The 61,066-nt window shown below is 43.1% G+C and overlaps 1 protein-coding gene across 3 annotated transcripts; it reads left to right on the forward strand.

Annotated features, from left to right (window-relative positions):
* The first annotated feature begins 10,420 nt into the window (after positions 1–10,420).
* On the forward strand, positions 10,421–56,791 carry LOC119383067 (WD repeat-containing protein 48). Of its 3 annotated transcripts, XM_037651058.2 has the most exons (20): positions 10,421–10,506; positions 12,993–13,133; positions 13,968–14,043; positions 15,637–15,719; positions 16,372–16,501; positions 25,458–25,648; positions 26,470–26,574; positions 28,262–28,381; positions 29,173–29,238; positions 29,635–29,722; positions 31,388–31,485; positions 32,478–32,585; positions 32,860–32,956; positions 34,089–34,169; positions 34,994–35,087; positions 36,262–36,376; positions 36,892–36,968; positions 45,963–46,016; positions 49,137–49,338; positions 50,581–56,791. In XM_037651058.2, the coding sequence occupies exons 1-20, from the start codon at positions 10,444–10,446 to the stop codon at positions 50,671–50,673; spliced, it is 2,082 nt and encodes a 693-aa protein (XP_037506986.1). In that variant the 5' UTR covers positions 10,421–10,443; the 3' UTR covers positions 50,674–56,791. The 3 variants fall into 3 exon arrangements, with proteins under 3 accessions (XP_037506986.1, XP_037506987.1, XP_037506988.1); XM_037651059.2 differs by lacking the exon at positions 45,963–46,016; XM_037651060.2 differs by lacking the exons at positions 49,137–49,338; positions 50,581–56,791 and adding an exon at positions 47,473–48,789.
* Positions 56,792–61,066: the final 4,275 nt, after the last annotated feature.

Raw genomic sequence — 61,066 nt, forward strand, 5'->3', positions numbered from 1 at the left:
ATAATCATATCGGTGTTTTGGGACGTTAAACCCCTACAATTATTAGATGCGAAGTATCTTAAGGTCGAGCGCAATCCGGCGGTGGTGGTGGTGGTGGTGTGCGGCGTGACCACCCTTACTGCGCATGCGCATACCCTCTCCACACACCTCCTCTCCACTCACCCTCTCCCCTTCCCCTCTCCACTTTCCCTCTCCCCTACCCATCCCCACTTTCCCTCTCCACTTTCCCTCTCCACGTTCCCTCCCACTTTCCCTCTCCACTTCCACTCTCCACATACCCTCTCCACTTTCCCTCTCCCCTCCCCCTTTGCACTCTTCCTCTGAAACGCGGGCTAGACATGCCGAAATTCTCTCCTGCGCAACGCCGCGATGAGCTCGAGCGCATGCGCGTCCCCTCCCCTTCTCTCTCCTCTCCTACGCAGCCCCCCTCTCGCCCGCTGTCGACCGCGTTCCCCGCTCGCCCTGTGAGAATTAACGGCCAGGCTAGATGGAAGATACGACGCGCGTGGCGTCCCTCTTCGCGTTCCACGACGCGAGGTCGGTAGCATGCCCAACGAACGCTGTTGTGCCAGAGCACCTGATCGAACGTGGAAGCAGGGATCAACCCCTGCATGCTTTGTCTGCAATCCGGGGAAAACGGCGTCTTCACCCAGCCGGTCCCGACAACTGACGCCAGTCGTTCTTCAAAGCTGCCCAGCTATGGAAAGGCTGCTCAACATACAAAAAGGAGCCAACACCTGCGGCCGGCGGACGCTCAAGAGGTTAGAAGACCGTCAACACCTGCGGCCGGCGGACGCTCAAGAGGTTAGAAGAACGTCAACACCTGCGGCCGGCGGACGCTCAAGAGGTTAGAAGACCGTCAACACCTGCGGCCGGCGGACGCTCAAGAGGTTAGAAGACCGTCAACACCTGCGGCCGGCGGACGCTCAAGAGGTTAGAAGAACGTCAACACCTGTGGCCGGCGGGCGGTCAAGAGATTAGAAGACCGTCAACACCTGCGGCCGGCGGAGGGTCAAGAGACTAGAAGAACGTCAACACCTGCGACCGGCGGACCGTCAGCTGGACAATGGACGGCTAGAGGATTTAAGGCCGTGCCGGCCCATCGATCAGGGAGAGAGGAGAAGGAGAACGACTCGAACGGAGTCGAACCAGCCGACGTGGTCGGGCTGGCAGTCATGTTGCCTGAGAGCTAAAATATGTACATAGTCTGTATATAAAATCTTTTCCTTCTTCACCTTGCCCTTACTGACTACTCCGAGCACGATACACACCCGTGTTCGCACCGGCCACGCAACCCGAGTCCCAACAGCGGTTCCAGAGGAGGGATGCAACGACGCGTATTCCCAGCAGCGAGCCTGAGGGACGACATCGGAACCTAAAGGTGGCGGTAGCGATGGGCCACGATACCTCATTCCTAACAACGCCAACGGAACGCGATTGTGCAAGTGCTCCGGCTTCGCATCGCCTCATGGTCCCCTTTAGCGGGAGATGGTGTAATTTTTACTAATTAACCCCAAGGGGTCGAAACGTCCGGAGCCCTCCACTACGGCGTCCCCATAGGCGTGCTCAGGGTTCCCCTTAAGGGGGGAGGGGGGAGGGACGAAGGTTCATCGCAGCGCCCCCTCCCTACTAAGTCAGAGTATGGGGCAGACTTTGCGCCCCCCCCCCCATCTTAGGTGACTAGGGGGGGGGTGGCCGCCCCCCTTCTCCCCCCCCCCTCGTGCATACGCCTTTGGGCGTCCCTCATAAACATATCGTGGTTCTGGGAGCTAAACTCGAGTTATTATTATTATTATTATTATTATTATTATTATTATTATTATTTATTATTATTATTATTATTATTATTATTATTATTATTATTATTATTATTATTATTATTATTATTATTATTATTATTATTATTATTATTATTATTATTTTATAACGTTTTTTTTATCCCTGATATTTTATTATGAATGTCGGCCTTTGTTTGTTTGTTTTTTCTTTCTTTTTTTCGTGCGCCAGTACAAAGACCTTACGGTTATTCCTGGGCACGTTAAATAAACGTTTGATTGATTGATTATTATTATTATAGTTTACATTACTGCGACATCAAACAAATCTTTGAAGGCCGCACAGCTTCGGGATAAGTGTCTCATTCGCGTTTAAATTAGTTGTACCTAGACGTTTATTTCGGTCATGGAGATAAAGACTAGCCACTTGCAACTAACGCATACGCGGCGTACGTATATCCGCTAACGAAAACGTACAGCTTCACAAAGCTTGTCAACGAGAATTTCGATCCCGACACGTGGGGATGGCACGTAAGCATTTTTTATCAGGTTACTTACAGGAACATGCTCATTTCTTTGCTCGTGCAAAATCGTTTTCACGTTGTCGATTTCGACGCGTTTTAACGAACGCAACCAAGAAAATACCGCGATTTCGGTGATGACGTTCAAGATTTCATTACACGTTTCATTTCGCCCAAGATGTGATCACATGACGCAATAGTAGTTACGCAGCGTTAAATATTCTATCAGAAAAAGTGAGAGTAAATTCCGCAATGGTTACCAACCGCTGCGGAAGGTTCTTAGAAGGCTTTGAAGAACTGTTGTCTTTATTTATCTTCCTTTGTCATGAACGGCCTGGTAACGCGTACAGAAGCCTGGTATGTATATTTCTAGTTTAGCTCAGGTATCTGGTTTTCATCTGTTTTTTTTTTTTCACAAATTGCGATATGAAAATAAGTTGTGTGTGTTCTTTAGCACTCATAAAGCGTGGACACATTTACGAATTATTATTTTTACGACCCATGCCCACTAGCCTACGTATCTCGCCGACATTTTGAATATGTTTTCATGCAAACGGAAAAGGTCGGTGTCGTTTACGAATTACACTTACAGTGCCGCAGCCGGAAGGGGGGGGGGGGTATGGGGGTTCAAACCCCCTCGGAATTTTTACATTTCGTATGTGCATATATACGCGCACACGTGCCAACACACGCATGAACATATTATATTTAAAAAAAATTGGACCCCCCCTCCCCCCACCGTAAAAAATTCGGGCTGTACGTGCCCCTGCTTATACAAAATGCTGAAGAACTCGACATCACTGCATGAACACGTCTGTTGGCGTTCATACTTTGCGAAGATATTAAAACGATTCTGATTTTTTTTTCTCAGCCCACCTAAATTTAGCGAAGAATGGTCTTGCCGAGTCGGTTCGGGTCTGAAGTGCTGCCTAATCAATTCGGGCCGCCATTTTAGCAACGAAGGGGCTCTCTGATTTTCGATCTACTGGACTGTACCTGCTTGACAGTGCGGGAAAATGCAAATCACCGGGTGAACTATATTATAGCCTTCAGCAAAGTGTCCCTCAATAGAGGGACAGAATATTGCAGGTGTGTCCTGCGATAACTGTATAGATTCTCTGGACTTTACTAGTCGCCAAAGCTTCACCGTGTATTAACTTCATCCTGTTTTTATGTAGTGTGCATACGTCGAAAAAAAAAAGGAAAAGCGCGTTAACAAAACGTTTAACAGAAATCATTCTCTGAAAAGCTCGTATGGCTAGTTGCTGATTCTTTGAAATAAATTTATAGGCGCACATGCGCACCCTTAATTTCCCTGACCCTGACATTTTGTGTCGTCCCTATCAGAAGGTGGTCGGGGCAGTCATCGAAACGTGTCATGCCGCCACTCAGGGCAACCTTTACACTGTTTCTCGACGTCAACTACATACTTTCTACAACCTCGGCTATGTTCGACGCATATTTATATGTGGTACTGGGCCGATTCAACTGCGTCAGCTTCACAACTGTATATATAGTACAGAGACTTGTCTAGAACACTGGAACGGCGCGCTTCGGACTGCGTTGACGATGGTTGCCTGGTTTGAAAGAGCCCAAATTATAGCATGCATGGCCGCTAAGGATGAATGCTCAAGTGTGGGCTATCTCAAATTGCTTGTTATCGGTATACACGGCGCCGCAGGGTGTTGGAACGTGCCGGAGCATGCCGTTCCAGCATTCTAGACAAGTATGTGGACCTCTGTACGTGTAAAGTGCGCCTCTGCACATGCTACCACACACTTCTTCCGGCTATATAACCGCAGCGCGAAATCCTTTGTGCAACGGCACCGTTGTGTACCTGGTCGACAAGTCTAGTCCCCGTGTTGACCAGCTGAATAGGACCCCGCAGGTTGCTTGATCTGCTCCCCGGGGATCGCTGAGGTCGCGACGTGGGTCAATATTGAAAGAGAAGGAATTGTTGACGGCGCGGGTCTGTCTAAGAAGTGTATATTTCTTTTTCATCCCTCCGTGGTGTTTGTCTTGTGCTCGACATACGTACAGCCTGGAAGCGTTTCTCTGATTATTTTGGAATGATTCAGACGTCTAGCATGCGTATATATACAGACGTGCGAGTGAGCAACGAAATTCCTCGCCTAACGGCGCGTTCTTGGAATCAAGCTCGAGATGTTTAAAGGCTGACTATATTCGTCTGTGTTTTTTCTACTTGCGTAAGCGCGGCAAGGGTCAAAGCGATAGGAGCAATGGAAGGTGGTGGTGGTGGTCTCTTTATTACACCCAAAAAAAGAGGGGACCAGCGCGAAGGCTGGTTTCGCTGTCTTAGATGAGGTCGGCGGGGGTCCTCTGCGCAGCTCGCAACCGGAGCTACAGCTTCTGACAGTGTGCTGGGCACGAGGGGTTGCCGAAACACAAAAATGGCTCGACGGCCCATCACCGTGATTCTTTCCTGAATCAATAAAGTTGTTTGCCTAGGTTCCTCGTCTGCAGGACTATTTGACCTCCTCGGCGCGTGGAGCTATGGTGTGTGGCAGGCCCTTAGCCAGGAATTTTTTCGAGGGGGGGGGGGGCACTTGCTGAAAACCTTGATTTTTTGAGAAAAACACCTTTTTTTATTATTTATTTTTGGCAAAAACACATACTTCACCAAAATTTCGCCCCCCCCCCCTCCCCTGGCTACGGGCCTGGTGTGTGGAACAAGCGCGCGGAACTCTCATTCGGGTGAAACTCTTAACTCCCAAAACTGGAGGATGAATATCACATTTGCCATCATTATGCGACAGTACCTCAGCAGTCCCACAAACTTAGGGAAGAAGGAAGGGGTAATAAAAGAGACGTGGCGTATTTTCTGCAGCCCATAAGTGACCACGGCTCAGCTCAGTCTAAAAGAATAGAAGAGATGGGTTAATGAGTAGCACCAAGAGAAGTCATCGAGAGACTACGCTCCATCCAGTCGCAGATGTATAGGTTTCGCACTATACAAGACATGCGTAAACGAGACCAGTGCCCATTTAATATTATTTCTTTTTGAAAACTGATTACACGAACGGCTTCGTTGGAAATTTAGTATTGTGAATACTGTATACTGCATAAGCAAGGTTCTCTTTGCCGCTGTCATTATCAATGTCCAGTACACGATCGTGTTTTTAGAGGATAAGCCACGTCGGGCGAAGCAGCATTTATTTTATTCCACCGTCACTGCCTTAGTATTTCCTTTAGTTCCGCCTGAAGGCTCGGTACACCCTATCGAGAAAATCCCATGGCACATACTCCATATCTATTATGATAATATGAAAGCCAATGTGATCTATATTGTCTGGTTCAGCTTATTATTATCCTATGAGATTATTGTATATGTTCCGCGTGTGTCAAGGGACATTTTTCGACGGTGCTGCTTATAGCAACGAGGTGTTCCGTCGTCTTATTCGCTGCCTTTTATGTTCACCGTATTTCTGGGTGTCACCACCTTCAATTCTTCCTTGCAACTTGCTGCGGTGCAACCCTTAATTCGCCCCTGTGGTCGCGACTTCCCTCCCCTACTTAAACGCTCCGTATGCCATTCCAATAATTCCGTATGTTTCCGTAAGAATTTTACGGAAATATATGGAAAACATATGGAAAATATACGGAAAACATATGGATTCCTTATGAAAACATATGGAATTATTGGAATGGCATACGGAACGTTTCAGTAGGGTCGCTACCCTTTGTGGCCAACACTTCCTCCGTACCACCCTTTGTTTTTACGGCCAACACTTCCTCCATGCCACCCTTTGTCCCTATAGTCGTCATCACTTCCTTCATACCAATCTTCGTCATAATCACTTCCTCCGTGCCACCCTTTGTGCCTGTAGTCGTCATCACTTCCTCCGTGCCACCCTTTGTCCCTGTAGTCGTCGTCACTTCCACCGTGCCACCCTTTGTCCCTAGGATCGTAGCTTCCTCCCTGCCATTTATATCTGCTGCCGTCACTTCCTCCGCGCCAATTACTGTCGCGCGTCCCGCCACCTTGAACGGCTGCTCTTTCGTCGGAAGAGCGGCGTGCCTTCTCCGATTCGTTAACTTGGCGTCTCTGCGTATCCGAGGCCCTGGTGGCGTTAATGGAAGAACGACTGCGGTTGACTAGTTCGCTGCCTTTGCCATCTCCCGGCGACACACTCGACGATGAGCCCGAGGTTGTCCCAGTCGAATCACCAGTGGCACCAATCTGCGGCGGTAGCCACATGCAGGCGCAGAACACAACCGCCAGTAGAGCACGGGTGGCGACCATGTTTGGTTGCTGCAACAAAACAGAACAGCTCTGAAATTACAGTCACACTGCACGGATCCAATCTCTACACATGATGCCCCGAAAAGTGCAAGCACTGGAAAAAAAAAAAAAGAGCGTGTCCCAGGTGTGGCGGCATGTGTCTGTGGTGAAGCTTCCCTCCAATCAGGCGTAGCCAGAGATTTTTTTCCAGGCAAGGAAGAGGGGGGGGGGGGTCCGACCCCTTCTTTATGTATGTTCGGGCGTGTGTTTGAATGTATGCACGCATATATATATATATATATATATATATATATATATATATATATATATATATATATATATATACAGTTTCACTTCCATGCCCCAAGTTCGAAGCGCCCTCTAGGCAACAAAATTTTTCCTCGAAATATAACGCCTCAATAACTACTTCTGGCATACACACATACCAGCCCAATTTATTTCAGCATGATTGGAGATGGTCGAAAATTTACCTGGTTCACGTGATATGGAATGAGACATATATATATATATATATATATATATATATATATATATATATATATATATATATATAGAGAGAGAGAGAGAGAGAGAGAGAGATTGTAAAATATTGTTAAGTTAGGCCCTGGTTATGCCACTGGTTAACTTGACGCCCATGTGCAGCTGTTACTGAATGTACGAAATAGAATAAATCAGCTTCTTCCTTTCTTTTCCTTCGGACGAACTCAACATATATGATCCTTTAGTTCGCTTCCATAGAAACGTTAAATACCTGGTATTGAATACGATATTTGGAGATACCTGTTTTCCCAAATGTTCATATCTGACCTAAGTACAAAATTTCTCTATTCGAGCACGTTGCAAAATTTGCTGCAGTACTGCTGATTTTCAAAGCGCAGAAAGATTTACAAAATATCCACTACAGGTTTCAGCGGCAGTCTTGGGCTCACCTGCACAGAGTGCCTTTTCTCGTCCCTCGTAGTCGTAGTAGTAGTCGTAGTGCGTAACCAGTCTTACGCTTTGACCTCCAAGGTGGTGCCGGTGGGAGATTTTTCCTGTGCGTTGTTGAACAATAAAAAATTCGCAGCGTGCGCGTTAACTAAAAGCCGAACTCTTCTGTCTCTCATTCCCCATTAGCAGCCATTGGCATGTGCCAGTAGGAAACGTTAGTAGAAGTAGCAGTGTAAGTGTTAGCTAAAAGCCGACTTCTTCTGTCTCTCATTCCCATTAGCAGCCATTGTTTACCTCCAAGGTAGTGCCTGGTGAGATTTCTCCTGTGCGTGATTAAACAATAAAAATTTTGTTCAAAACGCCGTTGATTGATGAAATAAACCAACGAAAGACGCCAGATGTTTTGTAAAAGCAAAACAAAAGAACGCCAGATGTTTCTAAAGCAAAACGAAAAGACGCCAGCTGCTTAACGAAAGACGCCAGATGTTTTCTAAAGCAATGGTTTTCTAAACAATGAAAATTCACAGCGTACATGTAATATTAAAGTGAGCTGCAAGTCGTCATAACTCATCGAACCTTTAGTATAAACGCGCCCGATCTCACGTCGGTGATGATGTACTGGGCAGAATTCACGGAAGATTCACGGTTTACCGATGAACCTCCGCAGCTTCGCCCACTCATCATCATTCACTCCGTGGATATGCTGTGATTTTCTTTTTTTTTTTTTTTGCCACGGACGGGTGTGTACGGAGCGCGCCTCGTAAGAGACGAATATAGAACTGGTCGAGAATTTGAGTACTCCAAGAACAAAGCATGTGCTGCGACAAATCCTCTAATGGAAGTGACTACTCATGCACATAATTGAGTTTACACTTATTTGCAACGTACGTCCAGATTAAAAGTGTACTCCGTCGGGATGTGCGACTTTAAAATGGAGTAGTGAGGAGACAAACAGCTACAACTCTTAAATTCAAAAGGAGTTGCCGCGACTCACTGTGTTGATGAAATGTACGTACGTATAGCGATTTACAGCTGCAAAATTTAAGCTAGAAATATATAAAGTCACTCAGTATCTAACCATGCGCTGCCTTGTGAGGACAGCGACGAAACGCACGTAGAACGACAGTGCACAGAATTGTATGCAGTGTTATATGTATATAATGCGTATTGCCTCAATACGGAGTACTCAGTTAAGGGATTAATGTGATGTGATGACGCATGTAATTCGCATTAAAAAGTACCAGTGTGTGTGAGAGAGAGAGAGAACGCCGACAACGCTTATCTGTGTGAGGAGGGGAAGAGGAAGATACTGTGGTACTTACAGGCCTTGTGATTACAAGAAATAACGGTGATGGCTTATATATACTATTTGCGTGTACATATCCATATAAGCAGAGAGCGCAGTAACGTAATTTTGTTTTACATACGTCGCGTGTCGCTATGGGCGCTTGTGGAATAGAAGTGTATAATAGATAATGCAACAACAACAAAAAAAAACGTTTAACTTATATTTCTGAACCCATTACACAAACATGTGAAATGCAACCTGTGCCCTAAAACGATTTTTTTTTTCATAATTAAACCTTATTTAACAAATCATCAAGTTATGATCGCACTTCAAGAAGTCGTCCAAGTACTGAAGACGATGGCGACCGGTACACCGTTGCCTTATTTGTGCAAGGCATACCATTCTACTTTTAAATATTTAGCATAAGTCAGATGAATGACGTCCGGCCACGGAGCCTCGATGGATGAGGACACCATGTGTGGGTCCTCTGATCCTCCACGACAAGCTTGCGCAAAGGCGCCTTCTTTCCGTGGTGCATCTGCCTGCTTCATTACATCGATCCTCATAATCAAGACCTGACTTTCATCATAAGCACGTAAAATAAAGCTGCACGTGCTGCTAAGGCTATTAATGCGGCGGCCTTGCGGTCGTTCTACCGCCTTCTTCGTGTTACTGTGGTGTCATCTGCGGTTTTGGTAGGGTGGCGGAGCTTTGCGGGCTGACCCGCGACGACCGGTATCGCCAGAACAAAAGCCTCCGAGATCGAATAGATGGAAAGGCGCGCGGAGACCCCACCACGACAGCCTGGATCATCGGCGCGTGCCGGTGCGGCCGTGACCCCACTAAAGAGTTGCGCGACTTTTCCGCTAGGGGAAGGGCGCATGCGCCGCGGCACCGTTAAAAAAAAATGTGGATTAATTGTGTATGCCCCAGCCGGTTTCCCATGTCGTTCGATCATTCCGCACCACAAGCGTGCGGCGAGTGACGCGAAACCGCCGTGCTCGCCAACGCAGCCGTTTGTTGTGCTTCGTAGAACAAACACTGAAAAAAAAAAGAAGAATATGTGCCCGTGTGCGTACGTTCATCATGAATACTTGTTATGCATTGCACTCATCCGCCGCATTGCTAAGCTCAAGGTTGTGGTTCAGTGCCACTGTATTCACTGATTTACTGATTTGATTCACGGCAGAGGTGACCGCATTCCGATGCGGGCGTGTTGCAAATACACTTGTCGAAAGTAAACCGCCCCTTCCCACACTTGACATCCCCATTACGGCATCCCCCATATTGTTGCCGCGCACTTGTTCGTGTGATGTAGCATGTAGAGCACTGCATAAGCTATTTCGTCAGTTCAGATGCTAATATGAGAACGTGCTACACGCTTTCTCTATTTTTCCTTTCCCAATTTCACGCTCGCCAAGAGGTACGCCATGCTGAAACTGAAAATGCCGCGCGCTGACACACCCTTCCCGCATGATCGAAAACCCGCACACAAAACTTACATTTTATGATGTAAGCGATAAAAGTTACAGGTACGAAACGAATATAATTTATCCGCTCGAGTTTAGAAGCGATGAATGTGTTCTGGCGCGGTGAAGCGTATGCGAAAGTAAAACCGTAAAGCTTGAGAATCGACGGCATTCGACGGACCTTCGGTAAACAAACATGGCTGCTCATCAGAAGCAGACCAGCAGCGGCGGCGGTCATACACCTCGTAAGAAAGTTCAGGTATGCTGCCGATCCTTTCCATTACCCTGCGGCCGCTGATTTCAAGGAGCGAGCATTGCTTTCACGCGCCTATGAAGTTTCAAGAAAGGCGGTGCAGTGGATTCTCGCTAGGGGCTGTGTCCTAGCCCTTCATTTTGGACGGGCAAGATCACAGGCAGCCGTTTTTTTTTTCTTTTTGTTAGTTGTTATTGCCGAAACGCTTCGCCTCGGTCACTTTGCCCGTTCTCGTCGTGTCGCTATCTCTAGAGCGGCATAGTAGGCAAAACCACAGCTCCCCTTATACGTCTGTTTGTTTGTTTTCGTTCATACGCTTCGTACGAGAGCTAGCTGCCGCATAGTGGCTTGCTCCACCTTGTAGCGGCTCAGTTCCGCAGTGTTTCCAACCGAGCTTTAAGTGGTGGAAGATGAAGGGTCCACGATCGCAAACACGCAACCTCTAACCACGTCCATCGATGGCGGCGATGTTAGAACCATTTGCTTGTGCACAAGAGGGGTCCCACGCCTCCGCACGGCAACCTGAGCCGGTGCGACTACCGCAGCAGGTTCTTTCTTGGCCGCGCGCATTTCCCTATCAGCTCGCGAACAGTGAGAAAGACCGGGCGTGATAAATGTTTCGCAAGCTGTAATATAGCGATTGTTTCAATAGCTGGACTGATGTGTAGAGTGAACGGATTCAGTCCGCGCTACCGGTGCTGTGCATTTCCACCTTGAGCAACGAGGCGCATCTCCCGTCATTGATTTCGAGATGTCGCTGACCTGCTTGCATTAATATACGACGAGCGATGTTACTGCGTCTTTCTTTCCTGCTTTTCTTTTTATTACGTAAGAATTGCTCGGTGAATTGACGCCGTAATGCTCAGTAGCTGATGTTTACGGTACATTTGATCGTTTCTGTGACACAGGGACCTGGCACATGTGTGTTTGTTTCATTAAAAAAAAAAAAATATCAGGTTTCTGACTAGGGCGGAAACCGTGGTAATAGCTGAACGCGATAAACGTGTCGCTCTACAAACTCACTTGTAGCTGTGCTGTTCTATTGTTTTACTAAGTGGAGTATTTTGTGGGCCATAAAGCACATCAAAGAAGGCAGATAAAAAAGGATAAATGCCCGCGGTTTGTTAGACGAACCTTCTCGGCACATATGATCTTCGTAAGTGCTAAGTTGATCATATTTTTGTAACTATTATTTGGCCGTCGCTAAGCAGAGAATATAAACCATTTGTGTAATTTATATGGCCAACATTCTTACTTGACTGAGGCTTGCTTTTGCTTATTTTTGTTCGTAGTGGCTTTCTTCTTTTTCATTTTATGGACTTGGAGCGAGGAAAAGCAGCGCTCATAAAAACATGGTAAATTGAATTGTCCGAAACCCATTCTTGCCCATTTGATGCATTGTGTGTTCTAGGTTTTTTAAGCTGAGTGCAACATGTGAGTCATCGCAGCAGTTGCCAACAGGCCTTATGCTTAGTGTACTGTAGTATTCAGGCAAATTATGTGAACTTTGGGCCTGATGCAACAAGATGCAGTGGTTGCTTGGTGGCACAACCTGCCTCTTAAAGCAACAACGGTGTCAGGTCGAGATGACGACAGTTATAATATTTCTTAAATGTGTGGGGCAAAATACTTGCTTAGATCGTAGCTTATATTGATATAGTGGAGATATTGCTGTATTTTATTTCTAAATATCTTAACGATACGAGTAACCTTTTGGAGACGCGAATACTTAGTGATGTATGCTGTCCTATGGGCTGGATATCTGTATAAACACCAACTTTCACTCTTTGTGTGCAGGTGAACACCTGTACATACACCTGTACATGCACCAGTAACTCCACCTCAACTTACCCAGAGGCTAGCAAATGGCAGAGTGATGCTGAATAACCTACATAAAATTTTATTCACCTCGCAGATATCTGTAAAACTGATTTCCTTTGCACAGCTTGCTTTCAGAGTTCGTTACAGTTTGCCTGTGTGCCATCATTCGTTTTAAATGCTGACTTGTACTGTTAGCACAAATTCAAACACAAACAATTCCTGAGCTGCCACCAGGCCATGTTTTATTTCGAGGATCGCCTGTGCTTGTAACAGCGACTTCAAGCAGATTAGAAGAGGGGCAATTGGAAGCATTCCTTGAATGCTTATAAACTGGCTACAAAGCAATTAGGTGTCATGTGTCTATGTGATTGTGTGTAACATAATCTTTGACCAGCTATGTCCTGTTCTAAATTCTATTGATGGTCATGGTGCGTGTAAAACACCTTGCCTCGTACCTGCAGTAAATTTTGATTCAATGAAAATATACCTTTTTTTCCACTATTTGAGAAGCTTGCTTATGTAGGGCTTCATAAACTGATAGCTAACCGCCCACAACATTGACTTATTTAATGCACGGTGAGGTTACGTTATGTATGATAGTCATTAAAGTGCTTTACCTGTACCTTAAGCTAAGGCCTGAATCAATGGCTTCTCTCTTTTATTATTGGCAGGTATCCTACGTCATCAGAGATGTGGTTGAGAGGCAACATCGATCCGGTGTCAACTCTCTCCAGTATGACCCCTATCTTAACCGGCTGTACTCTGCAGGCCGCGACTCAGTCATCCGCATCTGGAACACGCGTAATCTTGAGGTATGTGTGGTATATTGAAGTACACCGGTATGCTTGCTCTCGGTCTATCATGCTGAAGTGCCAATTTTTCACTACAATCCTTGCAGCATGATTCGTTATGCAGAGTGCTAGATAAGGTTGCAGATAACACTTTTGATGCATTGTGGGGTGAACCGGTAGGCTGTCAAAGGTTATTTATTCGCTTATACTGAGCACTGCAGTCACTGTTGCAAATTTCGATTAGATAAAAACAGTGAAGAATGTCATCTGAAATCTCTTCAAAAATGAACTTGACAAGGGTGGAGGATTAGCCGTGTTGGTGTGACATTCTCATTGGCTTAGAGCACACGACCGAAGAGACAGATGGGAAAGATACAATGTGTAAGGGCATGTCTTATGCATTCCTGCAGCATTTGCAGTTGTGAGTCATCCCACCTCACTGGTTGTGTTTTGTTTGCGGCAGTGTAGGAAATGAAGGTTTTCATATTTGGAACAAATAATTAAATTTATTTCATCTTTCTAGCTTTGTGTGTAAATGAATTTCAAATGTTTGTAGTACATGTCTATGTCATTAGCTGTTCTCTACTTTTGCTTTGATGTTCAACTGTGTTCATTGCCAAATTATGTGTTGCCTGACTCTTGCATATTTCCTGTGGCATTTGCAGTTTGGATATGTTTCATGGAAGAAATAAAACCGTTCTCTAACATTTTAACTAAATTAATGCCAGCTGCAGAATAGTATGTAGTGTCGGTGGGGAAGATTTCTAAATTCTAATTGGTGTCAGTGAATAGCTTACTTAGATTGGTTTTGCTCTTTTTTTAACGACTTCGTGGTGTGCCATCTTTCTCTTGCAGGACCCCTACATTCAGTCCATGGAGCATCATACAGATTGGGTCAATGATGTTGTGCTATGTTGCGGTGGCAAAAACTGTGAGTTTTTATAATTCTTAATTTTATATAAGCTGTTGGTCTTACCAACAAATTGCATGCCTGTTCTGATGATTTCAGCTCTCGTACTTATCTTGAAAATCAACTAAACATTTGAAATGCCCAACTGAATAAAGTGTCCCCTAAAGCTATCATAAGGTGAATTATTTTCAGTTCTTCTGGATTTGCCACAAAAAATATAATCCATAAACGTCCATGATGAGTACTTGGTGGTGTGTTTGCTTAGTGTGCGAATATGTTATGTAGTATCATGTAACTGTTTGGGAACACATTCGTAATGATGTAACAGATAGAACTATTAATCTTTCTAAAGATTATCTTAATTGTACCTCGCTACCTTTGCAGTTATTCTCACCACTGTCTCAATGTTGTTCTGGTTTGCACTGTACTTTACAGAACTGCTTATCAGCTGTTCTGCAGGACTGTTTTAGCACCTTTCCGTGAGAATGTGTGCAAACAGTTTGAATATGCAGCACTTATTTTATCACTAGTGCATTGATGAAGTAACTTTGTACTGCACGACTTGTCATGCTTGTATGTCGATGCTGGCAGAGCACCAGTGAAATCTGTTTGTGCAGGAAATCTTTTTTGTTGGCATAAACTTTCCTACTTTCAATTGCTCAGGAAGTCATAGAACTAGTGATGGAATATGTTCGTTCCTTAGTCTACTTCGCCCTGACTGTATGCAGAAGGCTGTATGTAACTTCACAATCACCCTTTAAAACAACAAAATTTGCACACTTTACAGGCATATGTGTATGTCGATCTTAAGGTGCAGCCGGCCAAAGGTTTAACTATCATGCCCAGCGGCAACATTTTTGTGTGTCAACGCCGTGTGATTGAACGAAGTAGCTAAAAATTGTTCTTTGGGCATGTACTTTGTGGGCAAGCACTTTGTGGGCATGCATTTGCCCTCACCCTTTCTGGAACGTAATCCAGTCATATGTCAAAGGCACACAGAAAAAATTGCCGCTCACGAACGATAGTTTAAAGATTTTGGCGACTGTACGTCATTAAATGGAAGCTTTACATCTGGGTCTACTCTTGCTTCCTAATCGTGTGCATATAAAACAGAAATTCCCTCATTGCACAAGTTCTCTGTGTATTTAAACAAATCTTTGGTATTTAGAGGGCCTCACACCACTCAGATTTCAAAAGCGAGAGAACAGTTTCTTTGTCAACCTTTGCTTCCTTTCCTACAGGTGTCATCTCCTCGTTGCATATTTCTTTAAAAGACGCTTGAGTAATGGCAGTGCTAAGCATCACGCTGCACAAAACCAAAAGCCCACTTTATAAGGGCCAATCACTTGTGCGCTCACGACAACCAAGCAAGATCACAGGGACGATTGGGCGTGCAATTCCATTGCAAAAAGTGTTGTAGTGGACAAATCTCAAACAATCTTTCTCTTATACGAGGGGTGGAAAACTGGGTGAATTGGGACTTATCCCGTACACTGCTATCACTCGCTAGTGATGAATTAATTTTCTACGGGGGTGGGGTTGAACATAATGTATCCGACTTTTGCGGGTTGCCGTTCTAAATCTCCATGTCTTTTTCTCCCACAACTCGTGCAGTGATATCCGCCTCTAGTGACACAACTGTCAAGGTCTGGAACGCCTACAAAGGTTTCTGCATGTCCACACTCCGTACACACAAGGTATGCTCATGTGCTGCTCTTGATGTGCTATTAGAGCTTCAGTTGCGCTGCAATTAGAGTTAGTTGTGCCGTAACATTTGTAGTCGACAAAACAAGAAAAGCGGTTTGTACGACAAAATTGGGACTGCCTTTGAAAACTTTCATACATGCCACAAGTGTTTAGTTTTTTTCCCCCTTTTTTTGTAGTCTAGAACGAAAAGCAGCCACATAGTTCAACTGCATTAAATATTGAAGTATAGTGTTTACTTTACTTAATACAGTTGCGAAATTTGTAAATACGTAAGGTGCTTTTAAAAATCCTTTTGTGTAGCCCCGGCTTTGCTGTAGGTCTCAAGGTCAAGTTGTCTCCATATAGAGATAGAGCTTTATTTGGGGACATTTGAAGAAATCGCTATGCACTGATGTCAACGAACAGTTAAAAGAAGGTTTTTTTGATAATCTTTATTATACCACAGTCAACAAAGTGGCTTGTGTGCTCAAGATTTAAGAACAAAAAATCAACCGATTTAGTCATTTTCATGTACCATAGAGCTTGCCCTCTTCCCATACGGACTCACAGTGTCCTCTTTGACAGTTCATTTCTTTTCACAATCGCCAGGCATAGTTTTGGATTAGTTCCCGAAAGTATGAGCCTTGCAATGCCCTCTTTCAGGATTATGTGAAAGCCCTAGCCTATGCGAAAGACAGAGAACGAGTTGCTTCAGCAGGTCTTGATCGAGTAATCTTCCTCTGGGATGTCAATGTCCTGACCGCCCTAACTGCGTCCAACAACACGGTGACCAGTAAGCCTTTCTTTTCTTGCTGTTTTATTATCATTGCTATAACGCTTAACCCATTTTATAGTATGAAGAATGTGAGCGCTGTTGTGCATAGTGGGGAGAAGTTTATCCTATAATGACAACAACAACTAGTACAATACCGGAGAGTTGTTCCCTTGTGACTATTTGTCTATCCTTTCCTCTGTTCCACTCTGTGCTTCAAGAGATGCTGCTGATAAGTTATTAGATTAGTTGACTTTGTGGTTCTTACTTTTAAAAACTGTTGCTAGGTTGTGATAGTGCTTTGACTGATTGGTGTAACTAAGTTCTGATTCTTGCTGTTATTATGACAGATTGCTTTCTCTTTTTAAAGTAGGTCATGTGAGCATCTCACTTAAATGTAGCCAATGTTATATCAACAAAAAAAAAAGAGGATGGCCTTATTTTTAGGTCTGGCGGTCCCATGCCGCCAATTTCCCACAGGGTGGGTGTCCTCCCAAACGACTATGAACTTTGTTTTGCTGAGCACCAGGCCGGAAGTGCACTTGTAGCTATTTTACCAGTAGACTGTAAACAACAAAAAATCACACACAGTTTTTTACACGATGAATTCTTTACCATCAATTTTGAGTGAACCTCGGATTGCTTTAACATTGTGCAGCCTCAAAAGCTGACTTCTTGCGAGCCAACTTATATCTAGTTAGGTAAAAATTGTAGGAACTTGCGTTATTCGGCTTCCTATTGATTAAGTGCACTTTTATTAACTTGCCACCATATGGACAAATTCTACACCCTTTACTCCTTGTAAGCGAGCTTGGCATGTTCACACATTTCGCATACCTACTATGGTGATCCAGCTGAGCTCCTAACTTCTCTTACCAAAGGCTTCCTGAAAAACGTCTTGTTCTTTTCTATTGTGTTATGTACTACAGTACCTAAACATAACTTTCCACTACAATACCGCAAGCAAAACTAACTGCAACCATGTTGTGAAGCGAACTTTTTCCTATATTTCTTTTTTTTTTTTTCATGTTCTCCAAGAAAAATATATTGCCTTGATTGTATTTCTTGTGTTTATTTAATGTGCTGATTCCAAAAAGCACTGAAAAAGAACCTGTAGTTTCAGATAGTTTTTTTTTTTTTTTTCAAAAATAATTTAGGAACTAAAGATCAACCTCAATGGAGCCTACCATATTGTGCCGTCTGAAAGCAGAGTTACAAAGTATGATGCTGCTCAGAACTAAAGAGCTGCGGAATTTTAAGGAGAATGATGTTCATAATTAGGGAAAAAAATGTGGTATTGTAAAAAAAGTGGGGAAGACATTACTTCTGAGGATGTTCAGGTCCAGAAAAAAAAAACAGAAAAAAAAAACAAGAAAACTGGGTAGCGATAGGACACTATGAATGAAACTCCAGTCTTAAAAAATGTTGAGTATGTACAAAGAAACTGTACTTTACTAACAGCATCGAAAAGACAGCTTGATAAAACTAAAATCAATAGAGCTGTCATCTACTATGCCAAGGCACATTGCCTTGGCATGCCTTTGCTGAATGGAATGCCTTTCCAGCTTGTTTCTTTTTTTCTTTTTTACTTGGAGCAGACTGGCTTTTGTAGGCACATGCACTATTTAGTTTCCATTCTTAGTGGGGCACAAAGTTTTTCCCACTAGCGCTAGTTTTGGTGTGTTAAAGACAGCCAAACGTTAAGTTGCTTTGCCTTGAAAACAAGATCTTGGCTTACGTACCTGCAGTTAGAACTTGAGGAGCTTTTGCCAGATTGAAGAATTAAGCTCAGGCGGTGACTCCCGGCTGCTAACACTCGCAGCTTGGCAACGTCTTGACAGCACACTTATATAGCCATTCTCCTTTTCGTTATGTTCTTTCTGTGCTTTGGTAACTTTAGCCAGCTAGAGGACAGTTGGTAAAACCTGCAATTTCAAAAGGGGCTTTTCAGACACCATCTGCTTTCCTCAGCAGGCGTTCGGTTTATTCTTTCTCTCTTTTTTTTTTCTTTTGAATTTCAACTTTTGTGTTTGGTCAAAGCCGAAGTATTGGGCAACAGTTTGTCTTTCCGTGGCTCATTCTGAAATGCAAGCACTTTTCCGCCTAAAGACACGTTTGTGCTTGCAGCCTTTTTTCTTATACTTTGACAGATTTTAATATCTTCGCAGTAAGCACCCTGCATTTCTTGTCCTTGCGCAGCTGTTGCAGATCTCTGGCTCAAAGTGGACTAGCTCTGAGAGCATTTCTTTCTTTGGTGTGAAAAATGCGACACTTTTTTTTTTCTGAGGCTGCATTGTGGGCATCGTTGTGGACAGATCAGACAACTAAACGCGTAGTTCTTGCTTGTGAGGCTTCTGTTAGACACTGACATGCAATTTTTAAGCATCTGAGTTGTACAGCTGTGCCAGTGGTGTCAGTCTGGGAGGCACAAGCCAGCGAGTGGAGGTCATCGTAAACGTTTACTTGTGATCGATTGGCAAGATCAGCATACTTTTTTACACTTTTTTCCCAAGTGTCAACATTTCGCACACCTAGCACATTAAAGAATGTAGATGTTAGTGCTATGGTGAAAAGGATCTTCGATCCAGGAAAGGCTGACGTAGCAACACCTTTTCGATTTCGTAACATGGAAGCCGAAACCTTCATGTATCTTTTCCTGTGTTCTTTTTAAACAATAATCTGTTCTGTTCTGCGGATGTTCTGTTTGATGTTCCTTGGCACCATCATACCTTCCACTTCCTCCTTTAGCCCGATGGTTTTGGTTGCTTTCTGCTTCTGTTTGAGTTTTTCTGCATCCATCTTTTTGTCTGATGACATCTTTTCTTGAATAGGTGCTTAAATTTCTTGAAATCCTCCTTCATGCTAAAGTTTATCATCATTGCTGCCAATTCTGGTTTGATTTGCAGTTTCCTTAGCCCCATGTCTGGGGTCTACTTCTGCCTCTATCATTCTTGCCCCTGTTTGTTTCGTAGGACATAAGATTTGTCTGCAGAAATGCATCTCAGCTCTCCTACTTCTTTTTCTTTTCTTTTCTTCTGTCTTGGTGCGCTTCTCGCTTACTGAGGAACTTACCTCGTGTTGGTAATTGCTACGTATTTTGGAAAATGGCTGGCTCGCAGTCCAACCCTTGTTCTAGTACATGGATGCAGAGTGTTCAGCATTGGGTGATTCTGCATTAAATGTAGACTTGAACACTTAATAACTCAATTTACTAATTTTACTTTGATTTCTAGTTAAAGTAGTGCCGTTTTGAACTGTAATGTGTGTGAGGTAGCTGACAATGCTGCTTTAGACTTGGGGGGTGGGGGGGGGTGGTACCTTAGAAATAGACACACCCATTATAAATATAACTGCTTAACTTCAGTTCACCCCACTGGAACCTTTGTACAGTATTTGTTTTGTGACAACAGGCTTTGATTGTGGCACAGATGAAAATGAATGCGCGACTGCTTGCCTTAGTTGCTAGCCACGATGAGCCTAAGATCACCACCTTTCTGAATTTGATAAAATCATTTATTCTCAATTATAGAAACGCGCTCTTGGCTTTTAAAGGTGATTTGTCATTTGTGGAAAATACGAGGAAGCATTGCTAGCGGTCAGACATTGCGTCGGCAGTTGAGTTTGTTCAGCAGGTGCGTGAAATCGATCGTAACAAATCTAGAAAGTTGGTGGCAGCTATTGCCCAGATCATGAAGTCACTAGCTGCGCCTTCTGAGCACACGTGTCGCGTACCAATCGTAGGCAGTCAGATTGCATCCTCCCACATAGACCCTGCAAGCCCAGAGTGGCTAGATGCAATGTTATGTAACTCCTTCATGGCCTACCAGTTTTTCACCGCATAACTTACTTTAGAGTGTCACTGAGAGGAGAACTAACAAACAGCCACACATTATGAAAAAAAATAATGCCGTCGTGGTGTAGTGGTTATAGTGCTCGACTGCTGACCCAAAGGTCACAGGATAGAAACGTGGCTGCGGTGGCTGCATTTTGATGGAGGCGAAATGCTGCTGGCCAGTGTACTTAGATATAGGTGCACATTGAAGAACACCAGATGGTCAAAATTTCTGGAGCCCTCCACTACGGCATCCCCCATAATCATATCCGTGGTTTTGGAATGCAAAACCCAACAATCTTATTATTATTACATAATGAAAAAATGCTCTAAAGGCTGCTGTAATGAAGGAAGTAACATCAACATCCATCACCTGTTCAAGGTACGTAGTCACTTTCAAAGTTGCCATTCAGTCAGCCTGTACTTTAGTGGTTATTGGACAGTTTAAAGGGGTTATGAACCACCCCTTGGGCTTGGTGAGAAAACACATCCTGTGGATAGCAGACACTGTTATGAACATCTCAGCCAAATATTGCAGTCGCGCATGGCAAGGAGAGCTTACAAGCATAGCGCAAAGTTGCCATTTTCTGAGGCACCCTCTTTTCATACAGAGGCCTGTCCTCACTCACGTCAGAGCTGTCAGCGGCCACTGTTTGACGTCGAACAGAATGTAGCATGCAGTTCGCCAGTAGGCAGCATTAACTCAAGAGTGGTGTTTGGATGAGATGCGCCTCTTGCCGCAACGTGCCATCACATGCCGGTGCTGCGCTCCATAGTCTGCTAGCATTAGTCAGTGAGCAACACTTGCGCTCTGGAATCACAACGGAAAAGCGCGATCACGTTTCATCACGCGCACTGACATAACTTCTTTCCCCACGCCATCCCAATCTGTGTACCTTCTGTGTGCTCATTGGGAAGAGAGAAAGCGCTTGCAGAGAAAACCCCTGCAACTTGGCTTATTTTTTACGGATTTGAAAAATTTTTGCTGCAATCAGTTCATGAAGCAATAACTTGGAGTACACTTGAGCTTCGCTTTCAAGAGTAGAATGCGATAGTATAATCGGACCGTGTTCGTATCGCCTTCCCAATCGCTAGCCTGGCTTCGCTTCTCGGTGGAGACCTAAACCAAGCAAGGAAAGTAGAACTGTGCAAATAGCAAAATTCTGGGTGCGAAGCGAATTCGATTACTAAAGTGTGAGTGCGAATCGAATCGAATATTTTTCGAATATTTCTCGAATATTTCTCGAATATTTCTCGAATACGAAGCGAAATTGCAGAAAAAAAGTTGGAGAGGATTCCTAAGCATATTCTTATGAGATAGCAACATGGTGTTTCTTTTCGCTAGGTTGATGAAGCGCTGGAAGGTGATGTTTCATAGTTGTCTTATCAAGAATGAGGCAATGTAGAGGCCGAATTATATTTATGTACATGATTTGGTGCAACCAAAGTGCTGCCGACAACACTTTACACGTGATAGGCAAAGATGCCATTTCCTCAGCCTCTCCTCCTCTTTCAACTTCTGTGGAAGCCTAACTGATGTGGCGGATAAGGGTGTGCTCCCTTCAAGTCCGGAGTTGCAAATCTGCCTCGTAGACATCGATATATAATAGCATCTGAAATTTTGGATGCTAAAAAGCTTTGGCGTCCGATTTTTCGAACTTCCTGCCCAAATTTCAGGCCCCCACCTCTGCCACATCTTTCATCTCCATGTTGGAACCAGCGTTTCCTTGAGGTTATACACTTGCGACCGTAGCGGAGCTTGAAAGGCAGCTTTGCCGCAATACGGAGGTGTGATGAGGTGAAGCATGTTGAAAACCTAGGGACCACTTTCAATCGGACGTTGACTGTCTCTTGGCTAAGTTCGACCGTAACGGAGCTTGAAACGCAGCTTTGCCGCAATACGGGGGTGTGATGAAGTGAAGCATATTGAAAATCTAGTGACCACTTCTAATCGGACGTTGACTGTGTCTTAACTAAGTTCGAACGTAATGGAGCTTGAAAGGCAGCTTTGCCGCAATGCGAAAGTGTAATGAGGTGAAGCATATTAAAAATCTGAAGGGGTCATTTTCATTCGGACGTTGACTGCATTTGTCTTTGTGAAGTTCGAATAGTAAAATTCCAGTGCGAATCGAATCGAATGGCAAACACTATTAGAAAAATATTCGAATATTCGAATATTCGAATATTCGCACAACCCTAAAGGAAAGCCATAGTGCGGATGCTCTCCAGCTCCAATATCCATGCACGTGGCGCAACAAAACACGGCCACACGGCGGAGCGATGCCATTTAAAAGTGCGCCCGTGGGCCCTTTACGCCATCTCGTGGGTGATAGTCAAGCCGCTGAAGAACCTTCAAGATGTGCATACCACCAATGCTAAATGTTGTATATAAATAGCTCAGTGTTAGTATGAAAAAAACCGTAAACAGGGGGTGAGTGTTCATCGTAAGCTTCCATCTTCCACTTCCTGCCGTTTTTTTTTTCAGTGTTAGTATGCTAGGAGGATGTATGTTTGATGGCCAAGCGGCTAAACACATTGCTCCACGGAGCAAGGGGTTGCAAGTTCGAATCCCCAGTCCCACTCGTACCGAAGATTTTTTATTATTTCTTTATTTGCATCTACCTTAAATTTTCGCTTACGGACAATGCAGATTTTTTGCTCACAACCAAAAACGCCGACCTCGACACCGACACCGAAATTTCTGCGTAACGAGCTCTTTAAAGCTATCGCATTAACAAACTCCGATACTAGGGGTCATTCGATGATTACTTGGCAAAGTGGTTCTTGACTCCTTTAAAAAAGAAGCTGTAGTGAAATGGGATACGAAATATGGCAAAAAGATGTATATAGCTTCGTCTGAAGCATTGTTGGCTTGTACAATATAATCATTATGTTCTCAAGTACCTTGCATACCCAATAATCTCCGAGCTAAGCCTACTGTTTTCACGTTAGTGACAGCAGTAAATGTCAGCACACGTTATCTTCTTTCTTACAGCTTTGCACCATGCTTAATCTTCGACATGAACCTACTTCGTCGTTTGTTTCGTTGGGGTTCTTGTGTAGCTTGAATATCTGCTTTTATCATTCTAGTCATTGCTTGCATTATGTCTAGGTCTCCGTCTTGCTGCTGTGATGCCCTTGTATAGTTCTGCTGCACTGGGAACTCCAATGCTGAAATTTGCTGCTTGTGGTGTGGTAGTCATATTTGCCGAGTAGCTCATCAAGGTCCAATCGTGCTGACATTGAAACACCCAATGCTGCATCTCATTCAGCTTCAGGGACTGTCTGGTCCACGTCTGGTCCCTGAGGCGGTTTGCTTTTCTTCAATTGGGTCTTGTTCCCTGTCCTTATCACTTCCCCCCTCATTATTTTCTTATCTTGGATTGCACAGTTTTCTTTATTTCATATCATTGTGGTATCTCTCTTTCCCTGCCTTGCCTTGGATACTGGCCCCCCTCCCCCACTACGCTGACTACACTGCCTCACTTTGGGTGAGAACCATCGAGGACTTCACTTTTCGGCTTTCTGTTACTGCATCCCTAAGTTAGGCAGTTAAATGCTGCTGTAATCTTCAAGTTATGTGTGACGTTTGCTGCTTGCCTGTGACGTCCTTTGCTTTCTTTCTCTTTTTTTTTTCCTGAACAGTCACAGCTATCTTTGTGCATTGCATCTCTGCACAACTTTCATTAAGAAATGACTCTGAGAGATTTTTTACACGTGTGAAGACATGTTCAGGTTGAAAATTTTTAAAAGAAAAGCTGATGTGCAATATCGAAAGATTGTGCAAGTGCCTGTGTATGAATGATAAACGCAGTGGTAGTGGAGTAGTGTTCTGTACTGCAGAGCACAGCTCAATTACAGCTGATCAGAAAAAAATATATGTATTTTTTTTTTTTCTGCAGAGTTGTGTTCAGGAGGCATGTCACTACAGTGTCTGTACTTCTTTGAAGTATCTTTCTCTTGCATGGGACTGAAATCTTTGCTACAACCTCAGTGTGTGTTTTTCAGCTGTCTATCATTATAAGACACAACACATAATCAAGTGACACTATTGGGTCATGTTCATGACGCTCTGAAGACAGATAATAAAGTGGGAAAACGAAACGAACCTGTGACATGTTGCATTGTGCCGCTCGGCAGTAGACTGCCAGCTCAATCCCGGCTGTGAAGTTCACACTTCAGTGCAGGTGAAATACAGGAATGCTCATGCAGCTAGATTTAGGTGGACATTAAAGAATCCTGCGTGGTCAAAATAAACTAATGGCCCCCACGACATTATGCCTTATACTTTATTGTGGTTTTGCCATGCAAAGATTTAAAATTTAATTTCAAAATATGAGATGAAATGTGGTGAATCTCTGAATTGAATGTTTGTAATTGGATGTCTAGTTTCACATTTTGATCCTGTACAAATGCAACTGTAACGCATCATTATGCAGAATTGACCCTTATTCGAAGTAACTTGGTCAGATCTTGGGGCATAGTGTAAAATTCTTGGATTCTACGTGTGAAAACCATGATGTGATAAAGGGGTTATAGTTGGAAACTCCGGACTATAGTTGATCACCTGGAGTTCTTTAACATGCACCTAAATCTAAGTTTTGCTTTTTACCCCCATCGAAATGTGCTTGCTGTTGTTGGGGATCAAACCTGCATCCTAGAGCTTAGCAGCGCAGCATTCTATCTGCTAAGCTACCATGTTATGTTGGGGCATATTCATTATCTGTAGGCTTTGGAAAACTTCAGCTTTTCCTCAATGAAACACTCAATGTGACAGTGAACCCTGTGTTAAGTTTAAGGTCCATGCAACATTAAAATAAATGTGTTTGTCTGAGAACATGACCCTTTGTCACTTGCAGGGACGTAGCCAAAAATTTTTTTTAGGGGTGGGGGCCGGGGTTCAACCATACTTTATGTATCTTCATGCGTGCATTTGTATGTATGCGTGTATATTATACGCAAGCAAAATAAATTTTCGAGAGGGGGGTTGTACCCCCCCAACCCCCCCACCCTGGCTACGCCCCTGGTCACTTGTGCTTGTCACTTGTGTCTCATTGCTCTGACGTCTCTCGTTCTGTTGTGTCACTTCCTATCTGATTTAATTTCCTTTTTTCCTCTGTCACGTCTTTTGCTTGGTTGTTGCAGCATCTTCACTGACAGACAACAAGGACAGCATCTACAGCCTGGCGATGAACCCACCGGGCACGGTGATTGTTTCGGGATCCACTGAGAAAGTGATCCGTGTTTGGGACCCCAGGACATGCCAGAAGATGCCGAAACTCAAGGGTCATACAGACAATGTCAAAGCACTTGTTCTCAATCGGGAGGGCACACAGGTATTTGAAACCAGTTTCCTGGATTTTTTTTTTTTTTGCAATCTTAGCGTGATCATCGTTAAGATGTATCAAGACATTATTTATCTCCGTATTTATTTTCTTATTTATTTATTTGTCTATCTGTTTATTGGCTGCATACCTATAGTTATTTTGTAGTATGTAATGCTAATCTCACTGTGGTTATCAAGAGTGGTTACTTCAAACTGCTGCTCTTAATAACATCAAACTTGATCAACTCAAGTTTGCATAACATTGGGCAGTGTGACCTTTCCCTTTGAGCTTGTAGCCACTTCTGGATAAATGAGCCATTATTTGCAGGACAAGATCTGCTAATGCTAGATTTATTTTCTTTAGTGTTCCTTGAAAAGGAAGAGGCATGCTAGTGTACCAAACATTGTACTGCATTCCATTTGTTCTTCACCTGTAACAGAGCTGAAAGTGCACAATGTGAACATAACCTTGCAACCTCCACACTTGCAGCCACGGTTGCGTAGCTGTATTAAGATAACTTGTGTTATGGACATCCCAAGCTTGAGGGCCTCTAGTCTAAAGAAGTTCCTACTGGCTTAGCTGAATTTTAACTTCACATTTACTCTTCGAGACCTGCTACTAGACACATCTTCTGTGCAAGCTTATGTAATTTTTAATGCCAAATTCAAGATGTGTTATTTCTTGACGAAGTCATTGAACAGCATAATGTCTTGTTTCTCTCTTATGTTTTGTGATTTGGGATATTGTGTGTCAGCATCTGTGTGTGTGTGCACGCGTGCGCGTGCGTTCATGCATGCACACCACCTATACCGAACCCAAACTCTTTGCAGTGCCTGTCTGGTAGCTCAGATGGGACAATTCGGCTGTGGTCGCTGGGGCAGCAGCGGTGCGTAGCCACGATACGAGTTCACGACGAAGGCGTTTGGGCGCTGCAAGTGAGTTATTTGCCAATGTTTGTGATGTTTAGTGGCATTTAGTTGGCTCTTGTTAGCGAAGCGTGGCTGCTGCTGCCGTCATAATGTTAATGTCCGGTCAGTTTTGACAGTTCTAGATATGATTACCTTTTCCAAATATACTGGACGGCTCGTATTCTTTGGATTGTTAGTTTGCTCAAAACCTTTTAAATGAGAACAGCACTTGTAATTCAACAACCAAGAAGCAAAAGAAGAAAAATATGAAGCCGCAGCCTATGCTATAATTGTATGTGCTGAGCAGTGCAGCTTTGCTTTTCGGCAGTTTCATGTCAACTATAGGTTTTAGCATAAAGTGAAAGCTGAAATAAGCCTGCTTGTAGTGTAACTTATCATGTGCATTAAAGGGGTACTGACACAAAAATTTTGGCCTCGCGTTTTTTTGCTGCAATGTATTGCTGGGGGCCTGCTAGTCATAACACGGCACATCGTTTGCTGCAGCGCGCGACAGATAATTAATTACAGGCTCCTCATTACCGACCAATGTCAGTTTCGGTTTCAAAAACGACAAGCCTCCGGGTGCAACTATCACCACCTAGCGGCTGCAGCACTCGATCACGTCAGCACACAGAAGTGTGGCGCACTTCCGCGCTGTTCACGTCGTCTCCTCGCATTCGCACGCTTGCCGCACGTGCTGCGCGATGACGTCGCCATCATCGTCCTCGTTGTCGTCGTCCTCCTCATCGTCGTCTGTTGGCGACGATTTCCTTGAGACACCAACAGCGCAGCGGCGAGCGCGTCAAAACAAAAATGGCGGCTACGACGTCATCACAACTTGTTGTACCGGCTACAACGGTTACGTAGGGGAAGTAGGGGGGTCACCTCGGGTCACCTCCGAGGGTGTCAATGCAATAGGTGCGCCCTATAATGCTGGATCGCGCACGCGAACTTCAATATTCATATAAAATACCTTCCAAGCTTTATTCGCTGTCGATATTTCGCTGATGGTACACGCACATACACGGAAATCGATCCAGAAGGCTATCGCGGCCGCGAAATTTTGTGTCAGTACCCCTTTAACAAGTTGTGTCGGCCGGGACAAGGTCATGTCTGACTAAAGGCTCATTCACACCCGCGACTTGCACCGGTCGCGCGACCATTTGCGACTGGCGACCAGAAAGCAACTGAAGGCGATTGATGTTCAGTTCACACCTGCGTGCGACTTATACACATCGCCACACAGAATTCACGTGTGCTCGCATACAGCTTGCATTGTCATGACCTGGTAAAAAAATTGGGACGTCCAGCTCCTGCGTATGTGATTGATTCATAGGTTTGTGACTGCAGTCGTGTGTCTGAAAAATCGAGCAGCGAGCGACTGAGTCAAGACAGTCGCTTTGCAACCAAAGTGGCCATTTGTGACTGCCTTGTGACCGTTTGCGACCGGTCACTTTGCGACTGACTTGGTTGCGCGACCAGTTCTAGTCGCATGTGTGAACAAGCTTTAACAAGTTATGATTTTTATCTTCAATTTAAATTGCCTTTCAGTAATTCTTTTATGTAATGTTTTCTGTGGCACTATGTTAAGCATGATTTACATTCTTGACATTTCGTTTGCCTACAGAAGAGTTTCTTCAGGCTGGTTTTTAAAACTTTTTTTTTTGCAAATATTCTGGATATCTTGACACGGTTGCTGTACCTCCTTTGACAGGTGAATGAAAGCTTCACGACTGTGTTTTCCGGTGGTCGAGATCGAAAGATATTTATGACTGACTTGAGGAACCCCGACAATCGTGCACTTGTCTGCGAGGAGACCGCACCAGTTCTCAAAGTAAGCAGTGAATTGGCAACCTATAGAAAATTCAAGATATGCAACGTAAAAATTGTGCTACGAAATAGTACCTGTTTGTCCCAGTTATTTCCTAAATGTGTATCCCTAACAGTTCAGGATGATGTTAAATAGAACTCTGAGCTATACTTTAGCAGATTATGGAGACAGGTATTATTAAGTCTTCTAAGTTCTGCTTTGTTTATAGAAAATTTGAAGCAGATATGTTTCTGTGAGAATTTCAAGGGTAATTACAATTACTTCGTTGCGTTAATCATTTCATCATGACGAGGTTTGACTGTTATGCAGACACGTTTGGCACTGCGTTACGCCGTGATGTTCTGTACAAACTAACCGTGTTATTTTTTATGAACCACAGTTATAAAAATAACTGTGGCTGTTATCGCCCCTTGCTTCTGTTTAGAGGATTTGTTTTCTTGAGCCACATTTGCCTGGTTTGTGTGAAACTTTGTTCTTTGTTCTTATTGGTAAAACAGTTTTGTAGTAGACTATTCATTGCTGATTGCCCCGCCACGGTGGTCTAGTGGCTATGGCGCTCGACTGCTGACTCGAAGGTCGCGGGATCGAATCCCGGCCGCGGCGGCTGCATTTTTGATGGAGGCGAAAATGTCTGAGGCCCGTGTACTTAGATTTAGGTGCACGTTGAAGAACCCCAGGTGGTCGAAATTTCCGAAGCCCTCCACTACGGCGTCTCTCATAATCATATCGTGGTTTTGGGACGTTAAACCCCAGATATTAATATTATATTCTTTGCTGATTCATTCAACAAACAGATGACCCTCTGCAATGATACTTCATCCTTATGGGTTGCCACTACTGACTCTACCATCAAAAATTGGGCAAGTACACTCTCTTTTGTGCTAAACCCATCCATGTTTGCTCATACATGTCTTGCTACCGCCATTTTCTACTAGTCAAGATGGCATTTTGCTGCTGAGCATGAGGACACTGGTTCGGTTCCCACTCACGGTGGCCACATTTCAATGTGAATGAAGCATAAGTCCATGTATTCAGACTTTGGTGCACACTAAGGAAGCACAGATGGTAAAAAATTAATTCGGCACCCCCCATTGTGACATGCTTCATAATTGTATTGTTGCTTAATTTTAATAATGTCATATTTTAATGTAAAATAACATTGAAGAAAAGTTATTTGTATACCAGAACTAATCTTGTGCTCTTTGTTCACTTGCGTATTTCTTATTTCCTAACACTATTTTGGGCATTAAATGCAGCCTGTGAACAACCGGTGCTCACAGCTGGACGACTACGACACTGACATACTGGTTCCTCTCAGCCAGAAGCCACAGGCCAGCATTAAAGGCAAGAGCACAATGTCTTGTAGCTCTGGCCACGAATTAAGGACACTATACAGCTGTGCAGTAGGGTGATAAGAATCTGTGATTTATAAGTAGCTAGTTAACCATTTGTAGGTTTGCCTATATTTTTGACTCGATGGTATAAAAACCGGCTGTGGTGTCTGATATAAACTACAAAGAAATAGTATAAAACAAATTTCATCAAAATCAAGCCAGTAGTTTACTGAAGAAAAAAAAGTGGGACATATATGTCCCACTGACTCATGAAAGTGCTTTCAAAAAGTGGGAAAACACTGTCCCGCTGTCTCATGAAGGCACCATCTCGAGATTGCATCAACGGGTATTTGGGATGAAACAGCCGAAGCAAATGGCACAGCGTATCACTTCTCAAGTTGTGCTGAGGAAAGTTGTGTGGACCTCATTTCCAGCAGTAGAGCACCACCTGCACCTGCGCCTCTTGTGAGCCTTCATAGCACCGTGGTCTGTTCCTGTAAAGCTTACTTCACTGCATGCATGCACCAACCGTTTTTTTGTCCATTTGTCTGTCCTTGCTTTGACTGTCAAAATTTTCGAATGTGGCTGTTGTCCCTGAATATGTGCCTACTTTTCAAGAGGTATATGATATCAAGAAAAATACTGCCACGCACCAATGTCGGCAATTACGCTGAGGGATGAGCGTGGCAATTTCTCAGGGGATTGTACTTCAATGCATTTATCGGTCAAGTTAATGTGCAAATTTACAAAAACGTGATGACTGGAAGCTAAAATTGCCTCTCTGAAAAACCAGAAAAAGAGAAAATTATCCAGCATTTAGGTTGGTAGGTTCTTTCTATTTGGAGAAGAGGAAAATTCAGAAGCTATCATAAAACTTTTTTCGAAATTTAGCACCATTGTAACACTACTTCTGCCCTTTGAAAGTGTGTTAAAAGAATTTTGCTGTAGATTTTGAAGACTTAGGTAAGATATGAGTGACTTAGCATTGCGCTAATTTCAATGGGTGATGTGGGAGAAAATGTTTCCTGCAGACAGAAAAGTGGGATGTATGTGTCCCACTGTCGCACAAAGAGTTAATTGAATGATGGCAAAACCTCTTATGTTCTGGGTGGAAAGAATGGAATTCGTATACCCACAAATCCACCTAGGATTTTCCATAAAGAAAATCCCTGTTTGGTAGGCTTGGATACAGTGCCACCGTGTGTGCAAGCTCAGACGAATTATAGCCCATCTCAACATGGTATACTAAATTCTGTTTGCATTCCAAGCATTTACTCTCATCTGTGAATAAATGCTAGCACACAGCAATGGCTGTTCTTGCATTCTGCGATCATAATGTCTGTCCGGAAGTTTATTGTTGAAAAAATAATTAGGGAAGCTCACTTAACATGTTCATCATTGATTACCAGATTATATGCTCGTCAGCATGACAGTCATGTTGAAGAAGAGGATTCTCTATTTCTGTTGCACATACCTTGGGCATACCTGGAAGTTTGCCTGGAAACATGATACGCTTTTGAAACGTGACAACTGTGACAGTGCAGTGTGTTATTTCTTTTCTTTTTATGTTCTCTATTTTTGTTTGCACAAATGGACAAGATCAAACAAAGCTTGCATGTGTGGTAGCAAATACCTTCCAGCCACTGATTGCATACATGCTCACACTCCCACGCAGGTAATCCCAGCATCAGGCATTATGCAGTCCTCAACGACAAACGCTACATTATCACCAAGGACACAGCTGGCAATGTTGCTGTGTGGGATGTCCTCCATGTAAGTTCTGCATGAGCTTCCTGCTTGTTAAGAATCTGACAGGAGTTACAGAAAGTCAGTTTTCCTGCTGTGCTTGCACCAGTGGTTCCCAAGCCTTTAGCCATCACAGACCCTCTATAAAGAAACACATTTGAATGAAGCAACCTGTTTTGACTTGAAAAGATCTTTTAATGTTATTGCATTCTATGTTTAAATTATGGGCAGGTAGATGTCATTGTCTTTGTGCAGTTGGTATAGTGTTCTGAACAAGGCTGCTGGTATCAAGTTCAACTGTAAAGGGTAAAAGTATTGCACGTCAACTTCAGAACTAGCACTCTCTCTTGTTTTGTGTTTTATATGCATAGCTGTAAAAGACAGGTTTTGGCTGTAAGGGGCAAATCATTGGATTTTGCCTGCCGAGCTTCATGCACGGCAGGGAACACAGAACTGAAGCCCATGGAGCACAATTTTTTAAGAAACATTGTAGTCCAGTGTCCGTGAGGCCAAGGTTTTAAACTGTCAAAAATAAACTGAGAAACTTGTTTAAGCAATGCTTTAGGCTTGCTATTGGTCTCTTATATCATGGTCCAATGGGCATTATTTGGCATAGGGTGCAGTTTTAATATTTCAGCAAGATTTCTGTCTGACCTGCTCATCATTTCAACAATCGAGAAAAACGTATATAGCACATATATATATATCTAGTGTATAAATTGGCTAGGAAAGCAGACAAGGGAGATTCACTTTTCCGTCATGGCAATAGCAGCAAAATCAAAGTTTATGACCTGGTTGGTGTTTTTATGACGTTTCACTGAAGTGTACGAGTTCATATTGTGTTTCTCAACATCATTCTGATCATTAAATGGACTCTTACCAGATTAAAGCACTGATGAAATAAATGCATTCTGTGTCAATCATGTGGACAATAATGCTTGCAGCGGCTCATGTAATTGAATTGCCACAGTGCTTTATTACAAATTAAATTCACTTTACGTTATTGCTGCTCTCAACAGGCCTGTAAAGTAGAAGACCTTGGTGCGGCTGACTTTGAGGCGGAAGTGAAGAAGCGGTTCAAGATGGTCTTCGTTCCCAACTGGTTTTCAGTTGACCTCAAGATGGGCGTGAGTACACTGTGTTGCTCCACATATGCCCAATTCTTTTCCACCTGTATATCCATGTCATAGCATGTGCTATGGCTCGTGAACAGAAAAGATAAAGCTACTAAAAATAGGCACATTCTTTCGGACTTGGGGAGCGATTAATCATGAGGCATTTACAAGGTCAATATACAGTACACAGGTACTACACGTAGGGGTCCAACAAAATGCCACAACTGTCATTCTTGTTTTACTCGGACTTCACACAGCACTGCTGTTTTCTTTTTCTCCTCACCAGATGTTGTGCCTTCACCTGGACGACCCAGACTGCTTTACAGCCTGGGTTTCCACCAAGGAAGCTGGCTTGGGCCCTCCTGAAGGTCCTGATCCCAAAAGTGAGTGTTAAATAAGCCCTGCATTGGCTTCCAAAAGAGTGTGACGGCGTCAGTTGCTATGTCTTACTAATTCCTCTCCTGTAAGATTTCATGGCTGATCAAAACTCTGCTAGTGTTTTTTTAATATACAGTAAAAGCTCGTTAATTCGGATTTCACGGGACCGGAAAAAATGTCCGAATTAACCGAATGCCGAATTAACGAATGAACAGGAAAAACAACATTAAAATCAAGTTGGAGAAGCATACCTTTATTTGCTGAAGTATTTTGTAATGGTCGTCTGCGTTTTCGCACAGATTCCGGCTTACATTACAATTTTTCTTAACTCTTCCAAATGGCCAACAGCATGCAAACTGTCGGAAGTGCTCAGGCAAACGTCCTCTAATATCAAAAGCGCCTCCGAGACTTCCCGTGAGGTGCGATGAGGTCGCAACATCATTAATTTCTTGATCGGGCAGGAGACCAGTCGTGGCGACACAATCATGAATCACGATGTAGTCCTAGAGGGTCATATCTATGGGAAGGACAGCATCGAAGGTCGGGCAGTCATCGTCGGTGGACTCGGCTGACACATCGTCGATGCCATCGTCAGCTACTGCCGCATGCTCGGGCCTCACATGTAAACACGGTCACAACGGGCAAAAAAAAGAGAACTCCGCAAGAAGCGACGGTGCCGACACAACACAAGGGAAAATGGCGTCGGAGGCGCAGTGGAGCTGTGGAGCGAAGAAAGAAGACGCCGACGTTCGGTGACGCTGGCGAGGTCACTCAGGTTTCGGTTTCGCTCCAGTAGTGCAGCGCTGCTTTACCACACTTTTGTGTAGCGGCAGCCGTCAGCATTCGTCAGAATTAAGCGGTGCGAAGCCCAATTCTGACGAATTAACGAAGGTTTGGTCCCATAGATTAACATGCACTTTGGCCAGGACCAATAGAGCCGTCCGAATTATCCGAATTTCCGAATTAGCGGGTATCGAATTAACGAGCTTTTACTGTATATACCTTGTGATGTCCTTGGCGATTCTTACAAATTCCTCCAAGCTTTAGTGCTTATGAGCATTTGTAGCCAGTAGATGACCTTCATTTTTCTTACATTCTGCTTTTTCTCCTTCTCCAAACATTTGCGCATGGCACCAGTCAACCTTGGAGCCCTTGTACTTCAGGCTTTACTCGAGCACTGGCCACCATCTTACCTTCCTCCAGATCGACCTGAGAACGGTATGTCTTCTTCTGTGAGCTTGGCCTTGTGTGCACACTGTGATAGTGCTGGAAACACCACTCAGACAACATCGATGAAGGGAATCGTGACTACAGCCATCTACATACACTCAGGCCAGAATTGAATTGCAGAACTTTCATTCATTTGCTACCACCTACAACAGCAGCATGTGTAGCACTGCACTCTCGGATTACAGAGCGTTACATGCTCATGTGCTAGTCTAGTCAAAAAGCGTAGGTTTGAGTCACTGAATTCCACATTTGCTCAACTGTCTTCCATACGAGAGCAATTACTTTAATCAGGTAGCTCTGCTGCAGCTTTGGCACTTGGTTGGCAAACTTGACATTATATCAACTACCATCTCTGTTTTGTAGGTGTACTGTATTACGGTGGCTTGAGATTTGCTGAATGTGGAGAACACAATGAGTTTTTACATTCATAATGGAGTGGTTGCACGTTTTGATGGAGAACAGGGTGATGCGGAATGACAGAAATGTGTGTTCAGTGAACTTCCACATGCATGTTTATACCATGTACAGATGGCTCCACTGTTAAAGGGAACACTTGCATGCAGGGCATGTTCAGACTTCGCTCTCTTGCAAAAGCATAGTGGCCGTTGACAGTTGGGACTCCTTTTCACAGAACAGTGCCATGCACGAACGAAGTTTCCCCATCCACTTGCCGTTAGGGGGCCAGCAATATGAAGGGTGCTCATGCGAGTGTTCCCTTTAACAGTGGACCGTACTGTACATTGATAGCCTTGTTTTCCCAAGGTGTCCTATATATAAGGTTGCACAGCAATTGATTTTCTGTCATTGTGCAGGCACAGTTGTTGCTCCCACCATGAATGGTGGTGACAGGCAGAAGCCTGGCAACCTGTACTTCAGCATGCCAGATCACACGCCAGTGACTTTCAGGTCAGTGCTTTCAAAAAGTCAAGCCAACAGCAGGTTTGTCTTACAGCTTGTGAGCTTAATAAATGTATTTATTTTTACTTTGGTAGGGCTCTTCAGAACCTGAGTGCTTGTTCAGCACATTGCCTTTTTATGGTGTAACAAATGCTAAGTGACTAAAAGAAAACACTTTTCCACATCCCTCTAATCATTGTTTGATGCCCAGGACAGTTTTAAAGGTACACTAAGGAACAACGAAAGAAGGGGAATGGAACGAGGGGCATGTTTTCTTGTCGCCTAACGAAGCCTTGATAATGTTGTGTAAAGAAATGAATTATTTCATATTCATTAGCAAATTATCCTTCTACAACATTAAAGGGATACGAAAGGTAAATAACAATTTATATCAGAGTGAAGGGTCAGTGCTTGTCTGAAGTCTGAAACATCAATATTTTACACAGCAGCGCTTTAGTATGTGAGAAATTAAGGTAGATGTAGAACACGATTTGCGCCACCAGTGGGACATTCTGGAACACAAGTCCGATGACATGGAAAGGCCTCAGTACGATTAGTCACAGTTACTCAAATTGCCTATGATGGAATAGAGCATTTCAGTGCATTACAAGACGGAATAAAAGGTAACTACTAGTACATTTCAGCCCAATTCATGCAAAAAAGGACTTCTTGACGATACCACTGTTTCGTTTTCGCTGGACTGTGCTCCGCTAAAGCCCCTTGCTCCATTGTGTCGCAGCGCTAGTCGTCGGGCAGTAAAGCGAGTAAAGTGCGGGTGTGGCTACGTCAGGAGGCCGTTCTTGGAGGCGGGCGGTTTTAATTGCGCTGATGGTACGCAGACCACTAAAACGGCATTTCCCTTCAAACTCGGCATTTCCTTGGCACGAGGCAAGCACTGCGAGGTTTCTGGAACGCTATTTCAACACTCCATGCTGACTTAATATTCGCCTTTAGTGTCCCTTTAAACAAGCCATTATTACTCCAAGAGGAAACCTTACAAGCTAGAAGAGGAAGAAAATACAAAACAAATGTCCTTGCTACTTTAAAGGTTATGCACCAGCTCTCTCTGACGTGAGATTTGTTGGTTGCTTCTGTGGTGTCTACTGCTCGCTTATAATGAACTTAGCCGTAGAGAAATTTAGCGGCAGTGGGCCTTTAGTGCCAGTGCATTTTTCTCTCGCAGTGAGGTCGGAGGCCGAACACTGCTCAGGTTCCTGGTGGGTGATGCTGGACGTGATGCGGAGGAGCTGCTGATTAATGAGACCATTCCATCCTGGGTGCATGATGTAGTGGTGTCTGTGAGTCCCACCACATGTTCTCCACTTTCTTGATCTGTGCACGTGGAAGAGCATAAGAATACCGCTCCTCACCACTGCGCTCATTCGTAGGTACTCGGACTTCATTAATCAAAGTTGACGTGTTTTTCCTGTAACTGTACCCTTCATAAGGGAATGTACCCAACGTGGCATGCTTTAGTATTTGCAGTGGCTGAAGCACTGTTCTTCTGTTCATGTCTTCATTGTTCATTTTTTGACGTATCACTTCAATACGAATTGATGAAAAAAGCTGTCGAGTACAGATACGTCAGAACGCATTTAATGCTTCAGGTGGGCCACGTTGTTCCCTCCTATGCTGTTAACATTGTTCTCCTATCATTTGCATATGGGCAGTCGTGTTATCGTTATGGGGCTATTGAAAGAGAGAGACAGATGAAAAGCAAGAAAAAATAGTTGCGAGAAATCAAAAGTATGCAGGCCACCACTTGTCGATTTGTTTTACAGAATGTTTACTTTAACACGTTGACCATTTCCAGAAAAACGTGCCCCGGTTTCCCAAGATCCCATTTTCGCTGCTTCCACACATTACGTCGGGTGTGAAACCACTTCGAAGGTGTGTGCTTTGTTCCTGATTTTTTTTTTCTGATTTTGTGTTAGAATGAGTATGCAGACACACACCCTCTGATAGCTTTTTACAGTGGTCACATTGCGATATACTACAGCTACAGTGCTTAGATGAAGATAACGTATGGTGCACGGCACACCAGGGATGTGGCTGTCGTGCCTGCTTGAGTTGTACAGTGAAACCCGGGTTATAACGAACTTGAGTATAGCTAATTCTACATTGAACCTACAGAACTCGAGGGCATTGTCAGTATAAAGTGCTGTATATTCGAGCATATAACCTACACCTAAAAAAAATCACCGTACAGAGTAGGGAGCAGATTGTAGGCGGGCGACTTATTCAGTTGTAGCTTCCTAGCAGTAGGGTTTATTCATAATTAGAGAACCACAAGGGGACCAGGACACAAAAATGGAGCTAACGACAGAAAGTATAATTCTATCTGTTGTCAAGCTGTTCCACCCGCTCACAAATGGCAGCAGCTATCAACATCATAAGTTATAATCACATGTGGAAACAGCACGCAGTGTGACAAAAATTAAGTGGTACTAATTTTTGACAGCAACAATATTGCTACTGTGAGTACCTTTATCTTCACCAGTCACTTGGAAATTTTTATTGGCCGTCAAGAAGAATTTATTGTAGACAGACACAAATATACTTAAATGCTAGATACATTTGACTGATATTCATGAATCCTGCTGTTTGTTATAAGCGGGTTTGACTGTAGTAGTATCTTAAGGCTGGAGTGGTAGAAAAGAAAAGCACTTTCTTGCTTTCGGCAAGTAGCCAGTGGCAGCAGGGTCACCTATCCCCATCAAATTAATGAGCTAATTCATTTTTAATGAAGGTTATACAGTTGAACCTCGTTTTTAACAAGTGCGAACACTGCACTGTGGTACCCATATATGACGGCCACAGCCACCATGCGCAATGGGTAAACCATTCTGACTATTCAACATTCAGCGGATACTTGTAGTGTGGATTGCCGAAAACGAAGACGCAAGTTGTAGCAGAAGAGGAAGAGCCGAAGTAATCACCGAATCCACAGCCGATCTGTTGTTTTCACACTCGCTAGCGTTCACACAAATGAACGTTGGCGAGAGTTCTGCGACGACTCTACCTGCAATTGAAATTCCCTCCATGTTATAGGCACTTGCACATGCACACGGTCATGACCATCATCATCGTCATTATTATCATCACCACCACTGTCACGCGAACCAAGGAAGCACTCCAGCTGGCCTACAGGGTTCAGCACCATCACCGTCATTGGTACACAAGATGCGCAAGTATACTGCATCTCGTTCGTTGCATTTTCTTTATTGTCGAGTATCCGACACAACTTGGCAATAATGCATGCACATTCACTGTCCATTCTTCATTGTCATACCTGCAGAATTCATTCATCCTACTTTTTGCTAACTGCAGCAGGGAAACATTTATTATTTTGGAATATGGACAGAACAGGCATATGGCCACAGGTGCCTCATTCAGGTTGCGTGGGCAATGAGCAAGAAGGGGATAGATATCACTTGGTGAGCTGTGGCACCATGGCCGCAACACGGTACACTGAATTACACTGACTTAATGTACAACACTGACGTGAAGAAAGCGGCACTTTTCTCAATGGTGGGTAAGTGTTTGGGATCACTGAGATGAGATACCACATACAGGGTGTTTTTTTTTAGACAATACAAATTTTTAATAAAAATTCTACTATAGTCGGGCTTCTTTTATTTTCACACATGATCTATGTCGAGGTGGAAATACTTTTCCGCAGATAAAATTACATTGACATGGCTTATTAACAAAAACTTGTTCATTAGCTTTTTAATGATTGACTTGAGGGCAGTTGTTTATATTAGAAAGCTGTAGTGCGTGCCAATTTATGGCATACCAATTTTTTAGAAATCGTGAAAGTTGCACGTAGTGAGAGATATTCGTCATTGAATTTTAAGGCTGATACCGAAACTGACTATACCCAGCGCACAGGAAGTGCAACCGCTCTGTTACGTCAGACAGTAACTACTCTTGACAACGAACTTCTTTTAACTGAATGAACGTTCAGAAATTTGCTTTAAGCAACACAAATCAAGATTGATAAGGTGTGCTGAAAAAAAAAAAACAGTGTGCCAGTATGCTCGAAAGTTTTGCAACCTCTCAGTTAATTTCATGTAAGGCACCTTAATTTATACCAGTGCCACATTAGCATTTTGGAGGCCTGTGAACAAATAGACTTCCGGTTGAGCGGCAGCGTAGGCACTGTTAAGCGTAGGCACTGTTAGGCAGTTCCTGTTGCTGCTTGGCCAGTACTCTATCGAGTTGACATAATCGTGCAGAACTCCGCCAAATCTTGAATGCCTTTGGGTGTTGACGAGTAGAAAACATGTCTCCTTGTTCAGTGACATTTCTTCTAAGCAATACATGCACTGTTTTATGAAAAACCACAATTAAAAATTCTTGCAAATGAAGTAGTCAAAAGTACCACTAAGCTTTCATGTCAATGAAATAGCCTCTTACAGGGCCCCTCACCAGCCTCTGAAAATGCAAAAAATGAGCGCTTTATTCTCTCCTGGCGTTTGTAGTCTTTCTGGCGCACTTCGTGATGCAAGAACAGTGATTCATGTGATATCAATACGGTACATACTTTCGATTGGTCCATATACGCGAAATATCAGTTGTGAATTGTCTCCTACACTGCTTTGCCATGCAGCCATCTGCCCGTTCTTCCTTGTCTCGCATGACTATCGTGCGCGATCGACCGATTTCACTTCATTTTGCGTGTTTTTGACTGCGCGAGCAGAGATAACGTGTAGCCGGCAAGCGCGAAATCCTGATAGGCTCCACACTTAGTGCTGGCATTATAGTACACATGCTTTTAAAAAATAAGTGGCGAGGAGGAGATATCGCCTGTAGGAAGGGTAGTGAAGGCAAGAAAGAAACCACTCCCTCATCTTTGAACTCAGGAGTGGTGAGGGGCCCTTTAAAACAGCTAGACGCCGACATAAAAAGTGATTTTATTAAAGATGAAAATTGAAAGTCCTGAAGCATGGAGACCTTCTGTTTTGTTGGAAGTTTGGTAATGCATGTTTATAAATCAATGCACGTATTTCTACAAGGCTTGCAAAAGTTGTGTTTCGTTGATCTCATTTATCATTTCATTGTATATTTTTCTTTCATTAAAACGAGGTTCAACTGTATGCAAATGTAGCTCTTGGATGCATGACACGTAAATTAGCCCAAGCAGCTAGGATTGGTGTTTTTCCTGACTGAGAATGAATAGAGCAGTTGATGTTCTGGTTTGTAAGAAAAGGTTGGAAAAAGACTTCAGCATTAGAAGAGCGTAGCAGTTCCAGGGAGTGTGTTCACTGAACTTTTCATTTTTTACCTAGTCTTTAGCAGTGATGTGGTGAAGCATATGTTTTGATTTTAATTGCCTGCTTGCTATCACCTCTGTTTGAAAAAGCTGCCACTTTTGTCATGAGCCATTTTCATGTTTGATACAGCCAAATTGAGGCACAAAAGACAAACGTTAGGTTTAGCTGGAGTGAGAGATTACCATCCCGGACACCCCTCAGCATTTATTCCAATCCCAGAAATTATTTGTAACCTGCAATAAAGTCTTGACGGTCTTCTGGAAACAACATATCGCTAATGAAAGTGAGTGATGTTACGCGAACGTCTATGTCAATCATGCCAGCGATTGAAAAGAGGCCCTGCTTGCCCCTGCCTCCCTTAGAGAGTCAAGGAATGGCACGTAGGGTGCCACACACCCCCATCACTAGCACTGGCAGAGTGGCTAGAAAAATATGATGCCTAGGAGTGCAACTGAATGAAAATCCAGCAGCATAGGCCACGCTAAATTCTCGTCATGTCTAAATTATTATTATTGCTTTAATGTACTTTGTGCTACTTTACAGCAAGACATCATAAGCTAGCACAATGCTTCCACTGCAACGTACCTGTTCTATCGTGTGTCTTTTTTTTTTTTCAGTTTTGTGAGCCCTGTTTTTGGGTTAGAGTGTCAGTTTGAACATTTCACTAATCTCTCACTTTAGCTTGTCTTAATATTTGTCTCGAGTGTCCCTTTGGTAAAGGGAGGACCAGACCACTAGCGTTAATGTTATACAATGGCTGCACTAATTTCACACCGATTCTACTTTTTAGCTGCGATCTATGACAAAACTGCTGGTATGATTTGATTCTAATCTTCTGACAGCGATCCAGATATTAATCACTTCCGCGAAGTCCTTTATTACAAAGGTAACCTTTAGTTAAAACATGAAATGTTAATGACATGTAACGTGTCTATTACGCAGTGCACTGTGTGCCTCTTGAGTCATTTCTGAACGAGGTAAAGCCGGTTCAAAAGCAAAGCAGTTTTACCAAGTTTATAATGCATGGTTTGACATAGCTTAAGTATAGTAATGGTGAAAACATTAATGTAAGCTTACTCGTTAGCTTCCTATTGTGTTTAATATGCTATTTGTGACTGTTCAGCATGCTCCATGTATGCATTTCTGCTTGGCAATGCCTGTCACTACATTTTAAGAGCACCCACTGATCTGCATGGCTTATGATATGTACCCTAGTTGCACTCATCACATGACACAAGTGGCACAAATGACACAAGTTCCCAGTGCCTTAGCGGTGTCTTTTGACACTTAGGTGATTTTACACCTCTGAAGAAATGCACAGGCAGGAGCCTATAGCCTATCACCAAAACTAGAAGCACCTTATAAAGTTGCCAGCCACCAAAGAGGTTTAATTGATTAATTTATTTATTTATATGAAGTGCTCCTATTTAGAATAAACACTGTGAACACTGAACTCAGAACTCAACTGTAGCAGCGGACGTGAGCAGCATGCATATGTTGCGCCATATTCTTGTTGCTTTATGTCCAAAAGAACTATGCCTCTCTACTACTCTTGTATGAGCTTAATGCTTGTGAGGTAGCAGTTATATTCTCACTTTGTCTTCATCCAGGTCGGAAGTAGTTTGGGCAGCCCGTATTTATTTATTTATCCCTTCATTCATTCTACGATCTTGTATAGATCACAACAAGGTAGCACATAGCAGTTCCTGTCAAAGAGGGATAAAGAACAAAGGTATAGCAGTGCAAGTAAAAAAGACCTAGTTCTAAGTGTTCTAAGTGTTCAAATGATGCGTGTGAACTTCATGTCACAGTATCACCAATAGGGCTCTTTCATTCAGTAACGTTTCTTAGAGAGAAAGGGCACTTCAAGCAGTCATTTCAAAGAGTTGAATGTGTCATTGTAAGAGGTATGAATCATGACATTGTCACTTGCCTTGTCCCCTTACACACTCTTTGGCCCAGTTTCTTTAGAAAACATTGCCAAAAAAAAACTTGGGTGCATCCACCAAATTTCTTTATAAATTGTGCCAACACTTGCCTCTCAGGGGCCAAAACAATTTGTACCCAGAAGCACCAATGTAACTGTGCTCTATCTCGGAAGGCACTTGCAGCACTGCTAAAACCAGAGAATATGCGCAGATGTCCCTGTGAAATATAGAATACGACTACTCTAGTGACAGCTTTCTTCTTGAAGAAATCGTATTGCTCGCGCAGTGAATGCACTCACATCATAAAGACACCTCAACATTGCTTTTAGAAATTAGGATTTTTTTCCCCCCTCTCAATAATTGCACACACAACATTTGTCCCGCGTAGTTCTGTGAATTAGAAGCCATGCTGTAGTTTGTTGGTTGACTCACTTTGGCCGGTCATGATAGTGCTCGCTACTGATAGACATCTCTTGCCAGAGAAATTAATGCAATGTGATTCCACTGTGACATTATTATATCAAAACCACATGCAGACAGTTGCACAACTGAAAGTGAGTGAACTGGTAAGCTCTACATTTGCCCCCCCCCCCCTTCTTAAAGCAAAGCTATTCCTGCCTACTTTTGGATGTATACTTTAAGACACTAACAAAATATGATCTATCTTTTCTGTGCTATGCTTGCATGCCACACATGAATAACCATCACTGGCAAATTTTGTCCTGTATCACTGTGTTTTTTGACATCCTGAGCAGGCTTCATGCACTAAAGCCTCTTGAATTATCATAAAACATTTATCTCTTGAGTTCATTCCTTGCTACCTTATTTTGTTACATTACCTGCTTCTTCTGTGTCGTGCCTTTTCAGTGTGTCATTTCTGCATCTCTAATGTAGCGCTTGGTTCTGTTTTCGTCACTTTCCACGCTGGCATAGGGATGGCAGGTGCCATATAAGATCCGGATCTGGGACATAGATACAAACATGGCATATGTTCACTTTCTGTGCAAAGAGAATGAAACACAATTTTATTGTATACTTGGATTTAGACGCACATAGAAGAACCCCGGGTGGTCATATTAGTAATCCGGAGTCTTCTCACTATGATGTGCTGCATAATCATATCATGGTTTTGGCAATTGAAAGCACAGAAAATAAACTGCTGCTTGCGTGCCATTACATTACAGTCCACAGCAGTTCATGCCTTCTCTTCTCCTTCTGAATATTATACATAAATTTGAAATATGTGCAGACAGAATGGGCATCAGTGGCCTGTACAGTGTTCACAATGTGCACCCATAATTGAATGTCTTGTTAGTTTCATTTTAATAGCTTTTACTATTCTTATACCTAATTCGGCTACTATATGATGATAGAGGGAATTCAGCATTAAGACAGTGTTTCTCAACATGTTTTTTTGCAGGAAGAGGACACTTGCAGTCTTTCTTTAAGTAATTCCGTGCGACTAATAGTGAAAGCAATATAGCATTTCCTATGTATAAAGTGATTGACATTCAGCTCAAAATCAATCGCACTGAATGTTTCTTATATTTTTACATTGGATTATACAGTGAAAACAAAGATGTTTTGATGTAGTGTGCGATCCTTCAAACAATTAGCTCAGACAGAATTATCTGTGACGTACATGTTAAAGGCTTTGTACTTTCACACCACAGCATTGTGGCGAGGGCATAAATATCAGCTGCACTCTTACAATGGCCAGATCTTCTACAAATATATAGCTAGTGCTCATGTCTTTTTCTCCAACTGACCTTTTTCACTCTACAAAGCTCGACGTCCTCCTCGCATTTGGCTTCCAGTGGTGATGGGTGGTGGATTTTTTGTGCTGTCAGCGTATTCTTTCAGCCTGATGACTTTCAGCACCTGTCTCTTATCATGCAGCCTTCATTGCTAAGGCTCGGGTTTCTCTGCTCAGCATCATCCATCATTTGCTGCTTGTTTCAAACGCTTATGCTCAGCACCCCTCACCTTGCCTGTCAGCGCGTCAACTGTGCGCGACAGGCATGCTCCAGCTGGAACATCATCATCAGCAGTGTATGCTCTTCTTAATCATATCTCTTCCTAATCATAGTTAAAATAAGGCACGATAAATATAAGGGCCTATGCACAATCTGCATTTTATCAAGCAAAAGTACCCTTCCCCAAAATATGCTTTGTTGTGAATACATATGTTATACAGGGTGCAAAAGCAATAGACAGACAACAACACATTCATACCTATTGCACAACATACGTAATTGTGTCAAACCAGCCACCCCATTAGCAACTCCATTTTGATAGATAGCCACAACTAGCTGATGTCTGCAGCTACATCTAAAGCTTTTTTTTTTTTTGCTTTCTGCTCGCTGTAAAAACAAAATAGAAGAAGAAATGGACACTCGTGGAGAGTCCTCCTCCAGTGTACAGTCTGTAAATATGAGACATTTTATCTGAGCAGCCATGTTTCTTCGTGAAGGGACACTGTTAACATGTGTGTAAAAAATGCTTTAGATTTTGCAGTGCTGCGAATGGCTCCTGGTATAGACCTCACTACAGCCAAATTTAATGTTTACCCGTATATTTTTCTACAAACAGCCACATTCGTTATATCAATCTAGGCACTTAACCTTCATACACGTCAAACGTTCAGTCACATTATTGCTGCATTAGTTACCAGACAGCAGCTTACATTTAGACGCAGCTGATGGCTAGGTAATGCACAGATTAAAAACAGTGCATGTGCACAACGTCTACTATAATTGTTTTAGATGAATGACTAGCATGATTTTTGTTAAGAATGTTTCATGGGTATTTTAGCTTGGCGCAGTGGAGATTTCTTCGCTATGGCTAGCTTACAGAGAGCATCATTACGTATTTTACATCTAATCAATGATACATTAAAGGGGCCCTGCAAAACTTTTCGAAGTAATCGCTGAATCATCTCACTATCGGAATTTATTGCCTCACGGATCAACTGTTGCAAAAAATTTTTTAGATTCTGTCAAGAAGAGCGTAGTTACAGTGATTCTTTGCATGCTCTAGGTGCTTTCTCTCTCTCCTTTCTGCTGGCAAGATGTGGTAATTATGCAGCTCATGACACTCAAATCATTCAGCGGCCATGTCCACGTGCTTTTGAGTACACGACGCAGTTGATTTTGGGCACACGACATCATTTGTCGAGAGAAGAGTGAGCGATTTTTAGCTGACATTGAAATTTAATTGTCAATTCCATGCCGTGTGCTGTGCTACAACGTCTGGCTCACATGTTTGCAGGAGCCTCGACTACAAAAATCAGCCATGTTTTCTGACCATGTCAAAAAGTGTTGCAGGGCCCCTTTAACTCGTTTCTCCTGCACCATAAAAAAAGCGATCAGTTTGCTTAATGGTTTTTTTTTCCAATGAACACTAAGGATTGTAGCACTGTTCCGTGAGTAAAGTCGCATGTCGTGCAGCTTGACAGCTACCCTGGTATTTTAAGTTAGGTTTGCCCACTTGCTGGCACTTCAGCGAATTTTTCGTCTTGAAAGATAAAAGACTCTACCAGCAGTATTGTCTCACATGACCTCTGGCTAATGTCGCAACAAAATTATCGGAGCAAAATATGCGCTTCAGCTACAGTAGTTCTGAGTGACAGCAGCAGCAGAGTCGTGGCAGATTGTGTGAGGTCACCTGTTTTTCAGCTCCGACTGCTACGCGTCGTTACCGAGGCCTCAAACTTCAGCACATGCTCGGAGGTGAGCGTTGTTTTGGTTTTTATTTGCTAGTAATACTGAGAGCAATTTTATGTATGTCCTTATGGTTTACTTTTATCTATTACAATATCGACAAGAAGACATTATGTCAGATGCTGTCCATCATTCGGTGCTTTCATTGAGACAAGGGAACGCAGACGATCTCTGCCAGGCCCTCTGTAGTGTTCTACATGGTACCTTACTTTTTACTCGAATAGCATATGCTGTGCTAGTTGTTTATGGCGTGAGCTGTACTCATCAACTGGGCATCTCTTATGGTAGCTCCAGAGCTTTACTGAAATGCTAAACTGGGTTAGATTACTTTCAGAGAGAAGCTGATGATTGGAGCAATGAACCATGAAATATACTGAGTGTTTTGTGAACTAGTTATCTCTGTTTATGAACGTTTTTGTCTCTCTGTCATTGTCATCATTGCCAAAGACTTTAATAAAGCAAGCAATACAAAATTAATTGAAGCTACAGCATGAGCAGGTAAAATCATAGTCCCAGTAGCATTGCACTTGTTTTTTTGTTTTGTTTTGTTTTTTAGTGACTGTAGTACCCTTAGAGAAGTTATAACCACGTGTATAATGGACATTTTTGTGAATACCTTATTTTTGTTGCGCGACATTAAATAAAATTCGGCGTTATTTCTATGCTCTATCCACATCTCGATTTTCCGAGTAAGCATCGACGGATTAGGATTGCATCTTTTCTTTCGTATGTCAGCAAACTCATTTATGTGTATGCTACAGCAAGGAAATAGTTGACACTTTCTAAGGCACTATTAAGCACAGAGCATCTGCATACGTGTTGCAGGCAACAGCGTGTACATGTGAGGTTAAGGTGGGTGTAGTGGTTTCTGCGTGCCGCACAAGTGTTTTGCAAAAGTGGTATTATAACAGTTGGCCTTTCAACAGGCTGTAAAGAAGAGGATGTGTATTTGGGTGAAGAGGCACATGCCATCGGTATCATGCAACACGTGTTCCCGCTCACTAAGATTGGGAAGAGGTTGAGGGGGCACACACAACCGACAGCACTTGTGACTCCTTCCAATTGCCTTCCATGGCACGAACAGGTGTTTGTTGCCGTGATAAGGAGATTCGACAGTCGCATGTGCACAGAGAGATAAAAAGTCTCACGTCATAGGGAACCATGCTTGAAAGAACAGCATAGGGGACTAGCAAACGTTAACATTTTAACTAGCGCAACACAAAGGACTTGCGTGAAGGAGTGTGTTGGACTCGGTGCTATCATCACATCCTGTGCATTTCTTCTTCTGCATCCTTCGTCACTAGTATTCTTTCCCATGTGTTTCTTCTTTTGTGCCCTTGGTCCTTGCTAGAGGTTGCATCCTTTGTATCCTCCAGTGTGTCCATCTGTATTTACGCCAACTATAACATCTCGGCCCTTGTAAAAAGCACTAACAAACCCAACTTTTCTCATTAACCCTATTTAGAGGCCGATGTGGAAGGGACACAGAAACACTGAATGCCACTTGGTGGCAGGCAGTGGGTACAGAAAGCAGTGCGCTACAGTTGGATGCAAAAACCTTGGAAGGCTTTTCAAACAGCTGAACCACAGACGAAACAGTAATTTCTCTTAAACTTAGCTAAGCTTGAGATAACTAATAAAAAATATAGACGTGCACTGTGTACGTCATACAAGGTTCTCTGTGTGCTTCTCCATTGCCTGCTGCATGCTTAGACCAAAAAAAGAAATTCAGATTTTCCTGGGCTTCAACACGCTGAAGAACCAATTGACCGCCTGCACAGTAATTCACTGCTTCACGCGCACAATCTTAGCTCACCAGTAAGCCAAAGAACAAAAAACAAACAGCTTTGTTTTCCTTTGTGGACTGCACAAATGTCAAATGTTATGCGCTCATTGCACTTTTCAACCCCCATGCTACATCTGCTCATGCTCAGTTTAGTAGCCTTGTTCTTTTTTCTTTTTTTCAAGTGGTGGCCTCATGCATTAAAAAAGCAAGGCCTTATTCACGCAGCTGTCATTTGCCTCATCGCATTGCCATCATCATAAAAACAATGTGGAGATATGCCGGTGTGGCAGTGGTGTGCGCATATTTTGCTAAATTGTTGTCCGGCTGAACCTAGGTTCGACTGAAGCGAAAACACCAACTGTGTTCTTAGCAAAGAACATAAACATAAATAAATGTCAGCCTGGAACCACTGCTTACATATCCACAATAGAATTCTGCAGAATTCAACAAGTGTGCACAGTCACTGTCGCAAAAAGATCTAGAAATTGAGGCAGGCTTTCTGCCACAACGGCTGGCAGCCATCGTATACTGGAACTCTAGTGGAGGGCCTCTCAGTGGCACCAAGCCACACTACGAAGTTGTCTGATTGGTTGTTTACCAAGAGGGTGCTGCTCTCAAGAGCACAGGGATAGAAACATAAAGTAGTGGCCTGCAGTCCATCTTTTTTAAAGAGAAACCAAACAGGAAAGGACCTATAGCATAACTGAAATCAGCCACATGGAAGCGCTGGGATGGAGCAGAAAGCAGCTGTTTGAATGAGGCTTACTATATTTCAAAACTGTCCAATTAGAAGGAAAAGGCAGTAGTGGTATATATCATAGTGCAGAGCTGATGTTTCACTGCACACTAAGTTATGCTTTGTTATTTTGCACTCCATTATATTTGTTACGAGCCATCAGGCCCGTAATATAAGTTTTGTTTGGCATTTTGTCATCTGAGTTGCATCTTGTGTCGCACATGTGCTCAAACGGTCATTGAAAGCTGTCTTTATTTAACTTTCCGAGCTGCCTGATGGAGATGAAAAGCCAACACATCTGAAAAAAGTGAGTAACTTGCTGTGGAAACAACGCAGTAAAAGTTATATTTTTGCATCGTGACACACCTGCGAACACTGTTAAACTCGAATCGGACTCGATAAATACAGCACCGAACGACCACTGGGAGCGCATGTGTGACGCCAGCATTAAATTGGCAGTAGCAGCCCCGGTCTCACGATTTCAAAGCATGCATGCCCACAATGCTGATTCTGTTTTCGCTGCTTGCTGCACCATTGGCGGTGTGGAGAGAGTAAAATGGCAGAAGGATGATGTCCTTCGTGTGTTGGCCTCTTGCGCAATGTGCAGGGAGCGCCTGTCAGCGAGTGACATGATACAGGTGCGCAAGGTGATTGAGCATGTCTACGAGAAGATTATGGGAGCAGGATCAGACTCAAGTTCGCAGACTCAAGACAGGAGTGGTGACTCCAACGGCACTACTGGTACCGCCACGGACGATGAGCGAGCTTCTATTGCTGAGGAGAAGGTTGAACTGCTGTGCCAAGACCAGGTAGGCGCAATTAGCTTAGTACAAGGACCTGATCGATAATGTTAAAAAAATACATGGCTGATCCCTCCATCATAGGAATCAGTATAACACGAAAGTGAAACGTTTCTTCACAGAAGTAGTTGATTGTTTATTGTGCATTGGTCTACGAGAGCTTGTACGATGTCTGTTAGTGTTTGGCAGCTATGGCGCTGTTTGACGTGGATGCACCCACGTTGACGCCTAGCGGCACATCTTCATCGCGACGACTAATGCTCGTGGTCATGATTCAACTGTTGTGGTAGCTGAAGTTGTTAACATGTACCTGTGCACAGCATATAGTGAATCCCGTGCAAATATTAACGATGCCTTCTTCAAGGCATCGTTAATTGAGGAGAGACAGGGCACGATGTGTGCTCCCGAGCAATAGGGTAACCCACGCCTGTGCTCATGCATACACTACCGCACTGCGCTTCAGCAACATAGGAGGCAGAGATTCGTTGCTTGAGCCGCGAACGCGTGAAGGCATTCTACATCCCGACAGGTTTCTCTGCCGGCCCGCAATCTCAGAGGACATGCTCTAACTGCGTCGTCGCCAAACCGCTCTCTATCGGCGCTCGTTAGTGTTATGATGCAGTGCTTCACTCTATCACTCATAGACGGCGGCACCACCCCGCCTCGCCAACAGAGAGCACCGTGCGAAAGATATAAGGCGCGCTTCTGTAGCCTCGTGCATGTGTGCCGATGACATAGTCGGTAGTGCACCAGGCGCCTATCGTCGCGGACTGAGAGGACATGGGTTCGATTCCAGGTGGCAGATTTTTTTTCTTTCTCGTCTGCTAGTGTGCATTTTAGCAACCTCATATCCATGACGGAAATACGTCAGTGAAGTCGTGGTGGGCCCTGGCATAAAACACTTTCGTGTTAAAATATTCTGCATGGGCTTTTTCCGATGGAGTAGGTTCCTGAGAGAGCAGTTGTCACTTGTATTTGGGAAGCGTGGGAGCATCTTGAACGGTTGTCCCGTTTCTGTTCAGTAATGTTCATGTAGTCAGGCCCCAAGTATCGGTGTGACAGCTGCTACTCCTAATAAGCATATGATAGAGCTCAGGAGCACAAAAACATGCGTGTTCGTACATTGAAGCATATTAAATGCTTAAGCTCTCTACTGCTGTGCAATTCTCCACTGCAGTGTACTTTGCAGCCATGGGTGGTAGATTTGAGATGTAAAAACCATTAGTTTGATAACTTGTTGCCCATGTGCAGGTGCTAGATCCATCTATGGACCTGCGAACAGTTCGCCACTTCATATGGAAAAGCGGTGCAGACCTGGTGCTTCACTATCGGCCGATTAAGTGACACCGGCCAATGGCGTGGAGCCTTCTCCTCCGCAAGAGCTGCCACCGTGCCGTCGGCACCATGTTTCTGTGATAGCCACCACTTCGCTTGGACCACAGGGCCCTAGTTGCCTCCTTCCTGTTTCGCCACCATTTCTCTGCACACGGCCCCCTCCCGCTCATTGGGAAGTGGTCGTATGCTCCCCAGGTGCCCTACCACCCATCGTCATCGACGTCATGCTTTCATCTTCGCCTCCTGCTCCTACAACAGCCTGCTGCTGTGTTTTATACAGAAACAGTGACATTGCGCCTTTTTTCACTCTTTCTCGACACGTTGGCATGACCAAGCCTGTACATCAAATGTGTGGCTTTGGCGTCTTACAGCCTTCAGAGAGAGTGGTAGAGAACTTTTACTGAATGCAAGTACACTTTTGAGGAGCTCATGCGCTGACGTCGGTAGCACTGAAAGCAAGTTTCTCATTCATTTTCTCATCTTTGGCAGTAGGGAGCAACCTGCCTGGCCATTTGTTTAGCCCAGCGTCCCTGTTTCTCAGTGTTCCTGCACACAATGTGTGGCATGTTCTGCACTGCTAGTCATTCATCGGTGGTAAAGATGACAGATCAGTCCAGCAGAACGTTGCCTTGGAGCTTTGAACCGATACTTTAATTTACGCCAGAGGATTGCTAAGTGAGCTCTTTGTTTAACCAAGCAAATTTTTATGAATAAGGAATTGGGGTCTTTGTTCAGTTATCTGTCTGATAAAATGTGCTTTGTAACATGTTGAAACTACAGCAGCAAAGTTAAATTTTAACATGTCATTTAAAAAGCAGTCCATGGCTTTCTTTTAATATTATGTAGCCTGCAAGTAAAAAAAAAATTGTGCAAGCTGCCTTGAATTTTTTCAGAACTGCAAACAAATTTTATATGTTTTGTCACCTACCAAGAGCAGCAGTAGTGCAGACTTGTTTTATTTGAATGTTCTTTTAGCTTTATGCAATTGATCACCATTGCTGTTTCTGTAGCATCTGTTTAGCAATCAACCATCATTGTAAATTCCACGCAGGCCCTACTGCCAAGGATCTTTTGCAAGTAGTGTAATTGCTGCATTGCTGCTTGTCGGTGCTGTCTAACGCATATACATTACTGCAGAAGTCTTAAGCTTTGAAAGCTGTTCTGTCAGTAGTCTGTGTGTAGCATGGCTGACAGCAGTGCAGCACAAACAGGCCTATCAGCAAATGTTAACATTGTGCTCGACCCAGAACTAGTTGTTACGTGTTGCAAACATTTTTTTTTAGCTTTTGTACAATACTGAAACTGCTGGTAACTCTTAAAGTACCCAACGCACCATGGTCGAGCTACCACTTTGGAAATAAAGAACTCTGCTGAAAGGCTAGCCTCAGCTTGCCGTGTTAACTTAAATGGAAAGTTAGTAGAGGATTGTTATGCTGAAAGACATGACCGAATGGGACCATTGTGATATGCAGTGTTCTTGGATGTGAATAGCCCATGATGATAGCAATAGGGGAACGCTGTTGTGTGCAAGATGCTATTTATTTTCATTGTAGTCTCTGACTTGTGAAAAGAAGAGAGTGCTATTATGTTGGTAATGGGGCTTGAGAGGCAGTACACTAATATTTCTGTAAACTGTATTTTAATCATAAGGCCACTTTCTGTGCAGCATGAACTCGTACTGATAGTTGATGGCTGACCGCAACGTGCGAGCTGTTGGTGACTAGGCAGGCAATGTGAATAACAAGCAAAAGATTCATATGGCACTGCACAAAGTGCAATCACGCGAGTCTGATGCAGTTCTGCAGGTTTTGTGTGCAATGTAGATATTTTCATTATGGCAGTGATCCCCAAAGCAGTTTGAATTATTAGTGCTTCCCTTAGTTTCTCGATTTGCCTGAAAACATTCAAGATATCTTCACAACTATTAATTGAATTGCCAGAAACAGAGTAATCGGCGTCAAAATTATTGACCATCATTGAGAATATTACATGTTTGTACTGGTACTGTATGTGATTGCGTCACTTGTGGCAACCTTCCGTGCAATGCATTATAGCACATTTCTTTTTGCTGCCGAGGTTGGCCATGTATGTCCTATTCATTGAGGTGTGCAGCTCCTGAAATGCAATGCGCTTAAATGTTGCCATCTACATATGCATGCTTTTGCAATGTGTGCTGCACAGCTTTATGAAAAAGCAGTGTTGTTCAATAATAATTAATTCTTGAGTGTTGCTCACTAATAAGCCTTGGAGTCATGTTGCAAGAATGCTTGCCCTGCTTGTGTTTAGGACAGAGCGAAAGAGTTTAGTTCGTACGTTTGTGTATTTAACGAATGTGTCACCGACTGCCAAATGTGCTAAAGGCAAAGGATCGATGCAAGTTCCGGTGCTATCCTGTAGTCATGCAACGAAAAAAATTACATATGCATACGTGGAAAAGGCACTACCAATAAAATGGCGACCGCAGTAACCTTACACAAGCAAATTAATTACTTCTCGGTTCAATCTAATTGATGCGTTATTGCAGTTGGTAATTGTGTTCTTGGCTAGGACTAATTATATTTTTCTGTTGCCGTTTATACTTGTAGCCACGGATTATTAACGAAAATAACTAGTATGCAAAGGCAGTTTTAGATTTGCTGCTAGCCGCCATCCTGAATGAACAGATGAGGACACAAGAACACACACGGCATTGCCCGCGTGCATGTTTCTCTGACAAGTGTGGCAGGTTGGGTAAGTTGGTAAATTTGCATGGTTATTGCAAAACAGCCCTCAATATGAATTGAGCTCCTGTTATGTCAACCTTTTCATTGTCCTTGTCTTTTTTTGAGTGCTTTTTAGCAATTGCAGTGTCTGCCTTTCGTCCTTGTCTGTTGTGCACTTGTGCCCTAGAAATGTACACCTGACTTACACAACTTAGCTTCAACTCTTCCTATTTCAAATAAGTTCGCTTGTATCACTTGCCTCTCGGTAAGCAGCAATAACTGGCAGATTTTTGTACTTCCTTTTAAAGTTTTTTGTCAGGGGATTGAAAGGCATGGATGTAGATTTGGTGCGCTTGTGTTCTTAAGTGCACTATACGGCATTTCAGATAAATTCAGTGTACGTGAGAAGTAAGCGTAGTGTGGCCTATTAGTCTACCAAATGCCGATGTTGGATTAGCTTCACATGTGCAAATTGGACACATATTTAATGCCTTAGTGTCACACCAGCCACTAGACTTTATGCAAAACTCAACAAGCAAACTTTTCCACGTGGCTGAAATGCCACCGCTAAAGCAGTGGATTTCGCACTTGAAAAAGTAAGCAATGACTTGCTAGCCGAGAGCGAGAATGGGAAAGCTACCACTCGGGTGGGTTTCATGCCTTGCGTCCCCTTTGTTCTTGGGTACCAAAACTGCAGAGCTGTTATTTCTGCTACGTAAATACAAATGCTTATGATAGGTGCAAAAATATTTTAGTCATGCTTTATTCTTGGTGTTGCGTCCTCGTGTCCCTGTTTTCTAAGCTTTTTTGTGCGTAACAAGCAGCTTGAGCTCCATAATTGTCCATTAGCATCCTTCAAGCTGCGTTTAAAAAGCTGCTTGTGCAGTTTTGCATATCTCCTCTTCAGGAGGAGTCTCCCATTGTCGAGGCCGAAAGTTCACCAGAAAAATACTGACCATTTTGTTTGTTAGCATGGAACTCGCCTCTGCACTCACTCGTTCGACTAGAGTGTGCACTTAACAAATGCAATGTGCTGCATCAGTTAGATAATTATAACAGTATAAATGATAAGAATGCCTCTCAACACATTGGAATGCCTTTGAGAAGGCAACACAATAAGTGTCATTATTTATTTGCCTCTGCATGTTTGTTGATGTAAACAGGGAAGTGTAAGTGGGGAGACTGCGAGGGCGTCAGTGCCTGCATAGTTTGCTGCATGTAGTTCAAGCCGTCTTGTGCACTGGTTCTGCTTTGCACAGTTGAATTGTGTCCGACTCCGAGATGCAGAGCTGCCATATGGCTGCTGAAATCTCCGATGGGGACGAACATTATGCTAATTGCAGATTTGTTGTAGCAGTACTTTTTAGGTGTTTGTTGTTTACTGCCAAAGTCACCTGTGGAAATTTCGTGTACAGGTTTGAGTTTAGCTAGTTTTTTGACGTAATACTTTCTGTGAGAGCAATTTTTGCAGTAAACACACAGTGTCAGAGCATGTATAAAAGTTGAATCTTCAGGGTGGCTTGAAAACTGCGTGCTTGACACATGACTTGAGTGATATTTCAGACATGAGTGGAAGCTGGATCATGCAACCTATTTTATAATGTATGCATGGAAGCTAGATGATGCAGTGTGTACTGTATGTGTAGAAACTGAATTGTGCAATGTGTGCTGTGTTACCCAAGCATTTTGTCACAGCCGTTTTGTTAGCCCCGCAGTTTGTTTATTAGCGCATACGAACGTTGCTTCTTTATTTTTTTCTGTACTGTGTGTGTAGATTTTTCCTCTTAGTGCAGCCCAACTTTTGGATTCATTTATATAACTCCTGAAACACAGTTTTTCTCATTTTTGTGCTGGATGGACAAGTTATGTTACTCAGTATTTCTTGGTTCCATTGTTAATTAATGGTAAAATGATGTCTGCCACTGTAATATTGTCCTGTGCTTGTAATTCTGCAAACCCTGCAAATGTGCAAGTGCAATCTCTGGCCATTGTGCTATTCAGTCATTCACCTCTATGTACACCAGCAGCATGAACAAGTAGGATTGAGCAAATATTCTAAATTTTTTAATGACAGATCAAATACTGACCTATTTGGCCCACTTTTAAAATCGAATAGTCAGTATTCATAAATCCAAGTGTACAATAGGTTTCAAATAGGTCAGTTATACATACAGAGAAAAAGCATAAGTTTTATGCCTGCAGGCATGAGAAGTTGCGCAATAGAACAGGCTGTGTCACTCAGGGTGTCGCACTTTGCCGGCCTAAGTGCAACCATTCACACAATCCTGAAAGCTCCAAGTGTGCGAACAAGCTACACATTGCTCCCTAATGCTCTATTTGTGCTTTTAATGAGCAATGCTTCGTAACATGGATTGTAATGACTGTGTGCCAACATTATTAATATTAGAATGCAAACATTGTTTAATGACTGTGAAAATGGCCGTCAATTATTTGAACACCACTGAAAATGCGTTTAAGTTTGAATTGCTTGTGGTTTTATTTCACCGAGAGCATGACTTGTCCGCCAGCTGGGAAATCCGACATGCTGTTGTCACACACATTCTTGAATATGAACGGCTGTCTGCACCTATGCACATATCAATTGCTAGCCAAGAATCATTGGTATTGCAATGCTGACATTCTTGATGAAGCAATCTTGGAACTCTCTGGTTAAGTTGCAGCACCATTCGCAGATAAAGTGTGGTCGGTAAAGAGCTTCAGAGCACTGAATTGGCTCGACTAAAATAGAGCCTGTTGCAAGCTGTCATCGCTGGTACCGTGTGTTTTCTGGCACTGCACTATCATTGACAGTGGTTTATGCTCTCTGTGCATGTACTAATAGCGGTGAATGGCAGGGTGGCACTATGGCCGCAGACATCTTTAGTTGCAGCTGCCGTGTTGCAGAGCTACACATGTGACGTTATCGAACATGCGTGAGTGACAGTTGCCTGCACAAAGCATGAAATGTGGCAGACGGTTATCTCACCAGAAGGGTGTTGTGCACGTGAAGATCTAATGTAAAAGGGAACATCTAACAATATTGAAATCGGTACTGCAAAAGCGTCAATTGTTACTAATGTGACTTGTACTTGTGTTCAGTAATACGTGCGACACTTTACTGCGAGAAAAAGACTGAGAGCCAAACCAAGTGTTCCTTTTCATATCGGGCAACTGTGTACATCCTTATACGTGTGCCGTGACATGCATTTGCAGCAGCCATACGAGGAAAAGAAAGTTCTGGCAATTTACACGCATGTGTATTCAAGGGCATGTCAAGGGTTTGGTCACAGCTTTATCATGTCATGTTACTAGTCAAAGCGGGCGCAAAATAATGAGAACTGTGCTGTTCCATGTTGACGGTGCGTTGTCGTCACTTCCAGCAGCACCTGTATTTGCTTGGAAATTAAATAAGATTTTTAGTTTTTCTTGCCTCGTCTTACTGTTACTCATCACGTGCTGCATGGGGGCCTGTTTCAGCATGTACGGCATTACCTTCCTGCTGGTACGTCGTAAGTGTTTTAAAATTTGAACTTAATTTTGCTTAATGTAAAATTCTTAGTTCACTCCGAAGTTATGTAAACACAGTCAACCACACATTGGCAGTGTTATACAACTGCCCTCTTGTGCTACTATGTTGCAACTTGCATTTCACTTGTGCAGTTCTTCCTGCTTGCTTACAAAAATAAGTTCAGCCTAAGTGTAACCCCTTTGAGACCTGCCCTCGTTTGTCACACAGTGGTACACCGAAATCACTGTTAAGTGACCATATTGTGTTGCTTGTACAAGGACTGCTTGTACATAGCTTCACCTGGGGAGATTAGCAGTATATTACGTAAAAAGGGACAAATAGTTTTTCTAGTCTTTTACTGGCTCAAGTTTGATCAGGTCGGTTACGTTTAAATGAAAACGCTGGTATGGTGTGCTCCTTATGGGAGGCAGAATGTTTTTAATTAGACCAGTGGTATCGGCAAAAGTTTAAAAAAGTGAGGCATGGAGCCTTCAGGTCTGTTAAATTTAAAATGACATTTTTATAAAAAAGGACTAACTGATGCACACACAATGTAAACTGATGCATTAAAAACTTTCAAAATTGAAAAATGCAAGATTTCCGAAGACTTTCTGGTCAGAAATGCATTCACAATCAACTTCATTAAAATGTGATGAAACTTTTCAAAATCAAAAAATGCAAGATCTACCAACAAGGTAAGCCTATAGCCAAGTTTTATCAAAAGGGACGGACATTAAAAAATGTAAACGTGCAAGATTTGCAAAGGCTACAGGTTTACCTTTTTGGTGAAAGGTGCACCCACAATAAATTTTATTGAAATGGGATGGGCATTTGAACAACTGAAAAATACAAAGATTTTCAAAGGCTATATATAGGCTCACCTTTTTGGTGGAAAGTGTCCCACAATAAATTTTAATAAAATGTGATGGACATCTTCAAAATCGAAAAATACAAGATTTACAAAGGCTGTAGGCTTACCCTTTTGGTGGAAAGTGCCCCCCAATAAATTTTATTAAAATAGGACGGACATCTTAAAAATTAGAAAATACGAGATTTTCAAAGGCTATAGGCTTACCTTTTTATTGAGAAGTGCATGCACAATAAGTTTTAGATAAATGGGATGGACATTTTAAAATTTAAAAAGTACAATTTTTCGAAAGGCTTATCTTTCTGGTCACCAACGATCAGTTTTATTATAACGGGATGAAACTTTCAAAACTCAAAAAAATACAACATTAATCTTTTAATTTTTGATTCTTGCAGATTAATTGGTGTGAAAAAATAAAAAGGTATCTTTTCCTGGCGGCATTGTGCTTCGAACCTAGGACCATAAGCTCTCGAGGCGAGTGTTTCACTCACTGGGCTAAACACAAACTCTTGCATACCCCCTTCAGGTGCGAATTATGATGCACTGTCTACGAATGTGTGAAATCCACATACCGTAATTCCAAGGCACTCAATATTACATTTCAAGAAAGAAAATCAAGTAATGTGTTGTTTTGTGTGAGTTTCAGTAATTAATTGTAATTAGCATGTTATTAAAAACGTCATTCTTCTGCTGTCTGGCATGTTCCATTTTGACATAGGAAGAATGAAATTGTAGGTTTCAGATGTGTGCACAATTAGTTTTCGGTTGTAATCAATTTGAGAAAAGAAAAGGTACTTTTGACGTTGGTTCCCAAACGAAGCCCGTTGAATGACTTTTTGAACATTGTTGTGCCTTCAGCAAACTGATCGGCTAGTCATACACAGCACACCGACCTTAAGTCAAGACATATTGACAACGCAAAAGGTTCAATTTGTCTAATGAGCAACGTATCTTGCTCTCTTTTGGCCACGAGTTGACACAACTAGCATAAATAAGTTGCGTACACAAACGTAGCCACCACCACTGAAGGGGATAAAAAAAAAGTTGAAAGAGAACACTTTTAGGGGCGAAGCTCCTTATGCCGTCGGTCTGTCCATCCTCCGTTTGTTTGTTTGTAGTAGCCACCTCTAGTGCGTGAGGAGCGCGCGTTCTGGTATGCAGTAGAAGAAGAAGACGACGTTGACGAGTGAGACTCTCGTGCGTGTTCGCCTGTGTGGCGTTCTTTCTTCTTTACTACGTCTCGTGTTTTCAACGACGCCCGAAGACAACATTTTAGAAGTAACGTGCCATGAGGCTCCCTCATGGCGCACTTTCTCTTTCCCTCGGAGTCGCCAGATGGAAGACAAGGCTACAGAGACCCACCCACGAGATAGCCGTTAACTTTGCAGTGGTCGAACATCTTGGCAAAAGATTGCCGTTCTCTTATGTTTTCTTTACTTGTTGTTGCCTTCTGTAGTTTCCCGCCTACCATGTAAGCCTAGCTGGTTTTATGTCAAGCTAGTAGACGATGTGGAACGGGACCTCATACTTACTGCGGTGGACGTGAGAACTGGAATGTATCCTTTGATATACGGTCTTTTGGCGTTCCACGTCTCGGTAAGACAGAGATGTCTTACCGAGACGTGGAACGCCAAAAGACCGTATATCAAAGGATACATTCCAGTCGTGTGCATCGATGATGCAGAGCATCCTGCAGGTGGTGTGGCCGTATACGTCAAACAAACAGAAAAGGCACAAGATCTGAAACTACTACCAACGACTCAGAGCCACAACGGTGAATATGCAGCTATCGATTTTGATGGATGCATCATCATGACCATGTACCTTGCACCCAATTTATTGAGTGGGAATATCAAGACATTCATTGACACGGCATTGTGTAACTATGACAAGTACAAGAATAGACCATTTGTGTTAGTTGGTGACCCGAATGTCGATATTACCGAAAAGAACAATGAGTGGTTAATACAACATATGGCAGCCAAATATGCTCTCACGTGCACGTCCTTTGATCATATGAAACCAAATACCATCCGAGGGACGTGTATAGACCTGGTATTTTCAAATTTCCAATTGCAACCCGTACAGGAACCGCTATCCCTTCATTTCACGGTCCATAAAGCCGTGATAATGAAGGGACAATGCAAGCCAAGGATCATCTAATTAGGAAAAATAAAAGTTTGAGGTTTGTAGTATACACACAGTGTTTCTCACTCTTTGTATGATGATTGATTGGGCGTTACACAGAAGATTCACGGTTTACCAATGATTCCCTCCGGAGCTTCGCCCCGCTCATCATCATTCGCCACGTGGATATGCTGAGATTTTTTTATGAAGGCTTTGTCGAAATATTTGGCGATGGTGAAATTAATTAAAGCCCTCTAGGACAACATGTAAAGCTGACATGGGGTGTAATAAGGTGAACTTGTCGGCTATGATAAACGTCTTTAACTATTTTCTGAGCGACCCATTTGCACTGTAATCAGGCCCGTAGCCAGGGGGGAGGCCCTAGGGCCCCCCTCCTCCAAAAAAAAATGTTTGATGAAGTAGGTGTTTTTACCAAAAATAAATAATGAAAACAGGTGTTTTTCCCAAATAGTCAAGGTTTTCATCAAGTGGGCCCCCCCCCCCCCCCCAAAAAAAAAATTTCCTACCTACGGGCCTGACTGTAATATTTGGAGTTTTACGCGCCAAAACCACAGAATATGATTATGAGGCACGCCATAGTGGGGGAGCTCCGAATTAATTTCGATCACCTGGAGTTCTTTAACGTGCACCCAAATTTAAGCAGACAGGCTTTTTTTTGCATTTTGCCTCCATTGAAATGCAGCCACCGTGGCCGGCAATAGAACTCTCACCCTCAAGCTTCGCTGCACGACCCCTTACGTGCCAAGCTACCATGACGGGTTGCATGTGCACTGTCTGCTGCACCAGAGAGGCATAGAGAAAAACAAGTTTGCTGCGCAAAAAAAGTAATGTTTTCAGTCCAGGGCGTCAAAAACACCGTGTTATCCTACACAAGCAATTTGCTCCTGTGTTCAAGAGTTGCAAACAAGTTGCTTCCCCGCATAACTTGGATGAATGCGGTGGTGCATCCTTTATAGTGAGTGACCGCCAGAACTATATATCTGCGAAGCAGAATGGTTAAGTATGTGCCAAAGGCACTTGCAGAGTAGTAGCATGCGACGCATTGTTAACGCAATATTCATCCCTTAGATTACCTAAGGGGCCGCTATTCTCTGGCAGTTCTGAGGATTGTTTTAACGAAGCTGCCACACGAAATATTAACTTTCCTGGAAATTTTCTTGACCACTAGATTCAAAG

The sequence above is a fragment of the Rhipicephalus sanguineus genome, chromosome 2 (assembly GCF_013339695.2).
Source record: "Rhipicephalus sanguineus isolate Rsan-2018 chromosome 2, BIME_Rsan_1.4, whole genome shotgun sequence".
In the NCBI taxonomy this organism is placed as follows: domain Eukaryota; kingdom Metazoa; phylum Arthropoda; class Arachnida; order Ixodida; family Ixodidae; genus Rhipicephalus; species Rhipicephalus sanguineus.

Excerpts from the sequence above, each read along its gene's own strand:
- LOC119383067 (XM_037651058.2), top strand. The coding sequence starts at position 10,444 with ATGGCTGCTCATCAGAAGCAGACCAGCAGCGGCGGCGGTCATACACCT. Across the intron at positions 29,239-29,634 it reads ACTCTACCATCAAAAATTGG|CCTGTGAACAACCGGTGCTC; the intron begins GCAAGTACACTC and ends CATTAAATGCAG. Across the intron at positions 31,486-32,477 it reads CTGTGTGGGATGTCCTCCAT|GCCTGTAAAGTAGAAGACCT; the intron begins GTAAGTTCTGCA and ends TGCTCTCAACAG.